Genomic DNA, 72,089 nt, shown 5'->3' with positions numbered 1-72,089 from the left:
ATGAACAGCCGTAGAACCTTTTTATTTAAGATAGGTTCTTTTATAGTTGTAATGTAAAGTATGGCCTCTTTACTTTAATGCAAATTATAGTTTCATTCCATAGAGTTTGGTCTCAAAAAAATTCATTGGCAGGTTGGCACATAGTCCAGTTACAAAAAACATCTCCTGAATGTAATGGTCATCTCTGGAGCCCATCCCTTAGGTTGGTGTTGGCCGTACTGAACCGCATGAACCACTGTAGTGATGGAAGTTGTGAAAAAGTGTGATGAAGAGGCCATAGATAAGGATGACAAGAATAACAACTACAAAGCACGAGAGGGTGATTGCAAGCATGGCGAACAAATTTGAAAGTATACAGATTTGATGCTTGAAAATGCAACCCAGAACCACTTTATCTACCCTTAAACAAACTTCAAGTAACATGATACGACATATTAAAAGCACTTCAAAATGCAACACAAAAACCAATTTATATACACTTAAACAAACTTTCAATTTGACAAAGACCATTAGAGAATTTGAGAGCATGATGGACATATTGAAAATTAAAACAATAGGCAAGAAAGTTTCAAAAAGATTTATCCAACAAAAGTGCTCTAATGAGTCATGATACACAAAGCTGTAACATAAATAAACACATATTTGCATGAATATTTAGTAAAGTTATCTATGTCCCACACTTCGCAACCCAGCATGTGACCAATTAGTCATCCCAATTCCAAGTGTGGTACAACTCACGTCGACTAGTGTATTACATGCTATGCATGCACTTCTAGTTTTCAAGGTGTTCACAAGGCACACCAAGTGCTCACCAAGTGAAAACGATGATGGGACAACAACATAATATATCTAGCGGCTATATCAAAGTGATCTTGGCAAATAAGGCACAATGGTCCTTCAGGCCGACAAAGTCAGGATCTATATCTTGGATGGCCTTGCCCACGTTTATATGTTGAAGGGCTTGTTGCACATCACTTGCTTGCTGATGATTCTCGGAGCACATTCTTAGCATCTGGCGGCATGCTCCCTCTCTGCGTAAGATGTTTAGTCGTTTGAACTCTCTCTTGAGACACTCATTCTCGCTCAAACATGTCGATGCTCATGCATTGCATCTCAGACCGTTAGTGGTGTGAAAGTGAGTTCTCTTCTACGAGTGCTGTGCCACTACTCCCTCTTCCACATTTGTGAAAAGTTTGAAATACGCAATTCGTTCAAACAATGTAAAAGTGAACCTCAAATCTAACCCATAAATAGATTGAAATAGAAATCACAAAAGATGGTGGAAATTTTAACTTGAGGATGGACTTTCCATGTTTGAAGGTGTAATGCAACCACAGGCACTAGTGGAGGTGCGCTTGGTGCAGTGTTCGAGGCTTGTCAATAGAGTTCATGGGATGACCCAACACAAATCTTGTATGTAACATCTTTACAAAGTATCATGGAATACAACCACTATGCGGTGATTTTAAATGCACCATCTCATAAAGAAAACATGCATTTTCACACATAGCTTGGTGTGTGCAGTGTTTTATGGACCATCTCCCATGGTTGCAATCAAAGACTCTCCATACCAACTATAACTGCTCAATGCTGATAGCCTCATGAATGCAGCTCAAGTTCCAATCTTTCAGGTCATTATAGGGGCTTGCTTGTGCAATTGCAACCAACTTTTCCCCCTATTCTTGCACAGCGTATGATCGACGATGTTCATTAAGTACTTCATTGCACTTTTTAGGCAAGATTCAAGTGGTCTTGGGCCTCCGAGGTAGCTTGTGTAGATGGTGCATGCGACGATGATGCCATATTGCTTAGAATTGACAAAAGCCTAGCAATACTATAATATTTACATAAAATACCATGAAAACCATGAAATTGGTGTGGAGAATGCGGAGTTGCTATATTTGAGTAGGCTTGAATATGAAATAACACAACATAATTAGCTACATGTGACCTAAAGCATATGCACATGATCAAGTTGAATGAAATGTAATTAGAAACATGTGAAGCATCCATTCTTGGCTCTCGAATGCATATGATGAAATTTTGAGCGGGCTTGAATGAAAGCATAATTAACAAAGATGGAATTTTGATTGCTACTCATGCACATTGTATTGAAGCTGGAGTTTTGATTGATGTCCATATGATTTGCAACGTCTTAACCATTGCAATGAAAAGAACGTCATGTATACATGAAAAGGGCATGTAGGACTTAACATTTGCAAAATAGTGGAGTTACATTGTGAAAGAACATGTCGTTATGATGAAGTAAAATTTTGTACAACCCAAAGATTTTGATTTCAAAATCCAGACTAGTAAAATCTTCATCTCTTCCACGGGTTGTAAAGCCTCTTCTTCATTGGCCTTGTACGCATGGAGTTTATTCAGAATTTTGTCCATGGAGGCATGTGACTTGGGGTCATCGTGCATAAGGTTATTTTTACAATCAAGCAACAGTCTCGCTACAATGTCATTCTGGGAACTATGTTGACCATACTGATTTGCATCATAAATGAATTTGGCCATTTCTCCAAATAATTGACCCACAGCAACATAGCCAGTGCTTGTTGACTACTCACCCTTTACTCTTGGGGTTGCCTCTTCCTTGCAAATAAAGGTCTGGAGAAAACCAAGGTAATCTTGCATGCAAAGCACGTCTGGGGTCTTGTGGCTCATGACCGTTTGTCCAATGCAATGACGTTCACCATTCAATTCTCCCCACACACAATGATTTCTTGTTAGTAGTGAAGTCGAGCATATAGTTGCATGTATTTAAATCTATTTGTGTGTACCTTCTTGCATGCACTGCCTTTAGTGTACTAGCATTCGTAGTGATAGGCAAGGACTAATCTATAAACAATTGCGCCTACTTTTTTATCACTAGGTGTTTCCAATCATGACAAGACTCCTCTCTTGGATTCCACTTTTTGATTTCTTGTCCATAGTTTCCCTTTGTTGCAAGCAAAGATGTAGACCTATCATGGATCAAGCCACCATTTAAGAATGGACTAATAATCCATAACTCCTCATCACCGGAATGGCCTATGGCATGGCACATGTCTCTGTGAGTCACTTACATGGCTAGATCCATCTTCTTCAACATGGCATACCACATACACATCACCAGTATCGTGTTTACTTCTTTTTCCAATGTATGAAGCAATTGGTTTCAGACTTGGAACACCAACAATTGATACTCGGTGCACCCTTCCTTCCACTCCCAATCCCAATTTCCCATGGACCATTAATGCATGACGTGGAAAGTTCACATCATATGCGCACTCGAAAACATATTCAAGTACACATTTGCATTTTGGTCCTACCTTAGCTTGCACAACTTTTGGATTAATCTCTTCTTTTGCCTCACTCATGGATGCCGCAAGGTGATGTAGAGTGCTAGATAAGTGTGTGCTGATGCAACTACTCCTTTATCTCTCACTTTTTTTCGAGCAATGGCAGCTTGCATTTCTAGCCAGTCAGTTGCCCAAAGATAGAGCTTTGTCTCTCCATCTGACGATAGCTCAAAATCTTGGTCAGTTCTCAACAATTCTAGCTAGTGCAACACATTACCAAACATCCTACTTTGAAAATTATCTATTACCTCATGCACATCGCACTACTCTACGAGTTGCATGTCTCAAACACATCTCATACCTATCTACCAACTTCACGAACATTTGTAGTTGATGTTAGTTAGTCATGAATTTGCTCATTTCTTGAACTTACGATAAAGGAAATTGTGACATGGTGAACGATCATTTGTATTTTCTCCTCAATTCAAGTGACATGTTGGGTACCATGATGAATAGCTAGAAAGTGCTACGACTAATATAGAAAACATAAAAATCACAATCCATTACAAGCATTCAAAACCAAATTTAATAAGCTATAAACAATTACAATAGACATATGACAATGACATATGTACAAATTGAGGCCAACTATACTCGATGCAACTAAATCTAAGACTCAAAACCCTCCATCATCACATAAGTAGGATGATCTATAAACTACATCAAATAATAGCCTACTCTACTACTACAAGTTTGTGAATTTGAAATTGTAAGTAGCACAAAGACAACACAACAACACAAAGCAACTATAGAGGTGCTTGGTAGACACGCAAAATAGCGAGCACGTCTATAGGTGTTGCTTTAGTAGAGGAATTACGGGTACGTCTACAAGCACGTCTAACAACTCATCTATTTGCGCATGTATTAACACGTCTATTTGCGCGTCTAAACTGAGAAAATACGGGCCCGTCTAACATTGCGTTTATCGGTGCATCTATTTGCGCGTGTATTAGCTCGTTTATTTGCACGTTTACACTGAGAATCAGACGCGCATTTAGACGCGTAGATAGACGCAAACAGAGAATACAGAAAGTGAGATTTTGGTGTACATCATTGCTTTCCAAACATTGCCCATGATTACCAAAGCACATAATTTTAACAAAAACATCAATGCTTTTTTGCAAGCCCACATCTACAAGAATTAAAATGAAACAATATGTAAAATAGTTTTGCCAATATCAATGATGGGGCTACGGTTCAATCTCATCCTCAATGAGATCAACCCTTGCCAAACTATCTACTTCAAAATCCAAACAAGTGTTTAGATCTACAAATACATTCAACCCACTACTACTTGTGCTACTCATGTGCTCATCGAAATTAGCATCACCAATTGTAGGCTCGTCCTCACGGGTAATGGCCTCAATATCTGTATCTCCTATCTCATGATCATCCTCCTCTCTCGTATCACGGTCATCATCACGTCCATGGCCATGATCATCCTCCATACGCTCCATATTAGTAAATGTACTATACATCACTTGAGAACGTGGCATAATAGGTATGACATGCCACCATCTATTATTATCCACCGTTGGTTGATAGACAACCTAATTCAAATACAAATGCAATCATGTTATTTTTCTTGCATCAAATATTTAAAAGCGAGTATTTTTATATGTGTGCACAGTACTTGTTCACATTGTTGCGGTAGTACTAGTGTGTCCTTCCTACTTTGCCAAAACTTTGTGGAGTCAATAGTTACAAAGCCACTTGCATGGCCTTTGATTGTTGCATTAGGGCCTCTTTCCACCACATCCTTAAACCACTTTACATCCAAAACATACACAAAGAAGCGTCGAAAGTCAAGCATAATAATATCTTGGATTATGCCACAATAATCATCCATGGCTCCATTGGCTCCCTCAAAGCTAGCAATGACGCCGCAATCTTGTGTGTTTCTCTTATCATCAATCCGTTGTGTTCGAAAATGCTTGCCCTCACACCATATAGCATTGAACATAGTGCACTACACCAAAAAAAAATCAATTAAATAAGCAATCTAAATTATTGAAAGCTCCTAACTTATGCATAACATTCTATATACCGACCTTGCTCATGCATCCCCTAGCAAAACTCCCATTCTTCCATTGTGATATGCATCCCCTTGTCTTTCTCTGCTTTCTCCATTTCATCAAGTAGCCAATCCACATGAATATTCTTTGGAAGTGCTCTTAGATACTGAGGGTATGGCACACGAGATCCATGGTGTGTACAAAAGAGGGCCCTTTCTTCTTGTCTTCTTGCCTTTGCATCCTCGTATCTTGTCACCCATCTTTTCATCACATCAATATTAAGCACGCAAAAGAAGTTGATACTATTATGCAACTCTGTGTCTATTACTTTGTTGCGTCCTTTCCCTTGAGGCATAATAGAGGTCATCCTTAGGTCTTCATCATCTCTCCATAGTTGTGGGAGAGAGCTATCCACATCAACAAGAAACTTAGAAATATATACAAGTGACTCTTGTACCAACCAACCCTCGACCATGCTACGTTCGGGTCTTGCATTTTGTCTCACGAAGCCCTTCAAGGTCTTCATGAAGCGCTTGAGGAAGAACAACCATCGTGCATGTATAGTACCGCATATAGCAATCTCATCCACCAAATGCACTATAAGATGTAGTTGGCTTGTGAGAATAGAACGTGGAAATGTCTCCTCCACTAAACAAACCACCTCCACTGACATAACTCGAGCATTCTCAAGCGTGGTGGGATCTATTTCCTTTGAGCTCACATATCTAGAAATGAAAAAGTATAGCATATTAGCAATATGCATTCAAACTTGCATGGAGCATTGATACGCATCATATTTTGTATCATGTAAAGTACCTCACAAGCTCGCCCATCTTGTAAATACAATCTTTCACATCCTTCGATGCACTACGTGAAATGCTAGTAGGTAGTATGAACTGAACCCACGAGAAGGTGGTTGATTAGTTGCTTATAATGATTCGCTCACAAATTTGAAAGGAAAAGGATATTATGCACATAAAATACTTACTTGGAGCATCTTGTGCCAATCATGAGATTTCAAGCCATATAATTGCTCTACACCTCTTTTCTTGCTCTTTGTAAAGGCTCCCTTCAAAGACCTCATGCATCCAGTGGGAGTACGAATTGTAGTAATAGCGCGATTCACTATCACCATCTCGGGGGGGTCACTCATCATATGTAACCCTATCACGTGAGTTCAACAGAAGGATTTTTTTTATTTCTAAAATTTACAGAAATAAATATACATAAGGGACTATTTAAAATAGTTTTGGAAAAAATTTACAGATTTGTATAGAAAAGGGGTACATTTTATTAATGAAATTTTTTACAGATAAGGGATTTTAAATATAGGCCTTGAACGCACGTGATATAGAGGGTTTATACATAGTGACCCCCCCGAGATCACCATCTCTAGCTTTGATAACATCCACAGTGCACGAGGTTAAAAAAAACACCCATTTGGTCTCTCTTGTGGCCAAGCTTCACGCATGCTCCCTGTGGTACGTAAATCCTCCCTTATGCCTGTGGAATCTCGTGTCCCATTCAAATGCTCCCAAATGGTAGATGCCACATTCTTGAAGATATGTATGGGATCAAGCAGGTGATTGATCTTGAGGTGGGACCAATATGGTAAACGATAAAAGATGGAGTATCTAAACAAAATAAAGTGTTAGCGAGCAATCTTTATTTCCAACCAATATAGCACACAATAGTTACAAACCCTTACCGGCTCATGCCAAGTGGTGGAGGAGTCGTGGAACCATCCCAAATTCTCATCCAATCTCTTGCGGTGAGTGATTGTGGGAGGACTTCATTCCAAGGGGCAACATATCTAGGATGATCAGGTGGGAGAAATCGATGGTGATTCTCATAGATGACCTTATTCAATGCGTTTGCCCATGAGGCAACTAGCGAAGGACCACAAACAGGACATGCATGGTAACCCGATGTAGTGAGACCTGAACAATAGATGCAATTAAGAGTTGAAGGTGGGTTTAGGGTGCCACATCCTTTGCCTATTCATAATTAGAAGTGCAATGCTTACCTGAACACTCGCCATAGCCTGGGAAGTCATGCATCGTCCACATCAAGACTGCTTTGCAGTTGAAGTCTCGTGACAAGGGATGCCTGCTCACATCATGCACCTCGATACCTCTCCAAAGTATCTCTAGCTCATCAATCAAAGGCTCCAAATAAACATCAGGGTTTTTGACTTTATGTTTCCCTGGAATTAGAAGGGATAGCATAACATGTCCTTTCTTAATAGCCATAGAGGGTGGAAGATTATAATTCACCAATATCACTGGCCATACACTATAAGACGTGCTTTTGAGACCAAATGGGTTCACACCGTCCATACCCAATCCAAGTCTCAAGCTCCTAGGTTCTTCCTTGAAGCTTGGCCATGTGTCTTCAATATGCTTCCACGCAGGAGAGTCCGCGGGAGTTCTCCACTTGCCATCGGTTGATCGATGGGAGGAATGCCATGACATGAGCTCTGCAATAGATTTGCACTTGAACATATGTTGGATGTGAGGGATTATGGGAAAATGTCGCATAACCTTACGAGGCACATCCAAAGTTTTGAGATCTGCTCTATATCTTGCCTCTCCACAAGTAGGACACTCTCTTGCATCCTTATGTAGTCCACGAAACAAAACGCAATCATTGACACATGCATGGATGCGCTTGTAATCTAATCCTCCAAGAGAGGTCACATGTTGCCTTGCCATATCTCTTGAGGTCGGTAATTTATTCTCCCTTGGAAGCATTTTACACAATAGCCTGCACGTGAAGACCATAAATGAGGAAAAGCATTCAAGTAATTGAACCACTAGCATAATTCACCATGTTTGCAAAATAGACTTTAAAGCTTACTTGAGTAATGCATTCAAACTTGCATTGCTCCATCCATAGATGGTTTGCAAGTTTAGTAACTCAAGGGAGGCATGTAGAACAGAGAATGTGCACCCCTCAAACAGTGGAGTCGATGCTGCAGTAAAAAGATCATCCTGCTCCATGCTATCATCCCTGCCTTGATGGACATATAAATCCCGCACCATATCATCAAACACCTCCTCCTCCACGGCTTCATGAGGTAATGGCGGAGGGCTACTATCACCATCACTCCATGCATCTGTAACGGTCCCTCCTGAAGATCCCACCTCATATCGCCGACGCTTCGCCTCCTCACAACGAGCATAGGGCAACATATGCGGGTATGGCACTGCATCCTGTATCAAATTAAAACGGGATCATAACTCAAATATATGAGCACCCATAGGTATCTCAATCAACCTTAACTTACAAGCTCTTACCCTGTTTATGGTCACATCCCATTCTCCATACTTTGAGATGTGATTGAGTGTAATCCTGCGTGCATGATACATGTTTCCTCGACATCGATCACATGTACATTTGATTTTTTGCTCCAACCACATTTCGCGATGGTGGATACGGAGGGATTCATCCTCACTGGAGCTACTTGTTGAAGATGAAGACATCCTACAAACAAAAAACCCAAAAAAATTTGCTCTTTTTCAAATGTTTAATTTTAAACTCTGTGGCGCGTCTAAAAGCGTGTCTTCTTGTTCTGTGGTGCGCGTCTATAGGCACGTCTAAAAGCGCGTCTAAAACTGCGTCTACTCTATGTATTTAAACGCGCTTATAGACACGCTTTTAGACATGCCTATAGACGTGGCTTTTAAACCTGCTTTTAGCGTGCTCGCTTCGCTTTTCTTCACATTACTTATACTTCGCGGCTTGCTTGCTTCCTTATTAGCAGATCCACAGTTTCGATGCTTAAGAGGAAGGCTCCCACTCTTACTTCCAAGCTTACACTTAAGAGGAAGGCACCCACACTTACGTCCAAGCTTAAAGGAGAGGAGGGCGAACAAGGAGGAGAAGCAACTTTGAAAAAGGAGAAGAACCTTCCATAGCTCTATCCAAGGTAAGTCTTTTTGCAGTTCATCTTTTTTGGAAGTTTGCTCTCTTTGGATTTGTACTTTCTCATATCCAAAAAATGCATGATCTGGGTATCAGTGTCACGTTTGTGTGTTGGGCGCAATGTCCTTTTCTACTTTTTAGAAAAGTCCATCTGTCGGAGCGTGTTTATAGGCGCGTCTCAGAGCGCATCTAAAACTGCACCTACAGGCGCATCTAAACGCGCGTCTAGCCTGTTTGCAGACACAGACAACCGCATCTATAGACGCATTGTTATACGCAAGAATAGATGCACTAATCAGACGCGTCTATAGACGCGCTTCGACAGTCAGTAATCCTCTCTTCCCTTCCCCTTTCTTCTCAGCTCATCAGTAATAGATTTTTTTTCTTTTTTCCAGTTCAACATGTGGCCAGGAAGCGCTTCTAGCTCACCTGATCCTCGGGATTCTATTTGAAAGGACTTATATAACCTTTTAGGGCACCCTTCTAGTCCTGTGGAGTTATACGGGTATATGACGAGTACTTTAAACACCCCCCAAGAGTTGGCACCACAGACTCCAAACCACCCCACACCAGCTGAGATCACCCCAGCGGAGTCAACAGCCCAGCCGGCTACATAGTGCAGGCCCATCTCCCATGCTGTCTTATGCCCCTTCCCCCATGCCGTCTTATGCCCCTTCTGCCATGCCGTCTTAGGCCCCTTCCCCCATGCCGTCAGGAGGTCCTTCTGTCTCACAGAGCCGTCGACGTACTCCTGTGCAATCAAGACTCAGTTCTCCAGCTACGAGTGGTCAGCATAGTCCCGTGCAGTCTCCAGCTACGAGTGGCCAATGTACAAGCTCGACATGAGATGGTAGCAGGCGTAGTAGTAGGGAGAGCAGTGGGGATGCATGGCACAGTGCTTTGGGAGGGGTGGCGGTGGGGACGATGATGATTCAGATGATTTAGATGTGCCTCCGGGTGATGGTACGATATTCTATGACATCACTCAGACAGGAGGCATCTTGATGGATGCGCGGGGGAAGGACATCATGGCCTTCATGCGCTCTGTAATTGCTAATAATTACAGAGATTGCTTTATCCACTTCAAAGACGAGCCAAAGAGGTTGGCTGATGAGCCCTTGCTGCTATTTGCTCTAGGTATCCTAACCCCCCCAATCGCCAGTTCACAGATAAATGGGCCAAGTCAAAGATTGTTACGATACTTGGCAATAAAAGATCTTCACTTAAGAGGCAGGCACTAGCGGAGATTTCCAGGCTCGAGGGAGGTCAACCACCAAGGCGCCCACCCCACACCACTCACAAGCGTGAGTGGAAGAAAGCAATGAAGTCAGCGAGGGAGGACCCCAATCTGCAGCACATGGAGGCACAAAGGATCCAGATGGAGGAATATGGAAGCGCGCATTTTGGAGCAGGGGGTGTTGATTCATGGGAGGCCCAATTTGTAAGTATCGATCTCAAAATATATTGCTTATGTAGTTTATTAGGAGGTTGTTTCTTTGTACTAATCCCTCCGCAAATTGTGTCGTCTTGCAGCTTGAGATCGTGGGTAGATATCCTACTCCTGTGGAGACAGCGCCCTACCACTGCCACCATTGTAGAGGAGATACATGGAGGCACTTCTATGATGACGGGTTGATTGTTGAGGAGCAGTATATCCGGGCTACTGGAGTGGCCCCCGAGGTATTTCAAAGTAATTAAATAATGCCAATATAATAAGTAAAGATTTGATTTTTCATACATTGATATATGTTGTCCCTTGTTTACAGGCCCGTGCACAAGATGATGAGGAAGACGAGAAAGGAGGCGCAGAAGGGAGCGTGGAAGGCAGTGAGGATTAGTTGTAGAAGTAGTGCTAGCTACTCTTTTTTGTACTTAAATCCACTGGCTTGGCTTCGTGCCTCTTGTATATACACTCCTCTTATTTTTTGTACTTGATTAAGCCACATGACGTGGCTTAGCTTCCTTATTTTTTGTACTTGAAGCCACATGACGTGGCTTTGCTTCGTGCTATATGTACATACAAGCACTTTTTGAGCTTTCAATTTTATTGCGTTTTGGAGTTGTAATGTTTTATTTGGAATTGTAATTAAAATGCGATTGCATTGGCTGTAAGAATTGAATTACACAATGTGGAAATGGGATTCTTGTAACTATATAGCATACACAACATACACAGCATTCTGTAAATTTTAAAAAAAATATTATAAAGCACGTCTATCAGTGCGTCTATAAACGTGTCTATATATGCGTCTGTTTGTTTGACAAGCATCTATTTTTGCATCTATAAACGCGTTTATAAGAGCGTCTATTTAAGCTTCTAAATGCGTGTCTATATGCGCATGTGTCTGCTATATAGACGTGCTGGTAGACGCGGGTCTCCAAACATGAAAATAGACGCGCAAATAGATGCGCCCGTAAGTTTTTTATTTAGTTCAATAAACGTGTCTGTGTGCGCATCTATGGGTGCTTTGTCTTATTGTGCAAGATGACCTAGAACAGCTTTGCCAATCACACATCCAACGGGGAAAGGTTCAAATTGAGGTAATCAAGGCCAACAATTGCAAACAACTACAAGCCACACACTAGAAAACAACTGGCTCTACTCATTATCCTATATGCATAGATATTTAGATTATTTTATTTATATAGTAGATCAAAGCGAGGTGATCAAGGCCATCAAACGCGACTGTGCGATCATGTGAATATACGACACGGTTTTCTTATAGTAGCGCATGCTGTGATACCGTGTGGTATTCTTAATGTACCATGTGGTAGTTTGCAAGTTAATCGGTAATGCTTAGTCGATCGAAAAATCCATGTTTTTACACATTTTAAATGCTTTTTTGGTATTTAAGTGGGGATTTTTTTCCCATAAAAAAGGTTTTTACAAAAACTCCATTTTTTGACCTTGGTTTGCCACTAGTTGCAAAGTGAGCCTCTCCTTCCGAGGTGGGGCTGAGGCGGCAACCAAGCATCATCATTGCCTCCTATCTCCTATAGCCCATCACTTGGATGCACATTTGCCTCTACAAGCAAGAGAATATCTCACAGTCTGTCCCTAGCTGCTAACATGAGAACATTGCAAGTAGGTGAATGGAAAAGCTGACGCGTTTCTGAATGGAAGATTTGTTGGTAACTTGGTTGCCCCAAGCAGCCGCGGCTAGGAATAGGCTCTAACCTATATCCCCAGATATTAAGTGATACGTGGGGGTGGGAGCCTCGAGGAATCTTACGTGTGGTTTTCGTAGCTAGCAAACATATGTTCCAAAGGATTAAAACTCATCTTCAAGAAGTGAAATTAACATTTTTTATTTCCAAAAATTATTTCTCCCAGATTTGGACATATTCCAATGCAACTACACTTTTAACTTTAAGACTTCCACATAATCCCCTCTTTATCTTTTTCCCCCTATAAATCCTCCTATTTTTTCTCTCTCTCTCTCTCTTTCTCCCCCCCCCCCCCCCCCGTCCTCTCTCTCTCTCTCCCCTTTTCGCCCTCTTTTCCACTCTCCACATATCAAAAGGCCTTATGAATGATTTACGAGCATTCATCTTGTTTTTTTTTTAATTGAATAATAGAACTTGCAGATTATGTTAAAGGGGGTGGTCAGCCCCACCATACAAAATTTGGCCTTAATGGGGAGTGGGTGTTGTACGATGGAAAAGTGAAAAGACCTCACATACAAGTCTTGCATATGCCACTGAAACGCGTTCCTGCCGTGAGAAAATTCATCTTTTTGCGACAATGCTCTTAGTGACTACTTCGATCTACGGTACTAATAAAGCCGACAATATTGTGAAGAACAAATGAAAGCATACACGGCGTGCCACAGGAAAGATAATTCTCCAGGTATATTTTATGTGGAATATCTATAACACAGTCCCGCATGCGAACTTTAACTGGACTTTTATATGCGAAATTTAATGCTGAGTACAAATAGGATGAAAGGTGTGCCGTCAGAAGGAGCAAGAATCGCCACCTCTGAAACGGATCTAATTGAAGCAAGCTGGTAATGGCCAGCACTGAAGCTTGGTATTCACGTTGCACCGCATCTTACGTAAGCTGTGCTTTGAACAGACTTCGACGAAACTCGTAGCTGAATTGTTCTCCTAACGAGAATACCTTGTATCATTAAGGCATGTAGAGCTTGTTTTTGCACGCGCATCTCCAGGCTTCTGGGTAGTATTCCATGAGTCCTACTGCTTTCCGGCCAGGATGTATCGCTACACGGACTGCCTTGCATGGCTTGCATTTTCCACATTTTGATATGCAAGTGGGTGGGGACGATCCCAGCCCCGTTATCCGTCGTCTGAAATTGGCCCTCTTGTGGCGATCTGGTGGTATCCAGCCGACCTTTGGATCAGCAATCTGCAGTATGACAGTCACACCAAAGGCCCCCCATCATTACACCGGTCCACACTTTTTACGACAATAGGGGGAGCAGATAGGTACACGACGTATACGTTAAGCAAGGAGTGACAATTGAGATGTGATTTGTGAGTGTGAACCGTTATTACTTGACTAAGACCTTAATTGACAGCAGCACAAATTTTAATCTACGGTCCATGAGTGCTTGCCTTGAAGGTCGGCGACTGTTTGGTGTCCATGGAGTTTGGCGCACGATTTTGTGACAAAATATCCTCGTCTATCCAAGGCAAAATGAGAATCGAATTAGATTTCAAAGCAAATGCAAGCTTCAGACCGCTAAATACAGATGATCTAAGCGAAACACAGGACAAAGTCATGCAGCGGCAATTCTATGCCGACCAGTGGGTGAGATGCTATTGTAGAAGCATGACAGCTATCCGCGATGGATGCTATTGTTAAGCATGAAAACTAAACAATGAAGGCCAAAAACTAAACAATGAAGGCCAAAGCAGCGCCAATTGTCTACACAATGCAGAACAAAAATCAAGCAGCTGGAGGCAAATGATGTGTCGGCGAGTGGGTGAGGGATGTTATTGCAGAAGTGTGGCAGCGATCGGTGGTGGATGTGGGCTTGCGAAGGTGCGATCGAAAGAGGGGGGGGGGGAGTGCGGGAGGGAGGGGGCGATATATATACCAAGAGGAGGAGCGAGCTGCAAGGGAGTGGGGGGAGAGGGATCATCAGGGAAGGCCGCAAGGGGTTGGCGAGGAGAGGAGGAAGCGGCGGGGAGGAGGAGGAAGAGGTGGAGGGCGAAGAGGAAAGGGAGGGAGATGGGAGGCATGGTTGGGAGATGGCGAAGGAGGAAGAGTAGGAGATGGCCATGGAGAGAGACATGAGAGTAGAGACTAGAGAGCGTAAGGGAGAGGGTGGTGGAGAAGAAGATGACAGGGATTGGTCATATCACATCGCTTGAGGTGGACTAGTACACTTAGTACAGTACAGAGTCCCTCACTTTTAACCTTGGTTTACCCCTGGTTACCCTCTCTCCCGCACGTGCACCCCTACGGTACTCCCTCCTCAGGAATCTTGCAGAATCCATCATTCTCACACCCCCACGCCCTCCCCTGACCCCTCCTCCTCCACTCACTCGCTCCCTTCTTTCTTCACATTTTCTTTACCCTCCTTTTCACCTTGTCTTTTCTCATTTCCACTTCACCTTGTACACCTTAGTCTCCTCTTGCAGCTTTCTCCACTGGCTTCCTGCACTGCCCTACATATCTAGCTAGCCCCTTTCCCATATCTAGCTAGCCCCTTGCCTTCTTAGCTGGGCACTAGGTACTTGGTACTATCCATTAAAGCATTGATGATTTTTTTCAAGTTAGTTTCGTTAAGAAGCTAGAACTTTATATTGGCATCCAAAGTTTGTATGTTGTAATAAAAATCAATGTTTGTAACATTCTCGAGGATTTGAAACTTCTATGCAAAAAAATATAAAGTTTCGCCACGATTTATATTTTTTCCTTCAAAATTCAAAAGAAAATATTTAATAAAGTACTACATTCTACTGAAAACTTTCACCAAGATTTTATATTAATATATAAGCATAGCTTCGATAAAAACATCCCTGCATTAAAGCTCGCTCAGAACACGAGTGGGTGGCAGATGACTTTGAGTTGGGAGTTCCTTCTATTTCATCTCGAATATGGATTCTCAAAGGTGATTCAATAAAGATCCCCCCCCCCCCCTCAGAAAAAGAAGGTCGATCCAATAAGTACCCAATACATATTTAAAAACACTAAACAATGGAATATGTTAATATTATTGCGTAAGTAATACATGTCAACATTAAACCGAAATTGCTTTCGTTTTGCTAAATCAAGATGACCAACAAACAAAAGGAACCGAGTTACAGTTCCAAAAATCTTATTCCAACAAGGCGATATGACCACTGGAGCCCATGCTAGGAGGGAAATTACGAAGGCGAAGATGGAAGGAGGGTGTTGTTATGGGTTAATGTTGTGTGGCCAAGGACGAAAGAGTTAAGGCAAAGGGAACAAGGACAATTGCAATAAACAAAGGTCCCTAAAAAAGATGCAAAAAAAGGGCATGCCAAAGTAAGAGATTCCCTATACTTACCTCCAAACTAGGAACTACCCCAACCCTACTATGGGGAGACATAGGACCAAAGGGATGTAGCACTAAGTGTCACTCATCTTCACAAGATGCAAATCATTAAATTTAGTGCAACTGTTATTTGCTAAACTTACAAAGTCAAGCTTGGCCAACCTAAAAACTCACCCAAATGTAATACCAAGTCACAAGGCTAAATATTTTCTTCAATATTACACTCATTCGGTAGATGGCTAGCAAGGTGGACGACCCAATAGAAGCAAGTGCATCTTCTTCACCTTCATGTGGTAGTCATTGATGCTCATATTTTCTCTCTGCACATTATGCAACTCTTGCTTTAGTTGCATTTTCCTGGCTTGCATATTTGTGCTATACATTTTTGTCAAAGTATCCCACACCTCCTTCGGCGTGCTTGCATCCTGCTAACCTAGGTGGCATACTAACTGAGCCACTAACTAGAGTACATAAAGATAGTTGTCATCCAGCTATTATTCATGGGTAGTGTACCAACCACATCTACAACTAACAAATCGGTGACATAAATGCACAACAGTCACCCTAGCATATCAGGAGTGAAGCTTGATATCTCAACAATCCCATCCTATAGCATGATCCATTTCTACATATCTGATGTTAAGGTGCATGATACTCTATTTGTTTAGCATTGTTTTATGCTACATCACAATCAGTTGACAAGATAAGATTTAGCACTAAGGTAGCATTGGGTTTGGTCAAATGGTGCAACTTCCCAGTTTCAAGCAAGATGGCCTACTTTCTTTATTGCAAGCTATCCTTCCTTAACTAACCTGAAGATGACATGGAATTACTTTGGCTTTGGGCATGGAAAGGGTGAGCATAATGGAGTAGGAGCTATTGTGAAAAGAGCCTTGACACATGAGCAATTGTAGGAAAATTCAGAGAAGCTTACTTGCGCTACTGATGTGGTGAGTTTTCTGCATTCAGATCTCTCAAATGCAGCTCAAGCCTCCTATTCATCAAAAGAAAAGAACATAAGAAGGCTGTTTTGGGAGGTGAAGGTACAAGAAGTGGATAGATCAGTAGCATGGGACTATGCTTCTATTCCCCTGGTGCCATTGCTACACTCATCTCTGGATTCTCAGAGCACAAATGTATAGAGCTCAAAATGTGAAAGTTGTCATGCTATTGTTGTGCTTGCATTTTAGCTTCATGGAATAGATGTTGCAATAAAGCGTATGTGACATGTTGGGAATATCAACTTATTGTCCCTGGAGAGGACATGGAAGCTGAAGAAAACCCTTGTGGTGATCCTACATATGAAGGACATCATGATACACTGAGTGATGCTCTCTATGTTGGAGACAATTTTGCAGTCAATGCAAAGGAAGAAAATGATGAGGGTAGAGATTTCTATGTCCTATGGTGCACCACCAAGAAGGAGCTTGCAAATAGAAATTTGAAGGATGGATGGGGAAACATCATTTCATCTGGTGGTTTTGTAGTGAAGGGGTTGTACTATGGAAAGAAGATAGATAACTACTAATACCTTCTTGATAATGAACTTGAGGTTTTTTTGTATTCTCACCTTATCAAAGCTATAAAGTTTCCCATGGTGGAACTTATGGATGGTGACAAGTTCTTCTTCATGTCGGATGAGGTGCATGAAGCCATATACAACAGCATGCCATTTCAGATGTAAACATCATAGTTCTAACATCTTCTCATGTTTTCATGAATGATTGGGAACATCACTTTATTATCCCTACAATAGTGTGTGTTTCTATACTTTGAATGGCTACCACCCTTTCATTCCATGTATATAGTGATTGGCTTGTATGAGTGGTTAGAGCTAGTAGTTGGTGCTACTAGTGCTACTAGTTGGTGCTACATAACTATGCTACTAGTGCTACTACATAGTGCTACTAAAAAGTGGTGTGTATTGTGTTGCGAGTCCTACCCAGTGATGCTACTAATTAGTAATGTTGCTTCTACTGTCCATCTCCAAAAAGGCAACGTACAAGCAAAAATGAATGATTTTTATAAAAGTTATTAATGATGTACAAAAAAGGTTGGTATCCCACTACATCCATCTGATTCCATCTTCAATACTCTTTCTAGCAGTTGTGTCTTATCAGATACTCCGTAATGTCAATGGAATCCTCATCATGAAAGAGGTTGTGCTCAAAATGTGTCGTGTAGGACTGGTGATCCTCCGCTTGCAACCACACAAACAACCATGGCACGACATTGTCCATAAAATAGGAGCACATTTCTTCATCACTTTTCATCTCAAAATTTGGAAGCACTCTCCAGGTTCCAGCTGGGTTTCTACAAATGGAGTAATCCAAAATAATAGTATTGGCTGCCGACAAGTGAGTGAAGTTGTTCCATATGGTTGGAAAGTCGTTGAATATAACAGGGGCTTCGGACTCAACAATTTTCCTTGAGAATCCATCATGAATCTAGCATTGTGACAGTCTTCTTGTAGCAAGGCTATTATCTTTCAAAATAGTTTGGCAAAGCATATGCTTAGGATGTTGGTTACTTTTGTTCTTCTAGATGTGCTCCAAATAAAAAATTCGAACCATGCCAAATAGAATTCCAAGAAGGTAGCATCATCTTTACGAATAAACAAGTCTGTCCCATGCACCCACCATTGCTTTCCATCAAGTGTGCATAGGATGAGGGTGCATCACCATGATACGACTCAACGACCTTCACTAGTACGCCATTCAAATCTAAGATTACAACTCTCCTTTCTTGATGGAGAGGCACTGGTACCACTATCGATGGAATCACTGGAGGTGGAGGCAGGGACACGAGCTATGGATGATCCATCAAAGGGATGTCTATAGGTCATAAAGGCCTTGGCTTCAGTCTTTCCAATATGTCCAGACACCTCTTTTGAATCCGATCCCATTTTTTTTCTTCCCTCCTCTGTTGACTCATGCCTCCTAGCGACATTTTTGGCGTGCTTTCTTTTCATGGTAACTGTTGATGTGGATGGCCATGCTTCCCTTTTTGCCACATATATCAAATCTTGGACCACATTGTCTGGCTGAAATACATTTGGATAGATAAATATGACAGGTTTAAGTACAGGATTTGAATAGTCAATCACATTTTAAATACAATTTTTAGAAATAGTATATCTGGACAAAAATTAAATACAGGTTTAAGTCCAGAATTTAAAATAGATTTTAAATACAAATGATAAATAAATTTTAAGAACACATGTTGAAATACCTATTTTAACTATTCTAGAATCATTCAAATCTGGGCATTTTAATTTGAAGGACACTTGAACAACTCAAATCATCCACATTGACATTGATGGTGAAGTAGTTCAAATCTTACTACATACAAGACAAGCTCAATGACAATAAATCCATAGTAGTGTGCTAACACTCTTAATTGAAAGCACATGTAAAGCAGAGACGAAATTTCAATTGTGTAACCACAAAATCATACAAATCCCAGTGATAGAATCGCAAAATGCTTCAAATTGATAAACTTTGCATAGATCCATACAAGTCTCAGAATACTAAGTTTTTGTTAAAGCTCTTGATACTGAGCATGCCCAATAACAGATACAATGTAAGCTATAAGTCTTCACTGCCCATAGGGCCATCTGGGGCTACAACTTCTTGCAGGCTCTGGCCTTTAAGTGGGGACCATGTGAGGGAGTTGTTTTTGCTTTTGGACCAGCAACACTACCTCATGGAGGCATCGGTGTGCTCTGCTTTTCTATCAAGACATCTGCAGGCTTGGCACTAGAGCTGCAGCAACTGCAATACTTTTTTCCTTTTTCTCCCTACTGACAGCTCCATCGCTCCTGATCTCTGGGGTTTTTCTGCACCCTAAGACATGTGAAGGCACAGACTATAAATTTTTTGGCACATGTTCATCTTTCGACTCTAAAATTACTAAAAAGCCAAAATTGTCTCACCTTTCTCCAATCCGTGTGTCTTTTGTTTCTTTGCTCTTTTACCAACAAAACTCTATAGCAGTGGGTCATCCTCCTCTATAGAAACATCCTGCCCTTAAGGTTCATCCTCCCCTGCAGGGATTTCTCTTTCTCTTTCTATTCAACTGGAGGGGAATTCCCCTTTCCACTACTATGCATTTCACTTACATTCTCCTTCCCTATGAAGGAGTCAAGCAGAGACAAACAGTCACACTCAGACCGCTTTTGTGATGAACCTACTTAAGACATTTGCTGCCCTTTAAGTAACAATAACAATCAAGTGAGACTGAACGTTGACAAGACTTAAATGCAGGAAATAGTCTCTAATAGTGCTTATGTTATTTGCAACTCTTGTTTGAGATCTAATAGTGCTCTACTAGTCCTACTTCATGCTATACGTATGCTTTTAAGTGCAATTTAGTATTCAATTAGTGCTATAATAGTGCTCTAATAGAGCTTTCTACATTTTAGTACTCTAACAGCTCTCAATTAGTACTTACTAGAGTTCCAATACCTATTAGTCCTCTAATAGTGGTGAAATAGTGCTTGTTAGTGATCTAATAGTGCTCTAATAGTGCTTCTTAGTGCACTAATAGTTGGTCTAATCTATGCTAGAACTTACTAGAGTTCCAGTACATGTTACTCCTCTAATAGTGCTATAGTAGTGTTGTAATAGTGTCCTCCCTATGCTATAACTTGATATAGTCCAAGTGCCTAGTGCTACTCCATTAGTGCTCTAATAGTGCTTGTTAGTGCACTATTAGTGTTGGTTAGAGCTACGCTAGAACTTCTTCAGAGTTCAAGTACATGCTAGTCCTCTAATAGTGCTCTAATAGTGTTGTAATAGTGTCCTCCAAGGCTATGCTATAACTTGATATAGTCCAAGTGCCTAGTACTACTCTATTAGTGCTCTAATAGTGCTATAATAGTGCTTTTTAGTGCACTTAGTGTTGGTCAGAGCTACACTGGAACTTCTCAAGAGTTCAATATGCTAGAGCTCTAAACAATGGCCAAGGTAGTGTTGGTGACAACTTACCTCCAAAGCTGATTGAAGCATGTAGTTTTGTGTCCTCATGTGGTGGTCGATGTGCACCTACCACCAATGACTGTGCAACATCAGTTATTCATTGTCCACAACCTGGATGCACTGCATGTGACGCCTAACTACCACATCATCATTGAGCACATTTGTACTCCTTTTGCCCCTCCACCTAGGTCAAGCTATATCTCTTGATCCAAGAAGAATTTGAGGGTGCTCCAAAAAGGAAAATCGCTTGATTTTTGTGCTCTACATGCTCGTCACATCATGCACACATTTTAGAGAAATTATCACTCACCTTTGAGCCTCGTCGGACAAATCCACTTCCTACATGCACATGAGCATCTACATTGATGCATCTGACCCAGCACATAAATAGAACCAAAGAAGAAGAAATTAGTTAATGTTCTTTTCATCGATTGATGGTTGGTATAAATCTAAATCAGAGTAGACTAGATCACCACCATAGAGGAGACAATTTGAATTTCTCCAAGTTGCCAATCTAAGCCATGCCCAAAATTCCCGTCTAGTCCCTACTTGGAGTCAATCCCTATGCTCACATATGGTTTCACATCATCACATTACCTGAAACTTAAAGTTCATTAGTTCTGTGAGTAGACTTTAGAGTGTTTAGGGGCATTGACTGATTGATCAGTGGACATATAGCACATGATTTGATTTCACACACACATGCCGTCATTGTAGAGCCTATTCGGCTATTTTTTGACATTGTGCACATCATTTCAAGCCTTGTAAAGCCACTTGGCTATTACCGACATCATTTGCCATAAGCCTTGTAATTCAAATTGGACTATATATTGCAGTTGTACCTTCATTGACATTCATATTTCACTTGCTATAGTTAGTGTTTTGAAGTTGATTCAGACCTAAGTGATTTTCGTGACACTTTGAGTACATTTCTTGCACCATGTCTACGAATAGCAACCTTAATCTAGAGGCATTTGCTAAGCTAGACAACTCCAATTATGGCACATGGATATACCAAATGGAGACCATTCTTATACTTCAGGACAAATGGGAGTATGTCAATGGATCTACATCTAGACCATTGGATGATCCAGCCAGCAGTAGCTCTACTGTACCTATTGTCATAGCACCAGCAAGCGAGATCTCCAACTACACCAATAGTTTCTGTACCTATATCAGATCCTACCATTGCCCGAGCACAGGCAAAATGGGATAAGAAAGATAAGTATGCATATCATCTGATCAAGCAGAATGTGAAAGATGTCATGCTAGGACAACTCAACACCATCAAGACATCCAAAGAATCATGGTATATGTTTGCAGCTCTCTACGAGTGTAAGGACACTAGCAGGATTCTCACACTGAGAAACCAAATCAACCAAACTTTTCACAAGAGCAGTGAAACCGGTCATGCTTACGTACTTTGGATCAAAGACTACAAAACTCATAATAGTAGCAGGAGAGACTATGAATCCCGTAGAAATGGTTCAAGTCATCCTGAATGGACTAGGAGGGGCTACGAGAATCTAGTCTAGAGTATTGCCATCCAACAACAAATTCCAACACTAGAAGAACTTCAGTCAGTCTTACTTGGTGAAGAGCTCAGGATGCAAGCCATTCATGCACGCAAAGGTCATTCCAATGATCAGGCATTCATAGCTTCAGATAGAGCCAGAGGCAAAGGCAGAGGCAGAGGTAGATGATTCCAACGAAGTGGTCATCATCAGCAATAAAGTCACCATCAAAGTCAAAATTAGCACCACCATCATCCTTAGCAACATCAGAATCATCAAAGAGGAAATCATTCCAACCGAGGAAAATTCCAAGGATGAGGGAATGCCTCCACCAGTGTGTCAAACATTTAGTGCAACTATTGTCATAAGTTTGGACACTATGAAAGAGATTGCCACAAGAAGCAGTACGACCAAGGTGTTCAATCTAGTAGCAATTGAGGGAATTTTTGCGGAAGAGGAAATCATCATGGTGGACATTCTAGTCATAGTCATTATGCAAATAAACATGAAAATATGTTTCTTGCAAATGAGGAAATGCAGAAGACTGATACAGTGTACCTAGACATTGATTACAGATCAAAAGAGGATTTCAGCTATCAACTCGACCAAGTAGACCAGGATCTTGTTGAGAGTTCACCCTCAACATCATGTGATCATTTGTGCATAGCACCATCATGTGATCATATGTGCATAGCACTAACTCAATAGAGTGCTATCAAGGAAAGGGTTATATGCCCTAACCCACAGACTTCAAAGTGTTCAGAGGCATCGCCGATTGTTCAATGGGCAGATAGCATATGATTTGATTTCACACACACATGCCATCATTGTAAAGCCTATTCAATTATTTTCACAACATTGTGCACATCATTTCAGCCTTGTAAAGCCTCTTGGCTATTCCCGGCATCATTTGCCACACCACAAGCCTCATAATAAGATCAGATTTTATATATTGTAGTTCTACCTTCACCAACAATGCAAATTTCACTTGGCACAATCTATGTTTTGCAATTGATTCATACAATGATTTTCACAACACTTTGAGTACATTTCCTACACCATGTGTACGACTAACAACCTCAATTTGGAGGAATCTGCTAGTTAGTCCTCAATTTGGAGGCATCTGCTAAGCTAGACAACTCCAATTATGGCACATGGAAATACCGAATGGAAACCATTCTTGTACTTTAGCATAAATGGGAGTATGTCGATGGATCTAGACCTAGACCATTGGAGCTACCAATAGCTCTACTCCACCCATTGTCACAACACCAGCAGAGCGGAATCTACAATGGCATCTACAGCTAGACAAATAGTTTTTGCACCTATAGCAGATCTGGCCATTGCCCAAGCTTAGGCAGAATGGGATAAGAAAGACAAGTACACATATCATCTGAAAAAGAAGAATGTGTAAGGTGTCATGCTAGGACAACTCAACATGGTCAAGACATCAAAAGAAGCATGGGATATGTCCGCAGATCTCTACGAGTCCAAGAACACATCTAGGATTCTCACACTAAGAAACCAAATCAACCAAAGTTTCTGCAATAGTAGTGAAACCGGTCATGCTTATGTACTCTGGATAAAAGACTACAACAATCGAAACTTGCAGCAGCAAGAGAGACTATGAACCTAGTAGAAACGGTTCAAGTAATCCTGAATGGAATAGGAGAGGGATACGAGAATCTATTCTAGAGTATTGCCATCCAATGGCAAATTCCAACACTGGAAGAACTTCAGTCACTCCTACTTGGTGAAGAACTCAGGACGCAAGCCATCCAAGCAGGTAAAGGTCATTTTGATGATCAAGAATTCATAGATTCTGACAAAAGCAGAGGCAGAGCTAGAGGTAGAGGCAAAGGCAGATCATTCCAAAGGAGTGGTAATCATCAGTAGCAACAAGGTCATCATTAGCAAAGTCAGAATCAACATCAGCATCATCCTTAGCAACAGCATCAGTAAAGAGGAAATCATTCCAATTGAGGAAGATTCCAAGGACGAGGGAATGCATCCACCAACATGTCAAACATTCAGTGCAACTACTATCATAAGTTGGGACACTATGAAAGAGATTGCTGCCACAAGAAGCAGTACGACTAAGGTGGTCAATCCACAAGTAATCGAGGGAATTTTTGTGGGAGAGGAAATCATCATGGTGGACATTCTAGTCACAATCATTTTGCAAATGAACATGGGAATATGTTTCTTGCAAGCGACAAAATGCAACAAACTGATACAATGTACCTAGACACTGATTTCAATCCATAAGAGGATTTTATCTATTAAGTCAACCAAGCAGAATAGAATCCTTGGTATATTGATAGCGGTGCATCATCTCACATGACAAATCATCAGGAATGGTTCACAGAGATGAAACCATTAGAAGGTCAGTCATCTACACAGCACAAAATACACCAAATCTAGTTCAAGGGACAGGTGTTATCCCTATGAACAATTTCACTAGTATGAAAGGATTGGTGAAAGATGTGCTCTATGTTCCGACACTCAACAAGAACCTCTTGTCAGTAGGTCAAATGATAGAACACAACTATTGAGTCATCTTTGACGGAGATGAATGCACTATTAGAGACAAATCCAAAAGATGTTAGCTAGTAGCAAAAGGTGTCAAGGAAGGATGCTTGTACAGAATGCTAGCTATAGTACCAGAGAAGCATGCCATGTTAGCCCAACCACAATAGATGCCACTATCTGCAAAATGGCACAAGAGATATGGTCATATCAATTTCAAGTACTTGTTAGATCTCAAAAATCCAAATATGGCAATTGGTATTCCAAAGCTATAGTTTCTTGGAAAAGTTTGCGAAGCATGTTGTTTCGACAAACAAAAGCGAACCAACTTCGGCAGAAGTACCTCTTGTGCAAGAGGAATTCTTGATTTGATTTATACAAATGTATGGGGTTATGCCCAGACCCACAGCATCAATGGTTCACTTTACTACTTGACTTTCATCAATGACTATAGTAGATATTGTTGGGTCTATTTTCTGAAAGAGAAATCTGAAATATTTTTTAGATTTCAAGGATTCAAAGCCATGGTAGAAAACTAGATAGGCAGAAAGATCAAGGTCATGAGATCAGATAGAGGAGGTGAATTCATGTCCAGCATTCATGAACTTTTGCAAAAGTCACAGCATTCGAAGGCAATTCACTTGTGCATATACTCCTCAGCAGAATGCAAGAGCTGAAAGGAAGAATGGGACTTTAGCAGATAGTGCTAGAGCAATGCTTAGTGAGAAGCATCTTCCAAATCAGTATTGGGTAGAAGCAATAGCCATTGCAAACTATTTGCTTAATCGGCTTCCTACCAAACCGATACAAGCTATGACTCCTTATGAAGCATTCACTGGGCATAAGCCACACATGGGGAATCTCCGCATATTTGGTTGCATAGCATATCCCCACATACATGATCATCATTGTAGGAAATTGGATGCGAAGTCATGCAAATGCATCATGGTTGGCTACATTGAAGAAAGCAAAGCATACAAGTTGTATGATCCCATCAACCACAAAATCATTATCTCCAGAGATGTAATATTTGATGAGGAATCAGAATGGAATACCTCAAACACACAGGAGATAGAAGCATCGACTTCCCAGTCATCTACAGAAAAGGTTGATGAAGAAGAGTAAGAATTGCTAGCAACACCCCAAGCAAAGCCACAGTAACTCAGACTATCTACTAGGGAAAGCAGACCTCTAGCCAGATTTACATATGCTCAGAAAGGCAAAGCAATTCAAGTTGAAATAACCAACCATGCTCTTATAACTACCATCATGGCTACAAAAGAACCTTCGAAGATGCAGTAGACAAGCCACAATGGCAAACTACTATGAATGAAGAAATGGATGCTCTATATAAGAATAATACTTGGGAATTATGTGACCTTCCACAAGGAAAGAAGGCCATAGCAAACAAATGGGTATACAAAGTGAAGTATAATCCAGATGGAAGTATTCAAAGATACAATGCCACACTAGTTGGAAAAGGATTTGCACAGCAATATGGTCAAGATTATGATGAGACTTACGCTCCAATAGTAAAGATGGATTCCATATGGTTCTTAATATCACTAATGACACTCAGCAGATGGAATGCATACCAACTCGATGTCAAGAATACATTTCTCAATGGTTACCCAGACAAGGAAGTCTACTTGCAACAACCAGGAGGTTATGTTGAACCAAGAAAGGAGAATAAGGTTTGCCATCTCAAGAAGAGTCTCTACGGCTTAAAGCAAGCACCCAGAAGTTGGTACAGCAGAATGGACAAGTATTTTGCTAATTTGGGATACATGAAATCCAATGCAAATCATACTCTCTACTACAAAGTTCAAAGGGAAGACATTACTATTGCACTTTTGTACGTAGATGATCTAATTGTGATCGGAAGCAAGGATAGCTTCATCAAAAAACTAAAACAAGACTTATCTATAGAGTTCGACATGAAAGATCTTGGACTTATGCACTATTGTCTTGGAATTGAGCTCTGGAGAGATTTAGATAGCACATTCATGAGTCAACTCAAGTATGTTGACAGTCTCCTAAAGAAGTTTCATATGGCAGATTGCAAGATTGCAGCCACTCCCATGGAATAGAGTTTGAAACTTATTAAAGATTGAGAAAAGCCTATAGTCAATCGCAGGTGCTACAGGCAACTCATTGGATCTCTTATATAACTGACTATCACATGGCTAGATATTTGTTATGCAGTAAGCTCACTAGCATAGTTTATGGCAAATCCAAAACAGTCTCACTGGAATGCAACCAAAAGAGTCTTGAGATACATCAGAGGTATAAGATAGTTTGGAACAGAATATAGAGGAAGTCATCCACGATTGCAAGGATACTGTGATAGTGACTATGTTGGAGATCATGAGACCAGGAGATCATCACATGGATATGTATTTTTCCTTGGTCAAGGTGCTATATCATGGTTGCCAAACAAACAACCATCTGTTTCTTTGTCTTCGACTAAAGAAAAATATAGAGCACTCACTACAGGTGCATGTGAGGCTATATGGCTCAGACGACTATTGTCAGAAACAGATTACTTTGATGAGTCAAAGCCAACAACAATATACTATGATAATCAATCAGCTCAAGCATTGGCCAAGAATCTAGTATATCACTCTAGGACAAAGCACATTGATGTCAGAGAGCACTTCATCAGAGAAAGAGTGTTACTTGGTGACATCACATTGCAGCATTGTGATAACAAAGAGAATGTTGTAGACATCTTTACCAAACCACTTGGTATAGAGCTTTTCGAGAAACACCGACTAGCTCTTGGTTTGACATAGAGCAAGGACATTCCCATTAAAGGGGTGTGATGGAATGTAATGTTCAATCCTTCTTCAATTCCCCAGAATCATCATCTTGAGGGAAGGCCTACTTCATGATATTGATCTTGAGGGAAGGTGTTGAGAGTTCATGCTCAACATCATGTGATCACATGTGCATAGCACCATCATGTGATCATATGTGCATAGCACTAACCCAATAGAGTGCTATAAAGGAAAGGATTAGATGCCCTAACCCTAACCCTAAATGGGTTTGTATATATTCTACATTTTCAACTAAATCTCATGTATAGTTAGTCATTTGTGGTGTGCTCTCTAGATGTGCCCTCTCTCCTCATCTCCACTCTTCTCCTCTCCCCTCTTCATATTCTATCATATCCTTGATACATCGACAACGGTGCATCATCTCATATGACAAATCATCAGGAATGGTTCACAGAGGTGAAACCATTAGAAGGTCAAAAGAATGACATCTACATAGTAGATAATACACCGAACCTAGTTCAAGGGACAGGTATTATCCCTATGAACAATTTCACTGGTACGAAAGGATTGGTGAAAGATGTACTTCATGTTCCGAACCTCAACAAGAACCTCTTATCAGTAGGTCAAATGATGGAACACAACTACTAAGTCCATGAATGCACTATCAGAGACAAATCCAGAGGATTTCAGCTAGTAGGAAAAGGAGTCAAGGAAGGACGCTTGTACAAAATGCTAGATAAGGTACCAGATTTGCATGCCACATCAACTCAACCGCAACAAATGCCACTATTCGCAAAATGGCACAAGAGATATGGTCATGTCAATTTCAAGAGCTTGATATGTCTCAAGAATCAGAATATGGCAATTGGGATTACTAAGCTACAATCTCTTGGAAAATTTTGCGAAGCATGGTACTTCGGCAAACAAAAGCGAGCCAACTTTGGCAAAAGCACCTCTTGAGCATGAGGTGTTCTTAATTTGATACATGCAGATGTATGGGGTTATGCCTAGACCCAGAAGATCAATGGTTCACTTTCTTAGTTGACTTTCATCGACGACTACAATAGATATTGTTGGGTCTACTTTCTGAAACAGAAATCTGAAGTGTCTTCCAGATTTCAAGAATTCAAGCCATGATAGAAGACCGGACAGGCAGAAAGATCAAAGTCATGAGATCAGATAGAGGAGGTGAATACATGTCTTCAGCATTCATGAACTTTTGCAGAAGTCACGGCATTCGAAGACAATTCACTTGTGAGATAATCCTTAGCAGAATGCAAGAGCTGAAATGAAGAATGGTACTTTTGCAAACATTGCTAGAGCAATGATTAGTGAGAAGCATCTTCTAAATCAGTATTGGGCAAAAGCAATAGCCACTACAAACTAAGCAAAGATGGATTCCATATTATTCTTGATATCACTAGCAACACTCAGCAGATGGAATGTGTATCAGCTCGATGTCAAGAATGCATTTCTCAATGGTTACCTATGTGAAGAAGTCTACATGCAACAACCAACAAGTTATGTTGAACCAGGAAAGAAGAATCGTATTTTTTGATACCTTGGAAGTATCAATGATTGTCCACTTGATCTTAATGTGGGGCAAGCGCTCATGTAAATGCCTTATGAGAAGGACCCAAGGCTTATGGCCTACCAACAAAATTCTTCAAAACTATATGGGAGTTTAAGAGCCTCACTATAATAGGAATTATACATGCCATTTGATCTCAAGGACTCTCAAGAGTTGTTAATATGGGGTTGGTGTAGTGTATTCCACAAAATCCCTAAGGATTAAGGTAGGGATTGGAGATCCTTGTCACTTCGCACAACCTCCTTCAAATCATGGCTAAAGAATTAGAGTTGAGGATTAAGCATACACTTCTAATCTTGAATAGTACTTAAAATGTATTTTTTTCTTGGGCAAAAAGTCTTTATGCATACATATTATATCAAATTTTTTAAATACATCATCCACCTTAGTTGAGGTGAAAAAAGATAACATGAAAACTTGTGCTCACCATCACCAGAAGTGAAGAAAATATAAATAGCCAAAACAATGGGCATTTGTTCAATAAGTATCCTTAGGCCTAGCATGTTTCTTTTGCTGATAAACATGGGAATGTTTTGCTTTGTACTCACCTTCATGCTCCATTTATTCGAGCAATTCATGTGCTTCATTATAATTCAACACAACTTTGCTCTTTTCGTATTAAACTAGTTCAAGAAAAGGAACTCAGCATTAATACTCACATGATTAGACTACAAACTATTTTTGGAAGTCCATATAGACCATGATTCATGAGCTTTAGTATAGGTCCACAATTCCTATTTGACAAAGTAAATTTTCTTTCGGTTTATTGGTTCTCCTAAGTGCATCTAAATTGCCTTTCACACCCTCCCTGCATTGGGACAAGCAACAAATAAGTGAAAAATATCTTCTCTGTGGCCAGGATACCTTTTACATTTTCCATCTCACTTACCCATGCTCTTCCCTCTGGAGTAGTCCACATGGCTTTGTAAAGTACTAACCAAAGAAAAGAAGACATTTTATTCTAGATTCTTCCCAATCTAGTGCTCCAACATGTTCTACTCTCAAATATTCTCCACTTGGTATTGAGAGCTCTAAATATCTGCTCTTTGTCATTTCTAGGTGTGGGGATGGGGAAAAAATGAGTAGCTCCCACCCAACTAAATTCTTTCAAGGAAATTTCTCCTTTCCAAGTAATGGTCCCAGTCCATAGGTCCAATTTTCTCCTAATAATATCAACATCCTAGTTAGTCATTTTTTAAATCTCTTCTTATTTCCAACCATCTTCCACCTAAGTCTTATTTCCAATCAAGTCTTCCACCTAAGTGGATCCTTGCCATAGTTTTCCACAATTTTGTATTCCTTTTTTGAATAGTAGGCTAATTGTCATGATTCTTTGTCTCCAAGTGAGGCATTTCTATGTATAGCAAGCACCCAAATAGAATCCAGCAACATAAAATCACCCTTACTTGAGAAAAGAATTGGACTCTTCATTGTCTCAAAAGCCTTCCACATTGATGTCCACAATGAGCTACCCTTAGTGCTCCAAGGTTCAGGGTTGCATATGTCTAATAAAATAGGATAGTTCCTCCACTTAATACCCCTTAAAGGTAGGACATGACAAAAGTTACTTAATAAGAGTTGGGCCAATCAAGCTCTTGGTTGAGGATTGTTTGCTAGCTTGCATGATGCTTGTTGGATATCTACTACACCTAGCCCACCTTCAAGCCTAGGCCTTGTGGAAAACTTCCATTTGACCTTTGATATTCTTTTGTTGCCTCCCCACTAAAAAGACCTATAGCCATTCATGAACTTGTTAAGACTCAAGGCTTGCTTTAGAAGGTGGCCAATAGGAAAGACAAATTATTTTTATTAGGTAGATCAATGGTTTAGGCCACATTTTCCTCAAAGCCTAGACTCCATGATCTATCCATTTTTATTTGGATGTATCCATGAACTATTCCCACCTATCTTCATTGTTACTCCAAAACCATAGGAAAGCCAAGGAGTCTAAAAACTATCCCTCTGGTTTAGCAACCAAGCTATTCTAGCACCACAAATTGTTGAGTAATTAAATTTCTTCCAAAGGGAATTTCAATTCCTTTTAGCCTGCCCCCATGCAATTTGTTCTATAGCAACCATCCAAGGGTATCAATAGCAATAACAAAGACAAGGGGAGCAATAGGGCAACCTTATGTTATTGATCTTATAAGCAAGAAGGGTTGAGTCATTTTACCATTGATACAAAATTCAACTGAGGCATTAGTTTGAAGAATTTTGATAAAGACAAAAGTGGGCCTAAGTCCCATGTCCTATAGAGATTGAAAAGTGAGAAAAACCTATTTTAGCCTGCCTTAGGCTTTGTCGGTCAAAATCTACCTTGAAAAAGTATATGTCTTGGCATGTGTCATTAACATATTCAAACCCTTCCCGCAAATTGACAATAACCTCTAGTAAGTGTCTCCCTTTGATAAAGCCTTTTTTATCTTGAAGTATCCAACACTCCATCCTTTTTAGGATTGTCAAAGCAAGGGCTTTGGCAAAAATTTTGTAATTGTTATTGAGCACACATGCCTCCAATTTTTGAGCTCTTCTCTCTTTCCTTAGGAATTAATTTAATGATCCCATGGTGAAGAAGTTGCTGGTGGTGTAGGCTTTCCTACTAGACAAGAAGCAAACAAGGTCCCACAACCTTCCAAACTGTTTTATAAAACTCTATTGGTGGGCTGTCTTTCTAGGCGGTTTTACACTTTTCCATAAGATCTATAGCATCCTTGCACTCTTTGAGCATCAAGGGGGCCTTAAGGAAAAAATCATCAATGTTATGCACAATTTTGGGTGTTACTTCATATCACTTTTTCCTTTCTTCCCTCACCCATTAGGAAAAAGCAAAGCTCATTTGGGGCCCTGTAAGAAATTCATGATTTCCTTATTTTCTTGGCTCAAAAATAAAAAGTTCTAGAGTGGAGAAGCACAACTTTATATGGTCGAGCATTCAATCGAAGATATAAATCGTGAAACAGATAAATTGACATTTTGAAGTTCCGTTCAAGTGTTTCTTGGTGTGTCATAAATGCTATGTCCAAGGACCCAAATGTATTTCTATTATTTTGGTGTAGAATTTGGTGGTTTGGCCATCACCATTGTGTCTGGAGAAGGCAAAAAACCCTAAAACGACTTTTGAATCACTAAATTTGGCCTCTTGGAGGGCTCAAAAAAACCAAAACAAGCACCTAACATGAATGTGCTTAAGAAAGCAAATTCTTCACTTTCTTAAGCACATTCATCTCAGGCGCCTGGTCATTTTGGGGGTTTTTGCCTTCTTCGGACACAATGGTGATGCCAAAACCACCAAATTCTGCATCAAAATAGTAGAAAGCCATTTGGGCACTTAGCCCTAGGCCAAGTGCCTAAATCACTTTCTTAAGCACATTCCTATCAGGTGCCTGTTTTGGCCATTTTTACCCCTTGGGGAGGACATTTATGACACAATAAAAAATGCTCAAGCGAGAACTTCAAAATGTTAGTTTATTTATTTTGTGATTTGTTGTAGCATTTATGACACACTAGAAAAGAAGAGGGGGAACTTCAAAATGTCAGTGTGCTGAGTATCTCTAGAGAGTTAAAGTCTCTTTTTTTGAAAAAAGAAAAGAATTTGCAATGTAACATTGCCCTCTCTATCTCTATTTTTTGTCTGACCTAAAAGGCCCCAAAATAAGCTCCGTCTTTTCCTAACTGTATGATAGACTTCCACTGTATTGGAAAGAATATATTTTTAACGTAGATGATATTAGTGTTGACATATGCCAAAACCACCAAATTCTACATCAAAACAGTAGAAAGCCATTTGGGCACTTAGCCCTAGGCCAAGTGCCTAAATCACTTTCTTAAGCACATTCCTATCAGGTGCCTGTTTTGGCCATTTTTACCCCTTGGGGAGGACATTTATGACACAATAAAAAATGCTCAAGCGAGAACTTCAAAATGTTAGTTTATTTATTTTGTGATTTGTTGTAGCATTTATGACACACTAGAAAAGAAGAGGGGGAACTTCAAAATGTCAATGTGCTGAGTGTCTCTAGAGAGTTAAAGTCTCTTTTTTTGAAAAAAGAAAAGAATTTGCAATGTAACATTGGCCTCTCTATCTCTATTTTTTGTCTGACCTGAAAGGCCCCAAAATAAGCTCCGTCTTTTCCTAACGCTATGATAGACTTCCACTATAGACTTCCACTGTATTGGAAAGAATATATTTTTAATGTAGACGATATTAGTGTTGACATAGAACAACTTATAAACCCACATGGTAATCGCCAAGTGTGTGTAGAACTGGATGTTGCTGAGAATTTACACTCTAGTTATCCTGAATAGAAGAAAGGAAGTCTTCAAGGGATAGCTGTTGATGTACTAGAGTGTACCTAACTCTTGTCGGTTGTCTAGCCACATAGTTAAAAGCTACCCTTAGAAGAAATCATAACCCAAAGCCTCATTGGATGCTCCCGCACCCCCCAAGCTATAGCAAAAGAGAAATGGGTTCCCAAAATGGCCTAGCAATAGACTTTCCCCATCCCTAAGATCTTCAAAAAGAGAGAGAAATCCAAGGTTGTAGCAACTGGTAGCATTGATATAAGGAAAGAGGACACTCCTATCACCACCAAAAAACTCCTAGCACTGATATAAGGACACTCCTAGCACTAATATAAGGAAAGAGGACACTCCTATCATCACTGTAAATGCCTTTGAAGCATAAGTTGACCAAGAGACTATTGTAGCATAATTGAGATCATGGTAGAGGCAGAGAGTACATGAGATAGAAGCAAAGGCAAGAAGTAATGTATTCATGAATAGAGGGCCATTATATAGGCACCATGTTGTATCCAGTGTACATCATATGTGATGTCACAACAGAAGCCACCAAGATCCTATAATCAAGCTATCACCTCCATGAATCTCTCAATCACACACCACACACCTAGATTCACTCAATCACACCTACTAACACCTAAGTAAGCACACCATGTGTTCACACACTCACAATCATAGACCTTAGAACCCTAGCTATGATCCCATAACATCAATTTGTCCTTCATTCCCCCCCACAAATTGATGACCTCAACCCTAGCAGTAGTCCATGGGAAACTTCATGGCTTGCCCACATCTAGTGGCAACACACATGATCCACAACCTCGTACTCACTCTAGTTGCATTAGCATTAGACTCATTTGGACATCCTCATCCCAACATGATCTCACTCTGACTTTGGTCTTTTGGTTTACGATTGGGAAATAGACAATGACTATGCATGGGAATACCCTTAGATCCAGCAAGGTAAAACATAAGACTAACAGTCATTTGAGGGGGACATCCCAAGGCAGAGAATCGTTATTGACCACACACACATAAATATTCCTAATTTGAAGATGTGGGGAAATTCCCCCCTTTGATGGCATGTCTTGTCCTTTTCCTCCTTCTCTTCCAAGCTACCATAGTGTGAGGTACATTGTCATTGGAGAGGTTCTTGGTGTAGCCATTCTTATAACTCCTTTGCCCTTGATCTTTCTTGCATCCTTCTTATTCATGCCTTCCCTCTTTATGAGGTATGCTACCAAATGAGTAGCCTCAAGCAAGTTGACTTCAACTTTATGATCACATGCATCCCGTATGCCTTCAAATAGATTGAATATGAAGAGGGTCTTACCACTTGTCAGAAGAACAAGAGCAGTGTCTACTCTTATACATCGAAGCTCATACATAGCCAATATCCATGTCATCACAATATCATCATAATAGAATATACATGCTTTATCTTTTTTAAAGCAAGCATTCATCATGCAAAGCATAGTTTTCATAAAGATAGTCAAATCTTTGACTATAAACCACTTCAATATGAAAAATACTATGATACTTCCGCGGTCCATATTGAAGTCAATACTCAGTCAATTCAAGATCTATCACTTCAAACAACTGAAACACATATAAAAGAAAAGTTTTGAAATGGCAGACTTCTGGAAATGTCAAACTTTGACCAAGATTTCTGAGTTACCCCCAATTTTGGGCAGTTTCAAAGTGTATGCCAAAATTTGAACTAGAAACTGAAGCAATGAAGGGCTTTTGCAGCAGGAAGGAGCCTGGTTCATGAGAGAAGGTGCTCAGCAAAGCATGGGTGAAATACGTCACACCTCTTCTGTTATGCTCTAGCCGAGATAGCATGACCTCGGATAGATCGGTGGGCATTTTCTCTTAGATGGCCAACTTTTGTAATAATTAATGTGCGTAATTAAATGGTCGAGAGAAGTAACTGCCAAGGTCCAAGGTGAGGGCGTAATGGCATTGACTAGATAGTTCTAATAGGGCTTGGGTCTGGGTGCATCTAATATGTGAATTGTCAAGGGGCAATTGTTTTGAAAGGGAACTCCAAGAGAGGGGTGAAAAAGGATGCATCTAAGTAAGGGCCTAGAATGAAGACATGTGGCCAGGAACTATCTAGGGAATTGGGGTCTCAAGGATAAGGATGTGGGATAATCTAGTTGAATTACGAAATAAGTCGAATCCTTCCTTGAGAGCTGGGGAGGAAAAAACCAGAAGCCATCGCCCGTGACAAATATCAGCGATATTAGAGACTTATGGTATGAGCAGAAGAGATAACGGGAAGGTCGATAACACTTGGTATCAGAGCGCAAGGAATAGGAAGCGTTCGTGAGTTTTGAAGAGGGAAGCTACGGACGAACAGTAGAAGTTTAGTGGGAAGGTACGTCATCGAATATAGCAGTTGGAACTTCTCATACGGTGGCTGGATCTAGAGGGTCGCCGTGACGTTGAGAAGAGCCGTCGCTGACGAGTCGCCTATCGACGTGGTCTACGAAAGACTTTATACTTAGGCCAGCGCAATTACTTCGACGAGGAGCGAAGAAAAATTAATTGAATGGAACGTGAAGCGACGGCTTATACAGCGCAATATTTTGGTCGTGATAAAAAGGAAGCAAGTGCGGCAGGTTATGACGTATTTCCCCTTTCAAGAGCCGACGGGCTGACCTGACGGAATACGAAACTAAGATCAGTTCCTTTATGCAACTTGGAACATGAACGGTGTGCAGGAGCAGCAGTAGCTCGTGAACGGTGTGCAAGCAGTGGGATTCGAAAAGCCCAGGGAGCAATTTTTTCCGTTCGCTGCAGTTTGTCGTTTTTCGCAGAAAAAAAAAGAAAACCAGAAAAGGAAGCAGTATATATTTTCCTTTATATTTATATTTAAAAAAAAAAAAAAAAAAAAAACCCCCCTCTAACGAAATGGAACCAGAAGGGCAGAGTTCAAGGGTGAATCCTAGTGAGTCTAGAGCTCAATCTACACAACAGATGTCACATCACGCAACACCTACATTGATTGGTAGGATTTCAATATTAGAGGATGCTTTACAGCAGATTATGAACCAGCAGCTTCAGGTGAATGCTGGTCAAAATGAGATTAGGGAGATGGTGCAAGCCTTGTCGGCTAGACCGTCTAGGATTGACAAGGGCAAAGCTCCAGCAGAGCCAGAGCCCAGTGTACATTCCTTAGAGCGCGCTAGGGTCAAAGTGCCCAATATTGCTAATTATAGACCGGAGAAGTACGCTGGTCGGATGACCGAGCGCAGCTCTGATGTGATCGAGGTTTGGTTGCACAAGTGGGAAGAAGCCTTCGCCATTTGTGAGATTAAATCCGATCTAAAGAAAATCCGCGAGGCCACACACTTGTTTATTGAGGCAGCGGATAGATGGTGGATAAAGCAACAGAAGGATCAAGTTGCTCCAACCACCTGGGAAGGGTTCAAAGCTGAATTCAAGAAACACTTTCTCCCACCTGATGAAGAATCCCGAGCTTGGGATGCTTATAGGAATCTTCGTCAGCGGAGCTTGTCAGTGGCAGAGTACACTGACAAATTTAGGGAATGTGTTATGAAAATAATAGACCCTCTCCCTATGTCGGTTCAGTTAAAAGACTATATCTATGGACTGAACGACAAAATAAAAATGGAAGTTCGGGCTAAATATGTGACTACACTAGATGAATCTATAGCAGTAGCCCTGAACTATGAGGATGCCAGAGGCAGGTCTGGTGGATTTGTGCAGGCAGGGACTCAGTATGAGCACCCGAGGAAAGGGGGATTTCAGAGGAAATGGGTTTCAAAGACAAGTGTCTCGCAGCCAAGTGGCCAAACCAAGCAGGTGAAACCGGTTGAGGGACCAACAAAAACAAGTACCACCGTTGGGGTGAAAAGGAAAATAACTCCAATGGCAGCCCGGGCTTGGTCAAAGTCCTCATTGACCCCTGAACAAAAAGAGAAAGCTAGGAAAGAAGGATTGTGCTTCGGCTGCCTTCAGCGACATCAGTGGAAGGATTGTCCACTGAACAAAGATCGTCGCACGGCTAGTATGATAATATCTGAATGCGACGTGGAAATGCAGGAGAGTCCCAGTGCGGAACATATGCAGATGCAACTGGCGGGACCTTCTCAGAGGTTAGTACCTTGTTTATTATGTGTATCTGTTGCTAAGTTAGTGACGAGTGCACCTGATAACATCCTATCTAAGCCCGCAGCAACGGGGTATACAGTCTTCAATGATACGGAGTTAATTAAAATGAAAGGGCAAGTGGCCAGTCATGATGTCATTGTGTTGTTTGACTCAGCGTCAACTCACAATGTGATTAACTCCAAGCTCGTGAAGAGACTGAAATTAAAGACAAGTCCATCTGACTATGCGTACACAGTCAGGATGGCAGACGGAAGTTCAACTGAAGTATGGGATCAAAGGGTTACCCAGTTGGAGCTTCGGATTCAGGACTATACTGAGAAGCTTGATTTTGAAATGACCAAGCTTGCTCATGCGGATATAGCCCTGGGAATGGCGTGGCATTCTAGTAAGAATCCAGCCATTGATTGGAAAAAGCACGTATATCAATTCAAGATGAATGATGTGCTTTATGTCTTGCGAGGTGAAAAAGATATACCTCAGGGACCGTTGGTTTCCGTGATGGAAATCAAGAAGGCTCAAGTAGAGTTTTTGTACCTTTGCACCGCATCGGTAGAGCCGGTGGATGAGTCTTCGGCTAGCACTGATGTTACGCAAAGTGGTGAGATGGCCAAGCTGGCTAATCTTATAACAGAGGAGTTCTCTGAATGTTTTAGGGATGAACTACCTTATGGGTTACCTCCAGAGCGGAAAGTTCAGCATAAGATTGAACTGATCCCGGGGGCAGAACCTGTAAACAGACCTCCCTATAGAATGAGTTTTACTGAAGAAGCGGAGGTGCGTAGACAACTGGAAGAATACCTCAAGCTGGGGCAGATTCAACCAAGTTTCTCACCTTTTGCTTCACCAGTGATATTAAAGAGGAAAAAGGATGATACGTTTCGCCTCTGTATAGATTACAGAGCATTGAATAATATCACTGTTAAGCACAGGTATCCGATGGCTCGGATTGATGATTTGCTAGATGCATTACATGGAGCCGTGATTTTCAGCAAGATAGATCTTAAGTGCGGCTATCATCAGATCCGGATTAGAGCCGAGGATGTGCATAAAACCGCTTTTAGAAGCAGGTTTGGTCATTATGAGTTTTTGGTAATGCCCTTCGGACTTACCAATGCTCCAGCGACCTTCGTCATGCTTATGAACGATTTACTACGTCCGTATATCGGAAAGTTCGTAGTACATTTTATTGACGATATCTTGATATTCAGTAAAAGTATTACTGAGCATCGTGAACACTTAAGGATAGTGTTCAGTACTTTGAGGAAAGCCAGTCTTTACGTGAATAAAAAGAAAACTATACTGTGTATGGTTAGGCTTGAGTACTTAGGGTTCATAATTACTCCACAGGGGGTAGAAATGGATCCGAAGAAAGTGGCTACGATACTAACTTGGCCAATCCCTCAGAGTCTGACCGCGTTTTGCGATCATTCTTGGGATTTGTCCAGTTTTATAGAAGGCATATCAAAGGATATTCCGAAATAGTATCGCCATTGACTGATCTGACCTCAGATAAAGTACCTTTTATTTGGGGACAGAATCAACAAGAAAGTTTTAACACCATAAAACAAGCTGTGGTCTCAGGACCGGTGTTAAAAATAGTTGATCCCCAGAAACCGTTGTTCCTAGAAACCGATGCAAGTGGCATTGCGGTAGGAGCAGTCCTCCTTCAAGAGGGAAGGCCAGTAGCCTTTGAAAGCAAGAAGCTTTCTCCCTCTCAAAGGAATTGGCCAACTCATGAATTGGAGTTGTATGCAGTTATCCATGCTTTGAAAACATGGAGGCATTATCTGTATGGTTCAGAGTTTTATGTGGATGTAGATCATGATACTCTGAAACATTTTTGTAAACAACCTGACTTGAGGGGCCGCCAAGCTAGGTGGGCAGAGCTCATGCAGGAGTTTAATCTAACGATTCGGTACCGAAGAGGAAAAGACAATAAGATAGCTGATGCGTTATCTCGCATTATGCACAACCTGAGTTTCACGGTATTAGAGAGTGCTCTAATGACCGAGATAAAAGAAACTCAGAAGGTGGACGAGTTTGTCCAGAGCTTATGGCCTAAGGCTCATGTGTTAAAACCCGGGGAAAATGAAAAGGATGACCTGGCATCCAGAAAGGGCCAAACTTATGCAAGATATACCATAAGGGATGGTATGCTAGTTAGAAATGGCAAGGTTGTAGTACCTGGTCAGAATGATCTCAGGCAGAGAGTCATTCGACAATGCCATGATTGCCCGTGTGCGGGACATCCAGGGGTCGAGAAGACATATGATCTCGTGAAGCGAGATTTCTTTTGGCCAAAGATGAAAAAGCATATTCATGAATATGTGACACGGTGTTTCTCGTGTCAGGTAAGTAAGGCCGAGCGGGTGAAGCCACCCGGACTTTTACAGCCCTTGGAAATACCACTAAGCAAGTGGGAGAGCATTTCCATGGATTTTATTGTAGGATTACCTGCAACACAAGGAGGGTATAATTCTATCCTTGTGGTGGTTGATCGTCTAACCAAGATGGCTCACTTCATTCCGACTAGAGAGTCTGTTAGTGCCCCGCAAGTAGCGGAGTCGTTTATTAGACATATATTTCGTCTGCATGGATTGCCTAGATCCATAGTGTCAGACAGAGATGTCAGGTTTACCGGTCACTTTTGGACAGCGGTATTCGAGACACTAAGGACTGAGTTGGGAATGAGTAGTGGGGATCATCCTGAGACGGATGGTCAGACGGAGAGAGTCAACCAGACTTTAGAGGATATGCTGAGAGCATATGTGTCATTGAGGCAACATACATGGGACAAGTGGTTGCCATTGTTGGAGTTTGCCTACAATGATCGAAAACATTCATCTACTGGGTTCAGTCCGTTTGAGCTGAACTATGGTTATAGGCCAGCCAATCCGACTATAGTTGGAGTACCTCAGAAAGTGCCTAGTGCCGCGAACTTTGTAGTTCAGATGCGGGAGATGCTAGCACTTGCGAGAGCTAACATCCGCCAGGCTATGGATAGAGCCAAGGTGTATGCGGATGAAAATCGGTCTATAAGAGTATTTGAAGAAGGAGAAAAAGTTTTTCTCAGAATTCCTTCGCACTCGAAGTCGTTGACTTCAGGAGAGTGTGCTAAGTTATCACCTCGATACTGTGGGCCGTGGTTAATTCTGAAGAGAATAGGCAGTGTAGCCTATAAATTAGAATTGCCACAGGGGTGTAAGGTGCACCCGGTTTTTCATGTTTCGCGTTTAAAGAAATTTTTACATACAGGTGACTCACTAATCGAAGGTGTGGTTTTGTTTCAGGAGATAGAGGATATTGCAAGGCGCAAACCAACAAGAATCCTGGATCGAGGAACAATGCAAATACGAAATCGAAAGATACCCACGGTGTTGGTTGCATGGCATGGTCAGCCTCTATCGGAAGCTACTTGGGAATCCGTGTACCAGTTACGGAGAGCATTCCCAGATTTCATCATCGAGGACGCTGATGCTTGAAGAGGGAAGGAATGTTATGCTCTAGCCGAGATAGCATGACCTCGGATAGATCGGTGGGCATTTTCTCTTAGATGGCCAACTTTTGTAATAATTAATGTGCGTAATTAAATGGTCGAGAGAAGTAACTGCCAAGGTCCAAGGTGAGGGCGTAATGGCATTGACTAGATAGTTCTAATAGGGCTTGGGTCTGGGTGCATCTAATATGTGAATTGTCAAGGGGCAATTGTTTTGAAAGGGAACTCCAAGAGAGGGGTGAAAAAGGATGCATCTAAGTAAGGGCCTAGAATGAAGACATGTGGCCAGGAACTATCTAGGGAATTGGGGTCTCAAGGATAAGGATGTGGGATAATCTAGTTGAATTACGAAATAAGTCGAATCCTTCCTTGAGAGCTGGCTGGGAGGAAAAAAACTAGAAGCCATCGCCCGTGACAAATATCAGCGATATTAGAGACTTATGGTATGAGCAGAAGAGATAACGGGAAGGTCGATAACATCTTCCTGGGGCAGCAACAACAAATCTGAACTTTGTTTCGACAATGCCGGCTCAGATATGCAACCAAATGAGCTCAACTTTGGGCTGAAGGCTCCTCACAACATTGCTAAACCCAAGCTAGAAGTAATTTCTGGAATTGTAACCACAGCTCTTGGATGAGGCACAATTTCATCGAGCAAGAAGAGATGCGGCACAGGCAGTGGAAGCATCTATTCCAAAATCACTCTCAACCAAAGGTTTGCCTTATCATGAAGGTTCTACAGCTAGAAGGACACTCAAAATGGTGTAGTGTATGCTGAGAATTCAAGCTCCCGAGGTTAGCTCAAATTTGGGAAAAATGGTGAAGAGGAAGATGGAGGTTTGGTAGGGATGATGATGTGGCATCTAACTAGGGTTTGGGCTACTAGGCTCAAGGTGGATCATATGGCTCTAATACCACATGTTGTAGCATAATTGAGATCATGGTGGTAGAGGTAGAGTACATGAGATAGAAGCAAAGACAAGAAGCAATGTATTCATGAATAGAGGGCCATTATATAGGCACCATGTTGTATCCAGTGTACATCATATGTGATGGCACAACAAAAGCCACCAAGATCCTATAATCAAGCTACCACCTCCATGAATCCCTCAATCACACACCACACACCTAGATTCACTCAATCACACCTACTAACACCTAACCAGGCACACCATGTCTTCACACACTCACAACCATAGACCTTAGGACCCTAGGTATGGTCCCATTACATCAATTTGTCCTTCAAAGACAGATTCAAGAACATCAACATGATCTTGGGGACACAGATGGCACCTCAAGGTGGTCAAAGGAGTTTGAATAAGAAGTAAACAATGTAGATCTAGTGGTTACTGAGGGCACTGATGAAGATCAATCTGAGAAAGAACTCCCTAATGCCTTAATGAAAGAGAAGGATTTTACTCTGCATGGCAAGGCTCTTGCAGAGTCATGCAAAACAAGAGGAGACATTCTCAAATAAATGAGGTAGTAGCTCAGGCAAAGTGCCCTAACCCCAAGGCTAAAAAGGGGCAGAGTTAGAATGGTAAGTAAATCAATATCCTTTATTACACATAATGTGTGTAGAGATACAGACCCTTCCAAACGGGAGCTACTTGCTAGCTCGCTGAGGGCTAATGCACCTTCACCAACTTTCTGGAACTTAAAGAAGTTAAGGTGACAAATCAGATCCTAGAGGATAGGTTAAGGCTATTGATAACTTCTCTTAACATGAAGATAGCGGGGCAGCATTGCCATTGGAGCGCTTTCTCATTTCAAAGAGCCATTGGAGTGCTTTCTCATTTCAAAGATTAATTTAAAGGTAATCACATATGGGGGTCAAACATGGATTGCATTGGAATGCTTTATGAAAAGTGTGCATTTTATCATTGTTATAATGTATGCCCTGACATGTACTCAACACAAAATAATTAGTTGGGATGCTTTGTCAGAAATAAATGGTGATGCTTTTGTTATTGACGATTTTAACATGGTAGAGGAGATAGATGGATGGGCAAGGGCACAATAATAAGAGGGACTGAGTATCATGCCTAGAAGAATCTTAAGGACACCCCTCATCTAATAGACTCTGACAGTCTGAGAGCTTGTTGCTGGTTAAATAGACATATAGGTTTTCTTAGAAGGGAGGCAAGATTGGATAGGGCTTGGCTCTCTCAAGGTTTATTGAAGCAATCTATTAAACTTACTACTCCATTCTCCTCTCTCCCACTTTCAGACCATAAGCCCTTATACCCGATTTGTGATTTTGGGAGGAAAAGGAGATCACCCTCGTGGTTTAAAATTCAAGGACCTGGCTTGTCCTAAAAGTCTTGAGGTGCCAACAATTCCAAGGCCATGCTTGCCAATGATAGAGCTATCAAGGAGGGGAGGGAAAGAAGACACGCTGCCTATCTCCTTTTTCTAGTCAAAGCAGCGGGTTCGACGCAACAAGTGGGTACTATGTAGTCCCATGACCTTGATCATTCCCAAAACGTTCAGTGAATTTGAGAAATTTGGCATGATTGACAAGTGGAGGGAGAAGATGGAATGTCCCATCTAAGTCTCCGTCTTGGATCTCATCTCATCCATCACCTTACGCCCCCAAGGTCTCCCATCCTATGCTTTTTTGAAACAAATGAAGAATATTCTCAACATGTATGATTAAGAACTAAAACCTTAATTTGAATAAGGCCTATGATAGATTGAGATGAGATTTTGGATTTATTAGAATGGTGAAGGCTTTGATAGATTGAGATGAGATTTTGGATTTATTAGAATGGCGAAGGCTTTCTTTCATAATGCCTTCTATAGTCAACAATAGGTTATAGGACATTTTGATTTGCAAATATCAATGCCCTTGCTCCTCTCTCATTTGTAATTTTCATGAATCCTTTATTTTGCAAATTATGGTAAGCAAGAAGCTAGCTATGCAAATGTCTATTGCAACTCGGATGCTGTTTCGGTTCAAGAGGAGACCAAGATAGATAGCTTGATGGAGAAAATTGATGCCTTTATAGAACTTGTGGGCTCAAAGAACAACAAGAATAAATGCTTTGCATTCCATCTCTTTCCAAGCTAGAGATGTTTGTACAAAGACAAATGATTTTGAGGTTAAAGAATAACAAAAATAAAAGCTTTGCATTCCATCTCTTTTCAAGCAAAGGAGGCTTGTACAAAGAAATATAAGCCTACACTGGTTGAAAAATAAATGCTTGGCATTCAATCTCTTTTCAATCAAGGGAGGCTTGTACAAAGAAGCATAAGTTTCAATGGTTGAGCAACATGTGACGTTCCAATGCTTGGGTAGCCCAATAGGGTATATAAAGGTTCGAATAGTTTCTAAGTAAGATTGTGATGCATTTCATATATTCATTGATTATTAACTTTTAGAAGGCCCAGAAACCAAATGCACATGATGAATTCAAAGAGTTTAGGATACTTTGTGGAAACATAAAATCGAAATACTCTGATGTGACAATGGAGGCAGATACAAAGTAGATGAGTACAATCCATATTGCAAAAAATTTAGAATCAAGAGAGAGTTCACATAGTATACTCCATAGCAAAACAGATTTGCAAAAAGAAAGCAAGTAGAAAAATCAGCTAGATGGATAATACATGATAAGAAATACCCAAGCCTTTTGGGCAAAAGCGTGTTCAATAATAGTGTATCTGATGAGTAGAATTCCAGTAGCAATACTGCAAAGCAACACTATAAGACACATTTATAGGTGTTAAGCCTTCTATTATTCCTTTAAGAGTGTTTGGATCTCTTGCATATGCTTATGTTCAAGATGGGACTACTGAGAAACAAAATAGATGTAAAGAACATTCACAAATTATTTTAAAGAATCTAAAGCATATCAACTTTATGATCTAGTTAAAGAAGATTAATTATTTTGGAGATGGTCAACATATTGGTTTGATTAACCAACAACTATTTCAGTCCTTTGATATAGAAAAGCCTGCTGCTAATATTTTTTATGATGATAGTCCACCATGGACTACAAAGAGCGAAGGAAAGCATAAAACACAATAACTTGTGATACAACCACCACAAAACTCCCAAAAAGTCCCATCAGATAGGTCAAAACATATCACAGACAAAGTTAGGGATATTGAAGAGCTAGCAACTTCAAAGAAGCATCTTAGGTGCCAGAATGGGAACATGCAGTTGATGATAATATAATCCTCTCATCAAGAATCAAACAGTCTTTGATAGATTTGCAAAAAAAAAAAGCCTATAGGTTGCATATGGGTCTCTAGAGACATATTCAAATTGATTGCTGTCAGGGCAACACAATGCCAGACAAACAAGGATTGGGTCTCTAGAGAACACACTGCCAGATATACAAGGAATTGTGCAATCAGCAGGCCGCAACTTGGATGGAAAAGTCTTCAAGGAAGATTTTGCCTGCCCGCTCACACCAATGACAAACTGTCAGTGATCCTGTATAAGGTTTTTATCAGTTTACATTTGCCCTCACGAAAGGCAACCATTGTCCCACTATCAGGAGTCTAAGCATACATCTTAGCAATGTTGTACCAGAAGCCTTTCCTTTTCATGAGAATCAAGGAAACCCATCTGATAGGCACCATAACATTCTAAACCTATACAGGAATTAGAAGTACTTCTGAATTTTCTGTCAAGATACACAGATCCCAAAGCCAGGAAACGTGCACCAAATCTTTGTATTGGATTTTTTTACAGCATCAGGCATTGCAAAACATAGTCATAAAGAAGGAAAGCACGAGCCCCCCAAAAAGGTCTTCCAGATAAACCAAGAGAGATTTAAAAACAGAAAACCCATAATTAAGGTTCCATTGTGTCTATGGAACAGCTGGCGTGTCTGATGAGGTGATGTAGCATGAGAAACCCTGGCAGGAAAAGCCATGCTGTAATAGCTTTATAGATTTTACTTGCAACCTTTTCCATATATCAAAACTTTACCAGATCTCAAAAGCCAAGGATATTGACATGTCACCCATAAGGATAGCCAAATTTACTCATCCTTATTAGCTGCTGCACGCTCAGCTTGAATCCTCTCATAAGAAGTAGTTCGGGCACACTCTAGGATAGTCTTATCAGCAACAATGAAATACGCGGCAATTGTAGCTGTAAAATCAATATCAAGATTAAGTGAGGCGAGTATTGATGAGGTGCAAGCTGCAAAAAAAAGAAGAGATCCTATTCATTGAAAACATGTAGGAGTCTTTCGACGGCTGACTGTGAAGCACATTCAAAAGACCTTAGTGAGCTGTCAATACACAGTTATGAGTCCTATCTCCCAAAGAAAAAATATTAAAGTGTGCATCTTAGTGTATAGACCCCCTGTGCATCAGGAGAAATGCTAATCAAACCAACCACTTAATTAGCATCAGAAAAACTGTTCCTTACAAACATTGCTTGTAACTCAACCATTTCAGTTTGATCACTGCCAATTTGTTGTGCTTCCTCTTTTGCAAATTGTTTGTGCATAACTTCATGCACTATTCATAAAAAGAATGTAACATGGAATAGCCCTCTCCCACTCATCCCTAAGACAGAAACAACAATAATACAGTGGGTACAAATTCGAAGCAAAGGAACTGGACTACAGTTTTTAAACATTTAATTGGTTGGCCGATCTGCAAGACCTATCTTATAAACTTTGTTTTCCAAACCTACTGGTATATTACATAGCGGACTCGACCCTATCCTCATGTAAGTTTAAAAATTTTAATACATGTATTTTTGTACGTCCCTCACGTATTGTTTGTCTCTCTCCTACTAGTGTCCTCCTCCCTCCCCCGTTCTGAGTTGTTTTCAGAGCTGCTCCTACTCTCGTGTCTCCTTCCTTTGAGCACTAAGACGTATGCTGTGAGTTTCAGATGGAGAGCAAAGCACCAAAGGCTGGAGTCAGTTTCAAGGATTGAGCTCAAGAGAAGTGTTTTCACCTTAGTGGAGTCTATAGAACGTTTCAAAGGTCTTGTGAATTCACAACAGCCACTGTCATGGCAGCAGGTAGACTGAGTTGTGGATGTGATGGGCCGCTAAAAGAAAGAACGTATAGCAACTCATTAGCCCAAGCAGGAACTTGTAGAAGTTTGATCGCTCTCTGTTAGGTTTACTAGCATTTCACTAAAGTCGAGTGAACGCCTTAAAGACTACATTTTTTAAGAGGCAGAGAAGGAGAAAGACTCTCAGAAACTGGGCAATACATGAAGAGCTAGAAGACTTTTACAAAACCTTATTCTAAGGCCACCAAAGGTCTCTTGGAAGGAAGACTGAGGTTGTAGAGCTCACTTGTGAGTCGTGGTTATAGAGTCTACCCGAGCAAATTATACATAATGAGAACACAAAGGTCGCAGCAGGATTCAGAAAAATCTACTTCATAAGAGTTGGATACAGAAAACCGAGTAGCCATGGAGGTAATTCAAGCACAGGAGTTATCCTAAAAATTGTCAAAGTCCAATGGTACGTTTGACATTATTGCATATGAACATACACGTGCTGAAAAGAGAATCTGCTAAACAGCTCAAAAATTATTTTCAATATAGGATACGTGATGCACCAAAACTTGAAATTTCAACAAACAATGACATCATCAAATTCATAGACAAATACATAACAACAGATAGCACGCATCTACATATATCGGGAAAACAAATACAGAAACACAGACATAGAAGAACATGCAGAAAGAGTAAGAAGCGTTGCAGGTTCGACTTTCCAAGGTCACCAATGAGAGAAACAAAGATATTGCTACCTCTTACGGAAAATGGTATTTGTCTTTGGACCAATGCAAGCCCACGGTGTTACACTGAGCAGGGGCGTTGGATAGAGGGTTCGTTGTTGCACCTGCAAGCCTTCGTCTGAGGAGAACATGGACAAGAGAGTACCATGTGAAGATGAGATATGCATGTCACATGGGGAGATCTGGTCAATCATGAAAGGCTGACACATGGGCATCCACTTGGGTAAAATATGGCAGTATGTAGGCTGCCATGTGGGCAGTATGGACTGCAAAAGACTAGAGAAGAAGATGGGCTTGTCTGCAGGGCAGCATGATCCCTAATTCAAGACTGCGACGTGGGTAATGGGAAGACTGCCACGTGGGCCATGGCAAGACTGCCACATGGGCAATGGGCAGCAAAACAAGGTGCATGGAATGCACAGATAACCCGCAGATCTGTTGTGAAGCGACACAGCAGAAGGCCACTCAGGCAGAGCATGGATTGCTAGCTTGGGTTGTGAAATGAAGGCCGTAACTGGGACCCAGCAATGGGCCAAATGGAGGCTAGTTTTAGCCTTATATAAGCCAAAAGAAGGCAGCCAGGAAAGGGCCAGCCGGCCAGCCAAATGTAGGCTCCACTGAGGGGTTGATGTTCTAGAGGAGACAGTCAGCCAGATCACTTGGTTTGGATGGCCAGATCTGGCTACAGTTGGCCCAAATCCATGTTAAGACCCATGGCCATAGCATGAGCTAGCATTACTGATGGGAGTAAGGTCCAAGCGATGGACCCTTTGAGAAGGCGACCGCTAGTACTTCAAGACTTCTCCTAGTGTACGTGTGTCCCTAGATGTCCACTCAAGTCATACCTTCACCTTGGTGAGCCTGTACATATGAGCTGTGGGATCATTTGCAGGGATCCCATGGGATGAACTCCTTGGGATATCAGGACCTAAAGCAGGCCTATGCCTAGTCTGGCCTAACACCTGAACTAGTGGACGCTTGTGGTATGGGATACGGGGCTGTGGCCATGGACACAGTGCAGTGCTTGGCTAATCTCAAGCTGGGAGGATGATCCTTTATACTAGATCTATGGCTACCTCACCAACTCCCCCATCTGGTCTTTCTAACCTAAGGTTTTTTTGTAGGACTTGGCGTCAGAGTAGAACCTGGACTGCACCCAAGCTTGGGCCTAGCTAACCCTCCCCATAGGTGCCTATTCACCAAAGTTTGGGTGTCGATCCTCATGCATGAGGACTTTCCTCTTTGTGTTTTGGTGCTCATCTAGTTGAAAATTCTTCTCCCAGGTGTAGCAGATCTTTGAGGCACGTGGTAGAGATTTGGTGCTTGTGTGCTCAAATCCTTCTCTCTTGTTACAAGTCACGGATTCGATTTGCTTCAAAATCGTCTATATGGTAGAGAAAAAAGACGTGCACATGGAGCAGTTGAGCTTAGAATCTATAGATGAATGGATAGGGCAGGAAACAGTTTGCTTTCTTTTGCATTAGCATGACATTGAAGGAAGAAGCTGTCAAGAGTGTTTGCAAGGGCTTTGAAGAGTTTCCAACAAATTGGAGCTGGCACTGTTAAGTATGCAGCTCTATGTAGATCGGATTTCTGAGGAAAGCTTGTGTTTTGGGTGATGAACAGTTTTGTGCTGGTTTGTCCATCTTTGAGTGTGAAAATAATAATCTGTATGGGTATGCATGCGAATAAACCCTGTGGGCTGTACAGCAATCTTGGAAGCACTAGGGCCTGTTCCGGACAGACGACACTTAAAGAGGCTGCAGCAAATTGACGAATTGCTGGCACCTTGATTTTGGGGCTAGTACTTGCCTTGCATGTGCGTACATGTCATGTTGCTTTGCATGCACCTGCATGGGCTGAATTTAAAGCCGAATTCACAGACCAGCTCTCCAATTTCCAAAGAGCCTCAGAGTTTGAGAAATTTTTCAACTTCAAAGGCTTGTGATGATGGGAAAAGGATCGGAGGCATATAAGAACGAATTCATCTTGTTGCAACACGCAAGTTTCTTTCCTTTTCTAACCAAGTATGGTGATTATTCTACTATAGCAGTGTCTCTGGTATGGGAATTGAACCTACTTATGGTGGGCAGTAACTATTCTTACGTGGAAAAGTTTGACAAGGTGATTATGCGGAGTGGGATTGTAGGGTGCATGTTTTCTTGCGAATTCATGAATATGAAGAGCATTTTCTGTTCATATTCTGAAAATGGAACGCATAAATATATTGGTTGGCAAAAAGCGGTTCTTTAGAAAAAACCTAACGTAGACCACACAATTACGTTTTGTATGCATGGCCAAACTTTTACTCTAGTAGCTGATCTCAATGGCCCTCTAGCCAAATTTTGTAGTCTACAGTTGATAATAAAGAAAAGTAATTATTACTTCATGATACTTCTACGTCTTTATTATTTTCTCTCTATGAAAGTTGATCTGATGTTAAGTGACCTTGATTCCATTGCTTATATTTGTTTCATTAAATCTAATTTTACAACTAAATATTCTTTGTCTAGGATGAATGACATCATAGATCGCTTGCATGATGAAGCGCACGCCGCATTTTACCAAGATTGAGCTATGTACTAGGTACCATTAGATCCGAAGTAGAGAAGAGGATGCCCCCAAGATGGTACTGCAATTGAGTTCTTTGTTTAAACTCAATAATGCACCTACTACTTTCTAGCAAATGATGAGCGATATATTTTGTCGTTACATAAGAAAGCTTGTTATCGTATTTCCTGATAGCATACTTGTATACAATTATAGCTTATCTGACGACATGGAACATTTGAAGGCAGTTTTTACTATCCTTCAAAGAGAAGCCCTATATGCAAAGATGAACAAGTGTAAGCGGATCATTATACCTTGGCCACATCAATTCTATTGACGGTATCTATGTTGACCTAGAGGAGGTCAGACGTTCTACATATTCACTGGGATTCACACAGCTCTTCCACACTTTCATCCGTGAGTATGTGCATATTGTGCTACCCCTGTCAAATCTTTTAAAGGAGCGAGCGACAGAATTTCTTATAGATATATAAGTATAGACCTCTTGTTGGACTGATACTGCGGATGTGTGATTTAGGAAGTTGAAGCATGCAGTGACTACCGCACCTACGTTGTGCATTGTGGATCCATGTAAATCATTTGTGGTTGAGACAGATGCAAGTGATTGTGCCATTGGTGCAGCTTTTAGTAGTCAAAAGCCAATCCCAGCACACAGCAAATATTGTACGTATGAAAAGGAGCTATTTCTTGTAGTTCATGTATGAAGAAATGCAGCACTACTTACATGGCTCTAAGTTTGTGGTATATTATCATTCAAGTACCCTTTCAAGTACCCTGTAGGGCTTCAGACTTGCATGGCTGTAAGGGTAGATAGTCTGACCTTATGCAAGATTTTGACTTTGAAATTTGATACAGAAGAGGAACTGCTAATGTGGTGGCTGGATGCGTTAAGTCACATTGGTCTTGTGAGCTTTATGAGTTTCGCTTAGTCCAGACTGATCTCTTTCCATCCCCTAAAGGCCTGTAGGTGCAGTTCATTACTTCAGCCGTATTAGCAGCAGATCAAAGTGGGGGCATATCCAGATGAACCAGGTGGTTCAACTTTGAGGGGGAGAGAAATCCAAGATCAGTCTTCCAAAAGGACAAAGTTTGCATGCTAGATGTCTAGGACAAAAATCCTCTTTGAGTGTCACAAGTCATTTCTAGTAAGAAGTGTTCAAAAAAATTGGACACTAAACTCAATACGAGTTCATCTCAACATCCTGAGTTGGATGGACAGACAACGGGAATTAATCGGATTCTTGAGGATATGCTTCGTGCATGTCTGCCAGAAGCAATCTGATTGGAAAAGACATCTTCCCATGGCTGAATTTCTATAATAGTGCAAAACACACAGCCGCTAAGCTGAGTCCATTTGTATGGATTTCATCCTAAGGCTCTCCATGGCCTGAGACGTGTGGCGATTTGTAAAGAAAATCCTTTGCACAGCTTAGGATAGAGCTCAATTTATGCAATTTAGAAGTGCTTACCTCATGTTTTTACAGAGGGCCAGTTTGTTTATCTCGGAATCCCAAAAGATTTACAAATTGGTGTTAGCGTGTTATTAAGGTTACCTGCGTGGTTGATAACACAGCCTATGAGCTAGAGTTACCATTCTTCATCTTCATTATTTTGTATCTCTATTGAAGTCGACGATAAGTCTAATTCTGCTGCTCATGTGTGTTTCATTAAATATAAAATTTCACCTATTTCATATGAATTAGTGAGTAATTGCAAGATGAAGCAATATGTTGTGAAAATTCAGCTTTTAATATTAATAAAATAATAATATGGAGTTCTTAGACAACTGTCGATCTCGATATACAATGCTCATTTCATGGATATGTCATCCAGTGGATTCTGGACAAACTAGCAAGATTGGGCATTCAATTAAAGGTATCTTACCATTCTCGAGTTATTTTGATAGAACCTGGTAACAGATTCTAAAGAGCAATATCTACTCCAAAACGTGTTACCTAAATTTTCAGATGTATTTCCATCTAAATTATCGTATGGCCTTTTACCTTAGAGGAGTGCGGACCACAAGATAGAGCTTCTTCCAAGAGCTCAATCGGTTTTTAAACAACCATATAGGTTAAGCCTTAAGAAGGTAAAATTACCTGGCAATTGTCAAAATACATTCGTATGGACATATGCCCCTAGGGGAGCACCGGTCATTTGGGTGGTAAAAAAAGGATAGTACCCATGCCTAATGTGTGTGGACTATAAAGGTCTAAATATAGTGACCTAAACAAATATTCTTTACCCTGGATGGATGACCTCATAGATAGTTTACATGGTGCGCCATAGTTTTACCAAGCTTGATCTACGTACAAGGTACCATCAGATCCATATTAGGATCTAAGACAGAGTTTAGTACACAATACATGCCTTATGAGTTCTTAATTCTGTCATTTAGACTAACGAATGCACCTACCAATTTTCAGCACACGATGAACGATATATTTCAATCCATTTCTACACAGGTTGTCATGGTGTCTTTAGATGACAGACTTGTGTACAGCCATAGTTTATTTGACCATCTAAAACATCCAAACAATACATGATCTGTTTTTAAGGGATTCCCCGTTTCAAAAGAAAAGTCTGCAACTGCGACAGGGCCAATATAGTATTAAGGTGTATGTGAGCAACATGGATTGACCTTATGTCACTTCAATGAAATAGGGAAGTGCAGATATGGAGCAGCGATCCAACGTCAGGAGGACTCATCAACCTTGTCAAAAACACAAAAATTACAACAATGTTCGCTTCGGACTCATGCAAGGTGTGCTCTCTCAAACTTCTTAAAGGCGGCTACCGTGGGCTTGCCACTCGTGCATGGACTGCTTCCCTTTTTAATCCTCCAGAAACAGCAAAAATGAACTTCGGAATTTCTTGCAAGCTTGGCGGGTTGCACGCAGTACAATCTCATCAAAAGAACTAGATCCGACAAATGTACAGATGATTCAGTTACCTGCACTGATGATCAGCGCTTGGGCAGTGTAATTAAGGTAAGATTTTGCCCAGGGTATAGTTTGCGCACCAATAAGCTGCACGAATGCAAAATTACGGTAAGCAGTCGTTTTGCCAAGACTGGAAGGCCAAAAAAGGAGCAAATTCCACACATACAAAGGCGGCAATGATGTCGATAGAGGAAGTTATGTAAATGTCTACTTGGAAAGAGGAAAGAGAGAGTGTAGAACTTCACAGTGGGTATTGCAGTGACGACGAAAGCAGTAACGGCAGCCTTAGTGCCTGCCCTCACCCCTTCTGCAAGTCCCAAAGACGAAAGATATAACGAAAAGTATCTCTGGAACTGGCATAGCATGTAATTGTAGAATCAAAATATGTTAAGGTAGCTACTGAAGCAGGAATTGTCTACCGTCTGCACAATTTCTGGCCATGGCAGCACGATGTTCGGCGCCCTTGTCATCTGCACCTCTCGCGGGCTCGTTAGGGGAGTGGATCGTGAAGGAGCGAGCTGCCTGATCTGCTTCGATGCTTTGCCTACAAATTCTCCACCAGTCTCGTGCATTGCTCACCATGATCACAACACACAAAATTGTGAATGTGTGTTTTCTCCTCAATCTGAATGAATTGGCCAAGTGTCCTCCCAAAAAGCAACCTTTCTATGTTTGTGGGTTTCTCTCCTAAGAACTCTTAAGGCAGGATTCACACCAGTCCCGACTCACTGCGCCCAAGAAACAAGCGGCGTGGTCCGCATGTGGCGGACTAACATTGGCCAGCTTGGAATGTCCTTGAGAAATAATCTCGTGCGGCACTGGGCATGCCGCCCTACGCCTGAACATCAAATTGTGCAAGCTTGGCAGCTCTCGAACTCGGCAGAATTCTCAACAAAGTTTGTGGGAAAGAGTAGGACCCAGACGCATTTCAGTACTCTGGGCGGGTGTGTGAATAATAAACCCACCCAAACGAGATTTTCCACTGATCGTCTGCTTGTTTGTCAGTTGCGCCTTAGTAACATCGATAAGCAAATATTTCTAGGCACCACCCTTCACGAGTAAACTCATTGCCTCTTTAAGAAGATCCTTCACAGCAATAGGTGATCAAATTTTAGAGTATAGCTAGAACAAGGTAGAGGATAACCAAAACACTCACACCTTGTACATAAAGATAGTATAGCTAGACAAGGTGTGTGTCTGTACTCATTAAGACATCCTTCATAGCAATAAGTGATGAGGAGTTTCCGCTTTGTTGTCTAGTATGAAACAATATACACCACAATCAAAATCACTTGCTAAATGGTTGGAGGGTTTGTAGCATTCCATGTACATGCTCCAAATTAGATTAGATTTTACTCACACTATCTCATTTTATGGTCTCTTATAACATTCGCTACGTACATGTGATCGTTCGCTTTATAGTGAAAGGGTATTTACTATATAAAAGAAGTGTAGGGGCAATGAGAGCACACAACTTAGAAACAAATTGAAAGAGAATGTGGGAAGAGGTATGCACAATGAATTAGAATTGAACTTCTCTAGCCGTCATTGTCTACTTAGGCTGCATTAGTTATATTCTTGTGGCACTTGATCTAGTGTGTAATCCTTCCTCCTCCCTCCCCACTTTGTTGGTCTCGCAAATGGCTACTGGTGTGCTCTTTGACTACTCTTGCTACTCCATCTGTCATTGCTTTTGGCCATCCTCAAAAGAGGTGCATGTCACTGTAGCCGCCCATTCTCTTCTATTATTTGGCTCACCTTATATTTGGCCCACTTTAGGGGGAAGGAAGTTTCTAAGACATGGCACAATAAGTTGAGGTCTTCATGAATGGTGAGGAAAAATTCATCACAATACCGAGTTCCCCTTTCGTTTTCTGTCATTACATTGATTTGCAGGCAAGGGAGGGATTGGTACTTCATACGATAGCCACTCATCTATGAGGAAGAGTTGGAATGATCCCCTCTAGTGGCTTTTGATGGTCCTCTTTGTCTTCCAAAAGGCCTACTCTTGATTCCTCCTTTGGTTATTTGGGTTCGCCTGATCCTTCCCTTTGAGGCTTGGGCAGTTGGGCCTGCTATTGCTCGGGGAGCCAATGGCTACAGTGGTTCCTCTATTGCTTTGGCCAAAGGGGTAGCTGCTTGCTCTAGATTTTTTTGATTGATCTTCATCCCGTTGCTTCATTTTAGTAGTTCATTTTCTTCTAGATCTCTTCCTATGTGATAGTCCCATTCTTAGGAAATACTTCTTGATTCAGTATGGCCCTACCCACACTTCATCGTTCCCAATGCGACATTATACAATAATACTAGCATCCTATCTTTGAATGCTACTTTCTTGATGTGGCCTTTCTCCTCCATTGGATTACACTTTATGTTCAAGACTCCTTCAGCCCCAATTCATGAATTTCGAACAATGCTTCCATACATTTCTTGAGGGCTTCTTCTTGGCCATTCATATGGATGGCCACTCTTAGGCTTGGCATATTACATCAATTGTAGTCGTCATATCTTAAGGATCAGTTATGGTAAGGTGAAAAACCATACATTCTAGCTAGTGCTTGCATTAGTAGGGCCTAGAGAGCTTGAGTCTAGGATTATTCCTAAACCCGGCCATTGTCCTAGAGGTCTTTATGGAAATGTCCCTATTGGGGCACATGGCATCAAGAAAAGAGACCAATTGAAAGTGTTGGCTAATTCTAGAAGATCTAGCCCATGAAAGGTTCTCATGGAAATAGTTGACTTGATGGAGAACACATAGGAGGAGCTAGCTCTCAATAGCATCTGTGGATGGGTGGAAAATGAATACAAAAGAATGTGAGGTAGAAAGATAGCTAATTAAATATCTTAAAAAAGAACACTTACTTCATTAATTTTGGACTTGTCAATGTATAAATTCATTTTTACGTATACTTTTGGACTAGTTTTTGGATAAAATTTAAGAAAAACCCCACTCTTCAAAGCATAGATAAAAACATAAAAACAAGCAATTTTTTTGAAAATTTTAAAGGAGTTGAATACAAAATTATAAAATTTAACATGACATAGATAAGTTATACCAAAAGATAAGATTTAGTAGTTGTAAACTCTCGTAATATTTACAATGGTGTTAACAAACACCTTCAAAAGTTACAATATTAAGCAAACTCTCACAATATTTATAATGGTGTTAACAAACATCAAAAGTTACAGTAAGCCTCTCACTGGAAGGCATTAGTATGTGCCATTGATATCCTAGATTCAACCCATTCAACCATCTCATCATGATCAATGTAGTTAAAACTACAGAAGAGAAGTAAGGAATTATAAATTTTCTCTTGTATAGCACTTTCTTGATTTCGTATGGCTTGCACTTCCTAGGGTGGAAATCTCCCATAACCAGCCACACGTGAAGTGACCTCACTTAGATAGTCTGTTAGCTCTCTCCTATATGAAAGTAATCTATCTATTTCACTAGTAGAGCTACTTATTTTTCCTCTCTCCTCCTTCTCTAGGCGCTTCTGAGCAGCAAACTCCTTCTTTTCGTCTTGGATTAATGGAGCTCATTGTCTCTTTCTTTGCTCTCTCTTTTCACCTCGTTCTCGATGATCCAATCTTTGTTGGTGCTAATGGCTTCCTCCATGGAATTGATGACTTCAAAAAGATCCATGAAGCTTTAAGCTATGAGAATATGGACCACAGGAACAAGAGATAGTGAGGGAGTAAGGCGAGATGGAAGAAGAGTTTGAGAGTAAGGCTATGAGATGAGTGCAAGAATGATAATGGGAGTAGACTCGAGTTGATATTTATTATATCATCAAAGATGCTTTTTTTTAAATCATCAAACATTTAATATGTATCCATGATAAATGTCCCTTATGTATCCATGAGTAAATGCCCCTTATGTATTCACATATTTAATAAAATCAACCAAAACAAGGAAAACAAGTCACACATTTAATATGTATCCATGATAAATGCCCATTATGTATTCACACATTTAATAAAATCAACCAAAATAACATTATGAGCAACAAAATCACAAATACAAAGTTTTGCGACTTTGCACTTGTATATGCATCACTTGCCAATAAAGTTTTTCCTACTTCAAATAAAACTCATATACATGTTAAACCCCATCATAAAGCTTCACAATGAAGTGGATTCTGATGCTTGTTGTGGACTCCATTGTGATGCTTTAGAAGTAGACTCATTCTCTCGAGGCTTTAATGCTTTAGGTGTACACATATGGGCTCTTCCTTCGGGCATAGAATTTGTCTACTTCCAAGCATGGACTCGATTGTGATACTTTAAGCATAGAATCCAGTGGAGGTTGTGATTGTTTGGGCATATATTGAATCTCTACTTTTGAGTGTGGGGTGATGGTGATTCCTTGGGCATAGACTCCTCGGGAGGTTGTGATGCTGGCGATATAGAATGAGTCTCTACTTTCACTCGTGGACTTTGCTGGGATGCTTTGGGCATAGACTCCCCAAAATGATGTGATTTATTTGGCCGTAGATTGAGTCTCTACTTCCGCGAGTGGGGACTCCCTTCTAATGCTTTGGGTTTATACTCCTCGGGTGTATATTGAATCTCTAATTTTGCGGCAGCTGGACTCGATTGTGATGCTTCGGGAGTAGACTCCTTTAAAGGCTGTGATGGATTGGGAGTATATTGAGTTTCTACTTCCTCGAGAGTCTTTAATGCAGACTTGGGTGTCTCATTTACTTTAATTGGAGATTGAGCAATTATGTATCGAACAAAATGAGCCACAAATGTATATAGTTCTACATTGATATATGTAGACATTGAGGATTGTGAACCTAGATGGTGAAATCGTAGACATCTAGAAAATCCTTCATTTTTTTTCTCTCTTATATATATATATATATACATATATACATATACACATATATACATATACATGCATATGTATATATATGTATGTATGTATATATATAATACATGTTTATTACATACATGTATATGTATATATATGGATGCACATATAAGAGCAAATTTGGACAAGAAGGGGACTACCCAGTAGCCCAAGATACATAGGTTCACCTCTATACAGAGATCACTCACCCAGAATCCCCAAGACAACAAGAACCCCCAAATATAGTAGGCAAGCTCACAGCTCAAGCCTCTCCTCCTCCACACTCTCCTCCCCTCCCCCTCCAAATGATGATCCCCTCCCTTTTCTCTCCTATCTTCATCTATCCTCCTCTGACTTCTTTGATCGCATCGCTTGGAGCGAACGACGGTGGCGGCGAGTAAGGGGAGGAGAGAGGAAAATCTCTACCTCTTAGGGTCGACAATGATCAAGAGGGATGTCGATTAGGGGAGGAGGAGACATTGATCAAGAGGGAAGTAGATTAGGAGAGGAAAATGTGGATTAGGAGAAGAAGAGGAGAGGAAAGTGAGAATCAGAATGAGAAGGATTCAAATTTCTGAAGAGTTTAGAAGAAAATTTTCCTTGGAGATTTAAATTTCAAGTGTAAACAAAAAGTGCCGGAGGATTTGAATTTAAAGTACAAACAAAAGAGCGGACATTCTCCTAAATAAAATCCTGACTTTCTCCTAAACATTCTTCCATCCTATATTCTTTACGCACGACATTCTCTTTCCTAAGATCTCTCTTTGTATTAGATCTCTAGTGACTTATGATTGTGAAATGTAGCAAAGCCTATTTATACATGGTTTTCAAAGGATAAAGCAAGTAAGATCCATGGTTATTATAAACAACAACCAACATAGTTTTAAAAATACCATTAAGGATCCATTTGTCCAAATACATAGACTTCTTTCATTTCATAATTATTTAAAATGATTACATGTAGATGCCCTTGTAAGAAAAGTTTAAGGCCAAGAAAGACTTGTCCATTAATTTGGCCTTTGAAAGCCTAGCTCTAATTCATATTTTGGACAATGGTCTTCAATTATGCATGCCTAATTGGTGCATTTTGTCAAGTTGTTACATGCTACTAATTTGAGTCCAATAACCTTTTTCTTTGACACTCTTAGCCTAATAAATTTATAATCTTTTCTTATTAAGTAATTTCAACAAGACATATGGTTTAAAAATTATATATCAATAAGCTTAACAATCATTTGTATTGCTCTAAAGTACATCATGTTTGTACTCAGCTATGTTGTTATTAAAATTTATTCACTCGACTTCTTTTGGCTTTTGTCCTAGTGTTGATGTCTTATCAAACCTTGTCATACCATTTTTTACAAAATTTTATTAATATCAAGCATCATTATGAGTACGCTTCAATCAAAACATACTTTAAATACCATAATTTGTATTAGAAAATTTTCACGAATGATTTTGGCATAAAATGGCTAATCTTATTATTTACCATCATCATCATCACATTCACACCAACCTCGTCTGCTCTAGGTCATTTGCACACTTCAATGGCTATAATTGTCCATAAACTTTCAAGTATCATTTCCACATCTTTATAAAGACCTACCTTGAACAACTATTATACTCATGTGTACATACGCATGTCCATGCATGTGTGTGCACGCGTGCGTGTGTGTGTGTGTTTAGATTAAAAAGTCCCATCAATAATTGAGCCATACAATTAATTCCATGAATTAGATAAAAAGTTTAAAAGGGAAACATATAAGGAAAAAATATCTGACACTAGAAGACACGGGCCAATTTCTGAGTGTATATGTGGCAATAGTATAATAAAATATGGTGTGCATAGGGCCCAAGGTTGAGGTGGCAGGGCATGACCATGTGCCACCCTTCCATGTAAGAGGACCCATAAGGTGTGTTGTACATAATCCATAATAGTAATATTATAAAATGCAAGGTGGCATGGCTCCTTCATGTGCCACCCCTCCACCTAGGCTGCATTTAGTGAGATATGGCTCAAAGTCCATGGGAAAAGCAATATAAAATAGGTGGAGATGGCTATTATATTGAGTTATTCCCTCCATATGGGATAGGCCCATGTGGGGGAGGTATAGAAGGACCAAGAGAGCTAGTTAAATAATGGGGAAAGTAGGATGAGGTGGCAAGATACCTTGTGCCAACCCTCCACTTGTCCTCCTAGAGGTTTGAACATATTATAAAATTGGAAAGAGACCAAGGGAGTATCATGGACTTGAGATATGGCGCTTGATTTATGTGGAAAATTGAGGCAAAGGGTTGTCGCACACAATTGAGAGTGCGTAACCACCTAGCCCACATGGGAGACTTTTCCACACACACCATGCATGTGGGAGGATACATTAATGTGGAGAGACCCCCTCTTTTGGCTATAAAAGGAAGGGGCTATTCCTTGATGAGACACGCTCATTCTTGTAAAGCCACCTAGCTAGTATTTTGATATTTCCCTCTCATCCCTTCTTTCAAATAAAGTATGGTTCTCTTCCCTTGATGTCTACATCTCAACATTCCTCCTCCTATCATGTACATGCTTCTCTTCCCCCTCTCCCTTTCCCCTTGTGTCATAGTCTCCCTTTTCCTTCCCTCCACTTCTAATTCCTTTTTCACCCCTATGACATCCCTTCGCCCTGTTGATCTCCTTTTCTCTATGGCCTTTGAGCGTCGCCATACTTAGCCTCTAGCCTCTGGTCTCGATTACTTTTCCGGCTAAAAGCTTTGGTGTGGCTGCTGGGATCCGAATCTCCACGGCTGGTGGCGAATCTTCTATTCGTACGGGTTACATCAACAACACTATACCATCTGTGCTCTTTCTAAGCTACTGAGCGTGCATTCGATTTGTGCGTCTCCTGCGCTCCAGTTCTCTGGACTGCTGCGACTTCTGGTTGCGGACAGTTTTCTGCACTCACCTGCGTGACAGTTCTCTGGACTGCTGTGACTTCTGGTTGCGGACAGTTTTCTACGCTCACCTGCGCGACAGTTCTCTGGACTGCTGCGACTTCTGGTTGCGGATAGTTTTTTGTGCGACAGTTCTCTGGATTGCTCTGGTCGCGGACTATTTTCTAAGCCCCTGCAAAAGAGTAACAGCAGATCCCGCACCCCCCCTATCTCTGCTCTTCTTCTTCTCTTTCTCTTTCTCTTCTCCTTCTCCTCTCCTCTCCTCTCTTTTTATTAAAGAGTAGGATTGGAGCCCAAGACCTCCCCCTTCACAAAAGAAAGTCTTATCATTGGGCCAACAAGTTGGAAGTGGTAAAAATGTAATGATTTTTGTTCATATATTGAAATCGCGGAAGCTGTAACTCTCTAACCATAGGGAGTTTTCTCTTGCTGTAAAAAGAAAAAATACTTCATTTTATGTGCTCTATCCACATCTCTTGCTAGATCGCCGATTCAGAACTTCTCCAAGCTCACTTCACGAACGCACGCCTCACGAGAAGGGTGGACATTTATGTCACTTCTCGACGCGTTTAAGGAATTGGTGCCTGTTCCTCCGCACCTTATGGCTACCAATGCACGAGATGTCTTCCTTGATCTTCATGTCGACCTTCAACGGCTGATTGTCCAGTGCATTATTGAAGGAGATGACGGGTGGAATGATACACCGTGGATGATTCATGGTGAAGAACTGCTAATACGCTGGGAGGATTTTGACTTTACTTCTACTCATTGTGTGGTGATCGAACTACTCGCTGCTTCAGAGGTAATTAAAACGGTGTCCTTCATCGAAGGGTGGGATGCTTCTTAAGCTTGGGGGGAGATTTGGCACATCTGCCTGTTGATTCCTGTGGAAAAGCTCGTCCTGAATGGTTTATTCACAATCTCATTACAAAGGTTTCTAGGTCTCGGCTATGGTTGGTAATGTTTCGACCAAGGAATCCATTGGTACCTAATCAGCCTTTTGTGCCTCATTTCGAGCTTCAAATTGTAATTCTTTTTGGTCTTAAGATAAACTATCAACAAAGGATTGCAAGTTTATTTGGTGCTGAATGTTTGGCTCAAGTGTTTAATTCTCCCCACCTCTCCTCCTACCTATCTTGGACAACCGAGAAACTTGGGATGTCCGAATTTTAGTCTTGGTGTGATGACATCTTGGATTCTTCAATTTGATGGAGCTTACAAACCTTCGACCAAGGCGGCTGGCGTGGGTGTGAAGCTCACTTCACCGGGTGGTGAGGAGTATTGTTACAGCAAGTCTTCACCCGCAAGTACTTGCAATCAAGCTGAGTACTCGGCGCTCATTTTTGGGCTACAAAAGGCTCAAGAACATCATGCCAAGCAATTGGAGGTGCAAGGACATTCTCAACTAGTGTGTGAACAAGTTAGTGGAAGGTGGAAGGTGCGGAGCAAAGGCTTGGTTCCACGACATCAACAAGCCCTGGAACTTTGCAACCAATTTGAAGAGGTAAAAATTCAGCATATCCCTCGAGCTCGAAATCTTGTTGCTAATTTCTTGGCACGTGAAGCTTGTACCTCAATCACGCATGACGCGAGTGGAAGCGCCACCCCAACAAAGCCGCAAGCCACGAAGGAGTGTGATCATTTGTAAGGAATGCAAAGGTTGTGGTCATCATGAAACTAAGTGTTGGGCATACTTGATATGAGTTCACCGACTTCGGCAGATCATCCGGAGGGTTCTCAAGGACATTGCTCAAAAGAAGGATGCTAGACCGCACACCCCTTGAAGAAATAGCATGGCGACTACAAGAACTGGAAGAAGCTGAAGGTGATGTGCAAGCTCTCCAACTGTTGACATTTGTCATGGCATTCTTGTTTGCCTTGATGAACAACCTCATGCAACGCCGCGCCTCTAACCCTCGCTTGTAATGATCGATGTGATATCATGAGGGTTGGTCCTTTTAAGACTGTCTATGTGCTATTCTATACTGAAGATTCTTCTCGTGTAATATTTCACACTACACCAGTCACACCCTACCCTGCCTATGTGTGCTTTTTGGATGTATCTTCACCCGATTTTCAGTTCAAGCTTCCTCTTACTATTGTTCGTCCATAGATAAGCCCCTCTTTTCCATCTTCTAAGCATGGCTGACATTCCCGTGTTTTGTGGACAGGTAGAAGAAAATCCAAATGAGTATCTTGTGGCCTTCAAGCGCCGTTGTGTTTCTCTCAACTTTCTTACTGAAGACAGATGGCTATTGGTTCTTCCCACATTTCTAGAGGGTTTGGCTCAAGTGTGGTACGAGAAGCAAACCGAAGACGTTCGCCAAAGCTGGCCAAGGTTGACAGCAGCTATGATTGAGTATTTCGGCAAAGAAGAGGAGCCGGAGAATGTGTACCTGCAGGTGGCAAACTTGAAGCATTCAGAAGGTGAGACGGCACGTCGATATGTGGATCGAGCGGCCGTGCTCCTGGACCGCCGTTTGATTGCCACACAGGAGGACAATGCCGGATTTCGTGCCGAAATGACTCAGCATGTGCTGGGCTACCTTGTAGCAGGAGCGAGTGATGAATTCCGCCTCAAGCTTAAAAGGGAGAATCCAGAAACTATGGTGCTAGCGCATGAGATTGCTCAAAAGTTTGATAAAGTTCAGTCTGCTGACCCCGCTTCAAAGAAGACGATTGTCCCTCCGCATCCCCCTCAATTCCTGCAACAACAACCTGGGGGGTCTAACTCAGGGGCATACCCCCACCCCTCATCAGGGATGTATCCACCGCCTCCACCTCAGATGTATGGTCCTCCCTTAGATGCTTACCCTCAACAAGGTGGATATCCTCATCCTCCGCCTCGAAGATTTCCCCAGCCTTGCCCACAAGCCCCCCTCCTCTCTACTCCTGTGGCCCCTCCAACTAAAGAGGCCCCCCCTGCAATAGAACCTGGAGTCAATGACCTAGCCAAGGCCCTGAATGATCTTCGGCTTGAGATGGTGGGCATCAAAAATCAAGCCAACCGCCCTCCAAGAGATCGTGCTAATGTTGTATGCTACGAGTGCCACCAGAAGGGTCATTATCGCACAGAATGCCCCAATATTCCAAGGGTGAATCTTCTAAATGAGTCGGGCACTGAGGATTCTAATGTAGAGATCCTTGATCTCGGGAAAAGAACTCGTGCTACCTCAGACCCCTCTCCAAACCGTGGACCGGGCCGCCCCAGGAAGAAGGTGTCCTTCTCAGAGCCCTCAGATGCTGAGATGGCAGACCCACCAACAGAGAAGACTAAAAGATCTCGCAGGAGTAAGTGGTCACCCTCGGATTTTCCCATCGGCTAAGGGCAAGAGGACTATTCGGTCGTTCAGGACCTTGCTCATTGGTCTTTGAGCATCACACTCCCTCAACTAATAGCATTAAGCCCTAAGGTGAGCCGTGAGCTGCAGCAAGGTCTCTCAAAAAGGAAGAGCAAGAAAAAGGGAAAGGTACGAGAGGTATCTTCTATCTCTGAAGAAATTGATTGGCATCCGCATACAGTAGATGTCATCATAGATAATTGACGTGTCAAAAATGTGTGTGTTGATGGGGGAGCTGCATGTAATATCATGGTGCCCCGGATCATGAAGAAATTGAATTTGAAATGTACAAGGCGTTCCTCCACTCGAATCAAGGTAGCAGATGGTCGACGACTCTCCACCATGGGAGTCATTGAGGATTTGCCCATCACTGTCAATGGGTTGACCACCACTGTCAATTTATATGTAGTGGACATTGAAGATACAGGCAGAAGTTACCCAGCCATACTCGGGAGACCATGGGTGAGAAAGAGTGATGCAATCAGCTATTGGAAGACAGGACACATGTCTTTTGGTGCTTCCAAGGAGAAAATCCCGGTGCAACCTGGTGCCATGGAACCGGAAGAAGAAGAGGAGCATGACAGTGATACTCTCTCATCCTCAGTGTCTGAGTCCATGGAAGAATCAGATGGGGGGAGGAATTCTCAGAGGAGGAAGTTTACATGATGGGGGTGTCTCCGACCCTGCCACCTGCAGAAAAGATAATAGCTAGTCCTCAACAGCTCGAATCAATGGTTCTCCAGACCTCACTCCAGGTGAGAAAGATGAGTTTCTTGAAATGTTCAAAGATTTCCCTGACCTCTTTGCAACTAGCTACCACCACCTTCGCCATGTGATTGCCATAGAGCACAAGATAGAGCTGAAGCCTGATGTGAAGCCTCTGGCTCAGAAGTATCGGAGATTAGGGCCTCTGCAGACCGATGCTTTGCGCTCAGAGTTGCAGAAGCTTGTAGAGGCTGGGTTTATTGTTCCGGTTCACAATACTGAATGGGTTTCACCAGTGGTAGTCATCCCAAAGAAAAACAACAAGTGGCGGGTCTGCATTGACTATAAGAAGCTCAATGCTGCCACCAAGAGGGATCATCATCCCCTGCCCTTTCAAGACCTCATTCTTGAGAAGGTAAGTGGTCATGAGATGTATACTTTCTGTGATGGTTACTCTAGATTTTATCAAATCAGAATTGCCGAGGAAGATGTGCTTAAAACCACATTTGCCACACCCTGGGGGACATTTGCATTCAAAGTAATGCCATTTGGCCTCACCAATGCTCCTGCCACCTTTCAAAGATTTATGCAGATGGTGTTTGCTCCTTATTTGGGGGATTTCTTGGAGGTGTTTTTAGATGATTTCTGTATATTCTCATCACGTAAGGAGCACATCATGAAGGTTAGATTGGCCTTCCAAAGGGTCAATGAGGCAAATGGCAGTCTCAACCCTGAGAAATGCACCATAGGAGCCACTCAAGGGAGGTTATTGGGACATGTTGTCTCATCCGAGGGCATCAAGCCTGACCCCGAGAAGGTAGAAGCCATCCTCAAGCTCTCCTCGCCTACAACCAAACGTCAGGTACGATCATTTGTCAATCTAGCAGGATACTATCGCCGCTTCATTGATCAATATGCTGCTTTGACACGGCCCATGACTATGCTATTAAAAGATGGGGTTGATTTCTCTTGGGATGAGGATTGTGATCAAGGGTTTGCACAAATCAAGAATGCTCTGGCATCAGAACCCATTCTATGCAATCCAGACTGGTCAAAGACCTTCTATATCAATCCTGGGTTTGGTGAGCACACTCTGGTAGGTATTCTTCTCCAGCAAGGGGAGGATCGGTTCATGTATCCCGTTCGATTTGCTTCTCGACAATTCCTCGACACTGAGCGATGCTATTCAAAGGCCGACAAGCATGCCTTGTCTTTGGTGTTTTGCATTGAGAAATTTAAGCATTATGTGGCTAGAAAGTCCTTCTTTATACTCACTGGCACTGGTCTTGCAAAGCAGGTTCTTCAATCACCAAATCCCATGGGCCGGTTGGCCAAATGGTTGGCAGTTCTACAAGAATATGATTTTTCTTTCAAAATTGTAAAAGGGGGTTGTTCCAACTTGAAGAATGCTTTGATTGATTTAGAGGAGTGCCTTGATGTAACCCTGGTAGCAGCCATAGAAGTTGGGGATCCTTGGTATGGTGGTATCTACAAGTTTTTGACTGCTTTCTCCTTTCCTTCAGAAAGTACTAGCTATGAGAGAAAGAAGATCTGCAGAGATAGTAGGCGCTACACCCTCCTTGATGGGGTGTTATACCATCAAGGCATGGATGGGGTACTCAGACGGGCCATTGATGCAGATGAAGTGCCTAAGGTATTGAAGCATTATCATGATGGATTTTGTGGAGGCCACTATGCCAGTGACTATACAGCTAAGAAGATTTTACATGCTGGATACTATTGGCCGACCTTGTTTAAGGATGTCACTTTGTATTGCAAAACCTGTGAACCATGTCAATTCTTTGGTAGGAAGGATTTGCGTCCTGGGCAACATCACCCAGTGATGTCCATCCATCCGTTTCAGAAGTGGGGAATAGATTTTGTCGGACCCTTGCCCATGACTGCCCGCAAAAAGAAGTATCTTTTGGTAGCCACTCAGTATGTCACTAAGTGGGTTGAAGCTATCGCCCTCTCTGCTACAAATGGCAAGGCAGTTTCAAATTTCATCTTTGAACGTATCTGCACAAGGTTTGGGACACCCATGGAGATAGTCTCTGACCATGGGAGTCCATTCTTAAATGAAGCAGTGCAGTTACTCATGGATCGCATGGGCATTGATCATCACACTTCTAGCATCTATTATCCAGCATCCATGGGTCAAACAGAGCGGACCAATGGCCTCCTTTGTAAAACCATGGGAAAAATGGCCGCAGGAAACAGGAGCCAATGGAATCAGAAGGTCACTGAAGCCGTGTGGGCTTACAACATCACTCACAAAACATCTACAGGTCACACCCCTTTTGAGGTGGTGTATGGTACTGAGGCAGTTTTACCACTAGAGATAGAGATTCCGGCCTTGAGATTGGCACAGGAATAGAGGATGACAGAAGATGAACATGTAGAGGCCAGATTGGTACAACTTGAGAAGTTAGATGAAACCTGACGCCTTGCACTACACCAAACAGAGATCCAAAAGAATCAACAAAAGGCTCGATTGGATGCTAAGATTCGCAAGGGATGGGAAAGACACTTTGCTGAGGGGGATGTTGTGCTATGCTTTGATAACAGATTGGACCACCAAATGGATAAGAAGTTTCTGCCACTGTGGGATGGTCCATACAAAGTCATCAAAGAACGTAGCAATGGGTCTGTACAAGTTCAGGAGCTGCATGAACCATATGGCAAGAAGGTGATCAACAAGCGTTACCTCAAGCCTTTCTTTGTGCATGATGGTCCCAGGCATGGAAATGCTGTGCATTCCCTGCCTGGGGGGGGGAACTGTTATGGATAAAATTGTCTAAGGAAAAAGGCATTAATATGTATGTGTGTTTGTATATGTGGCAATAGTATAATAAAATATGGTGTGCATAGGGCCCAAGGTTGAGGTGGCAGGGCATGACCATGTGCCACCCTTCCATGTAAGAGGACCCATAAGGTGTGTTGTACATAATCCATAATAGTAATATTATAAAATGCAAGGTGGCATGGCTCCTCCATGTGCCACCCCTCCACCTAGGCTGCATTTAGTGAGATATGGCTCAAAGTCCATGGGAAAAGCAATATAAAATAGGTGGAGATGGCTATTATATTGAGTTATTCCCTCCATATGGGATAGGCCCATGTGGGGGAGGTACAGAAGGACCAAGAGAGCTAGTTAAATAATGGGGAAAGTAGGATGAGGTGGCAAGATACCTTGTGCCAACCCTCCACTTGTCCTCCTAGAGGTTTGAACATATTATAAAATTGGAAAGAGACCAAGGGAGTATCATGGACTTGAGATATGGGGCAAAACCACCTTCCATATTTTGTTGAAAAGTATGGATGCCCTACAATATGGTCCACACAAGGAATGGAAAAGTCTCATTACATAGCAAGAAATGCTGTCTTTCGACATACATAGCATTTTGGAGGAGCACATATGGCAAATAGTCTCAAAGAAGTATTTCAGTGTTTTTTTAGAGGTATACTTCAAAGGTTGCAAATCTAGAAAAAAGTTTCATTGTCAAAAGTTAAACTTGCCTTTAATATGGCACAAAATTAAAGAAGGAAGATTCTTGATAATTCAACAGCTACATAGAAACACGCAAAGTGGAGGTAGTCAAAGGTCTTTGTGAATCACAAGTGGATTGATAGAGTTAGAAAACTTATGGAGATTTATAACAATGAAGTAGAGACTTTGTTATATTTTCCAAAAAAAATTCAGTCAAATTCTGAGCTGACTATCTTTTCTTGTAGGACTTTGTGTCCTTTGTAACTTTTGACAATACAATATACTTGAGTTTACTTTTGTACTTCTTTTACATCGCGCTACCCTCCTTCGATCTGTTTAGTCTTAGAATTTAGTAGAGGTGTCTCTCTAAACCTAATCAAATGATGCTTTCCATAACCATCTAATTGGCTAGGATCTTTGATTCCAAGTGTCAAAGCGTAAGCAATGTATGTCAAAAAGTACCCTGCCCTTGTCAAAAAGTACCTTGCCCTTGAGCATTTTTGCCTAGGCCATACCCAAAAATGTCAAAAGTAGATAATTTCTCAATTAATATAACTTTGTCATTTTGCCAATTTACTGGGTATCCACCAAGAAACTTTGACAAACATTTAAAAAAGTAGATAGTTGTCTCTCCTTGTTACTTAATTATCTGTGGCATATCAGAATATTGGCAGATGACATCTTGTTCATGTACTGTGCAAGGGAAGACAACTGTCCAAGTCCCCTTTCTTGTCTCCCATAGGACCTGCTAAAAAAACTATCATCTTCAATATAGAGCTATAGTATCAGAAAAGAAGCAATGAGAAATATATACAAGTCATGATAAAAAAGATCTAGCAGAGAAAATAGTGAGATAGTATAAAAAAAGAAGCAATGAGAAATATATACAAGTCATGATAAAAAAGATATCGTAGAGAAAATAGTGAGATAGTGTACCTTCATATTCTCATCATCCTCCAAAATTTTATCGGTCCAAAGATCAGTTCTTCTTGCCACGCTACTTTGTGTTTTCCTTTTCTCCTTCACCTTTGGCTGAATATCCTTCTGCTCCTCCAACAGTTGCATTTTGACCTTGTTAAAGGTCTCATCATCCATATCCTCCTCATCCATAGTTTTCTTAAAGCACATTGAGAGCGCCTCCTTGGGATCAAATGTATCTTATAGTACCATTAGTTCATCATCTTCAATTCCAACATCCTTATCTATGCTACATATGTAAGCAATCAAGGCCAAGGCATAATCTTCTCTGAGCTCAAAGATGATGCATATATTTGAGAGTAGATAATACTCTTGACATTGAATAGTGAAGGAAGGATAGGTATAGCTAGACTATATGTCTCAAAATCTAGTCCTTCAATAGACATAGCTCCATTTACTGTTTGTGACTTTAAGGCTACAAGATCCAAGGCTGTAGCCTCCTTCTTGCTCTCTTCCTCAATATTAATATCCTTCTCATCTATTTCTTGTGCCTCTTCTAGATTTTTTCCTTTGTCTTTAATATTAGGTTCTTCCCTAGGATCTTCCATGGCCTCTTCTAGCATGTCTTCTATACCTTCATGGAAAAGATTTAAAAACACAACAAAAGCAAGGCTTACCTCTAATAGCCTGCATCCTTCACTATGAATATTACAAACCGCTTTGTATCTTTCTGGAAAGCTATCAAACCTCTTATTGATGGGAACCCGAAACTTTTTTTCTGTAATCAAATCCTTGGCATGGACATACAACTTCCCAGATATGGTTACTTTCTGTTTTTCTAAATTTTTTTGAAATTCTGCTAGCTTGTCTGCTAAAAAATCTTTGTGGCTCTCCAAAATTGCAGCATAATCGAGCTCTTTATTCCACATCTCATAAAACAAATGGTAATCATGCTGAGCATCACACTTCTCAAGGAAATACAAAAGTAACAAATATGCAGGCTTTTATGCTGCTTTTAATGTCTTCCCCTTCAACGGGACTGTTGTTTTTACAAAAGACATCCCTGGAACACTTGCAAGCTTGATTTTATCATTTCTCTCCTTCTTGCTTCAATGAACTTCCCTCTCCTTGAAAAGGGAAAGATTGTCCCTACAACCTCCTTTTCATTGACAAAATTGGCAATTGTTCCAGTAGCCCTTGTTCTGGTACCCCCACGCCCTCCCCTCCTCCTCCACTCACTCGCTCCCTTCTTTCTTCACATTTTCTTTACTTTCCTTTTCACCTTGTCTTTTCTCATTTCCACTCCACCTTGTACACCTTAGTCTCCTCTCCTAACTAGAAAAATTTGAATTCATGATTCGAAAAAATCGAGAAAATCGCTCGAATGATTCGAATGGAAGAAAAAATTGGTTTTAAAAAGGCACGTCATGTTTTTTATATAAATCACCACATCATCCCCACATATTCGTGCAATTAACTTTATTTGTACGAATAGATAAATTTCGTACAAATAAAGTATTCGTACAAATATACTTGTATTAAGACGAATACATTCCTACATTTTTGCATATAACCTCAATGTTTGCCTATGTCTCTTATCTCACGCTTGGTTCCCTAGCCGAGCATAAGAGATCAAAAAAGGAAAAGGAGAAGAAAGGTACTCAAGGTTGTGAAAGCAATCTAGAAGGTCCGAAATAAGATGGATTTTTTGTTAGGGAGCTTTAGGATCTCATTTTGAGTTCCTAAGATCTCTTGTGAGGATTTTGGTTTTGGTCTTTGTTCTTTTATATGTGGGAGTTAGTTCCTTCGATCTCTTGTGATAAAAATATTTGAGATATTTATGGTTAGAAATTTGTTTGTGGGGGTTCTAGGATCTCCTTGTTGAGTTCCTTAGATCTCTTGTGAGATAAATTTATTTGTGAGAGTTTGAGGATCTCCTTGTTGAGTTCATTAGATCTCTTGTGAGAAATATGCTTGTTTTTGTGTCTATGAAATTTGTTTGTGGGAGTTCTAAGATATCCTTGTTAAGTTTCTTAGATCTCATGTGAATATTTGTTTGTGGGAGTTCTAAGATCTCCTTGTTGAGTTTCTTAGATCTCATGTGAATAGATTTTTGTACGTGGGAGTTCTAGGATCTCCTTGGTGAGTTCCTTAGATCTCTTGTGATAAATGGGCTTGTTTTTGTGTCTATGAAATTTGTTTGTGGGAGTTCTAGGATCTCCTTATTGAGGTCCTTAGATCTCTTGTGAGGATTTTTGTATGTGGGAGTTCTAGGATCTCCTTGTTGAGTTCCTTAGATCTCTTGTGAGAAATGGGCTTGTTTTCATGTCTATGAAATTATGAAATTTGTTTGTGGGAGTTCTAAGATCTCCTTGTTGAGTTCCTTAGATCTCTTGTGAGAATTTTTGTATGTGGGAGTTCTAGGATCTCCTCATTGAGTTCCCTAGATCTCATGTGAGAAATATGATTTTATTTTGTGTTTGTATTC

The 72,089-nt window shown here is 41.1% G+C and overlaps 2 protein-coding genes across 2 annotated transcripts; both read right to left on the bottom strand.

The window, feature by feature from the left end:
* Positions 1-13,176: 13,176 nt before the first annotated feature.
* LOC147881686 (polygalacturonase-like) lies at positions 13,177-14,543 on the bottom strand. The gene is made up of 3 exons (XM_087402112.1): positions 14,356-14,543; positions 13,871-13,938; positions 13,177-13,661 (listed from the first exon to the last, which is right to left on the bottom strand). The coding sequence occupies exons 1-3, from the start codon at positions 14,498-14,500 to the stop codon at positions 13,425-13,427; spliced, it is 450 nt and encodes a 149-aa protein (XP_087258238.1). The 5' UTR covers positions 14,501-14,543; the 3' UTR covers positions 13,177-13,424.
* A 30,817-nt stretch (positions 14,544-45,360) lies between these two features.
* On the bottom strand, positions 45,361-54,014 carry LOC147881685 (early nodulin-like protein). Its single transcript, XM_087401962.1, has 4 exons — positions 53,778-54,014; positions 53,604-53,665; positions 53,370-53,445; positions 45,361-46,224 (listed from the first exon to the last, which is right to left on the bottom strand). Exons 1-4 carry the CDS (start codon positions 53,938-53,940, stop codon positions 46,112-46,114), a joined length of 414 nt encoding a protein of 137 aa, XP_087258088.1. The 5' UTR covers positions 53,941-54,014; the 3' UTR covers positions 45,361-46,111.
* Positions 54,015-72,089: the final 18,075 nt, after the last annotated feature.

The sequence above is a fragment of the Dipteris shenzhenensis genome, chromosome 30 (genome assembly GCF_047967505.1).
Source record: "Dipteris shenzhenensis isolate YYH24624 ecotype China chromosome 30, Dip_SZ_1.0, whole genome shotgun sequence".
In the NCBI taxonomy this organism is placed as follows: domain Eukaryota; kingdom Viridiplantae; phylum Streptophyta; class Polypodiopsida; order Gleicheniales; family Dipteridaceae; genus Dipteris; species Dipteris shenzhenensis.
This window is presented reverse-complemented; position numbering and strand designations above follow the sequence as displayed.

What these genes read in the sequence shown, in the direction of transcription:
- LOC147881685 (XM_087401962.1), bottom strand. Translation starts at nt 53,940, where the DNA reads ATGGTGAGCAATGCACGAGACTGGTGGAGAATTTGTAGGCAAAGCATC. An exon ending in TCGTCACTGCAATACCCACT is followed by an intron (nt 53,446 to 53,603) that starts GTGAAGTTCTAC and finishes GCATTCGTGCAG; the next exon opens with CTTATTGGTGCGCAAACTAT. An exon ending in AGCGCTGATCATCAGTGCAG is followed by an intron (nt 46,225 to 53,369) that starts GTAACTGAATCA and finishes TTGATTTTACAG; the next exon opens with CTACAATTGCCGCGTATTTC.
- LOC147881686 (XM_087402112.1), bottom strand. Translation starts at nt 14,500, where the DNA reads ATGCCTCCCATCTCCCTCCCTTTCCTCTTCGCCCTCCACCTCTTCCTC. An exon ending in GCAGCTCGCTCCTCCTCTTG is followed by an intron (nt 13,939 to 14,355) that starts GTATATATATCG and finishes TGCCTTGGATAG; the next exon opens with ACGAGGATATTTTGTCACAA. An exon ending in AACAGTCGCCGACCTTCAAG is followed by an intron (nt 13,662 to 13,870) that starts GCAAGCACTCAT and finishes GTCATACTGCAG; the next exon opens with ATTGCTGATCCAAAGGTCGG.